Source organism: Podarcis bocagei (genome assembly GCF_964188305.1).
Source record: "Podarcis bocagei genome assembly, chromosome: 5".
NCBI lineage: Eukaryota > Metazoa > Chordata > Lepidosauria > Squamata > Lacertidae > Podarcis > Podarcis bocagei.
In genome coordinates, this window is record NC_138129.1 from 20,798,271 (window position 1) to 20,859,218 (window position 60,948).

The 60,948-nt window shown below is 44.6% G+C and overlaps 2 protein-coding genes and 2 long non-coding RNA genes across 11 annotated transcripts; 2 read left to right on the forward strand and 2 right to left on the reverse strand.

Annotated features, from left to right (window-relative positions):
• Positions 1–6,338: 6,338 nt before the first annotated feature.
• On the forward strand, positions 6,339–9,152 carry LOC308587879. Its single transcript, XR_014008552.1, has 3 exons — positions 6,339–6,399; positions 6,785–6,939; positions 9,086–9,152. It is a non-coding gene; the product is annotated as an uncharacterized lncRNA (long non-coding RNA).
• Positions 9,153–12,118: 2,966 nt separating this feature from the next.
• Positions 12,119–22,279, reverse strand: RNF114 (ring finger protein 114). 4 transcript variants are annotated; one of them, XM_081196733.1, is made up of 6 exons: positions 22,027–22,279; positions 20,105–20,255; positions 17,051–17,157; positions 15,861–15,975; positions 15,126–15,233; positions 12,119–14,775 (listed from the first exon to the last, which is right to left on the reverse strand). In XM_081196733.1, exons 1-6 carry the CDS (start codon positions 22,164–22,166, stop codon positions 14,710–14,712), a joined length of 687 nt encoding a protein of 228 aa, XP_081052859.1. In that variant the 5' UTR covers positions 22,167–22,279; the 3' UTR covers positions 12,119–14,709. The 4 variants fall into 4 exon arrangements, with proteins under 4 accessions (XP_081052859.1, XP_081052862.1, XP_081052861.1 ...); XM_081196736.1 differs by having other exon boundaries at positions 22,141–22,278; XM_081196735.1 differs by having other exon boundaries at positions 21,975–22,092.
• A 5,056-nt stretch (positions 22,280–27,335) lies between these two features.
• Positions 27,336–37,596, forward strand: SPATA2 (spermatogenesis associated 2). Of its 5 annotated transcripts, none has more exons than XM_081195657.1 (4): positions 27,336–27,419; positions 28,292–28,598; positions 32,329–32,755; positions 34,087–37,596. In XM_081195657.1, the coding sequence occupies exons 3-4, from the start codon at positions 32,438–32,440 to the stop codon at positions 35,323–35,325; spliced, it is 1,557 nt and encodes a 518-aa protein (XP_081051783.1). In that variant the 5' UTR covers positions 27,336–27,419; positions 28,292–28,598; positions 32,329–32,437; the 3' UTR covers positions 35,326–37,596. The 5 variants fall into 5 exon arrangements, with proteins under 5 accessions (XP_081051783.1, XP_081051784.1, XP_081051785.1 ...); XM_081195658.1 differs by having other exon boundaries at positions 32,332–32,755; XM_081195659.1 differs by having other exon boundaries at positions 28,292–28,480.
• On the reverse strand, positions 30,941–32,322 carry LOC308587839. Its single transcript, XR_014008547.1, has 2 exons — positions 31,243–32,322; positions 30,941–31,071 (listed from the first exon to the last, which is right to left on the reverse strand). It is a non-coding gene; the product is annotated as an uncharacterized lncRNA (long non-coding RNA).
• Positions 37,597–60,948: the final 23,352 nt, after the last annotated feature.

Sequence of the window (60,948 nt, forward strand, 5' to 3'; positions counted from 1 at the left end):
GCGAGAACAGGGGAATCCCGACTGGCCGCACCTCCCAGCCAGCCAATCGGCTGGCTGGGGGCGTGGCTTGCCCTATTTAGGGCCGGAGCCACTTTATTTGCATATTCATGAGCTTATTTATTATTCATGAGCTTTCCCGGGCCCCCCCAATATTTTTTCTAAGTCCGCGTCCCTGGTTAGGAGAGCCAGTGTGGTGTAGTGGTTAAGAGCGGTAGTCTCGTAATCTGGGGAACTGGGTTCACGTCTACGCTCCTCCACATGCAGCTGCTGGGTGACCTTGGGCTAGTCACACTTCTTTGAAGTCTCTCAGTCCCACTCACCTCACAGAGTGTTTGTTGTGGGGGAGGAAGGGAAAGGAGAATGTTAGCCGTTTTGAGACTCCTTTAGGTAGTGATAAAGCGGGATATCAAATCCAAACTCTTCTATTATGGGAGCTGGAGTCCAACAACATCTGGAAGGCTGCAAGTTTCTCCACCTCCATTTTAGAGGCCAGAATTTATTGCTGAGGCTTTCCACAACTGAAATGCAATTATTCTGCTCTGAAATGTTTTTATTATTGCTTTGTTTAAGCTGGTTTTTTTAATAAAAAAAATGCTGGCTTCTTATTCTTTATGGTCTGTTGCTTTTTATGGTATTTTAGAGCGCCGCAACCCCAGAGTCAGGCACGACTGGACCTAATGGTCAGGGGTCCCTTTACCTTTTTACTACTTTTTCGTTAGCCATCTTGAACTATATCACAAACGTGGGATATAAGTATTTTAAGTAAGAATAATGATAATCGTAACAACACCAACATATGATAGTGCGTTGCTCCCAAAAGCTTGTGGAGTGTTGTTGTTGTCGTTTAGTTGTGTGTCTGACTCTTCGTGACCCCATGGACCAGAGCACGCCAGGCACCCCTGTCTTCCACTGCCTCCCGCAGTTTGGTCAAACTCATGTTGGTAGCTTCGAGAACACTGTCCAACCATCTCCTTCATGGATCACTGTTTTGTCATGGCGAAGGGGCTTGAATAATTAAGAGAAGCTATGAGCTATGCCGTGCAAGGCCACCCAAGATGGACAGGTAATAGTGGAGAGTTTTGACTAAACGTGATCCAGCTGGAGCAGGAACCGGCAAGCCACTCCAGTATCCCTGCCAAGAAAACTCCATGGACAAAAACAACAGGAGTGTTGTAGCTTGCATCTTTTTTTGTCGTTCTAAGAATCATAGAATTGTAGAATTGGAAGGGACTACGAGGGTCACCTAGTCCGACCCTCTGCAATACAGGAATCTTTCGCCCAAAATGGGGCTCAAATCCATGACCCTGAGACTGAGTCTCATGCTCTACCAACTGATCTTTCCCAGGATGGCTGCTGTTCGCAAGATCAATATAACGTGTGCAAATTTACTGAAAATCTCAGTGCTGTACTTTTACCATGAAAAAAGCTCATCAACTCTTCAAGACTCTGCAGGAAACTGAGTGTGATCCACATTTATTTACATGTGCCGTGCCTCCAAAGTTGCTTGGTTGCGCAAATGTTATGAACAGGAGTTACGACATCCCTGATATCCCCTCCACCCCTCAATGTTACAGCTCTGTTGTTAATTATACTTTGGGGCCGATTCAAATTTTACTGATGCCAGGAGATTTTTTTTTTTTAAAAAAAAAATTACATTCACTGCAAAGGGCTCCCTCTGGGAACCCAATGAAATCAGTAGCAGGATTTGCAAAGGAGCTGCTGATGGGTGGCTGACAGGATTGGCAAGTGTAGGTCATGTGTGCTGGTCCAGAATGCCTTATTGGGCCTTGCAACAATAGGTTTTTGCTGGAGACAAGGGTTTAGGAAAGTGCCCATTGCTGTTACACAGAGTATGTGAAAAGTGTGACTTTCAGTTATTTGCTCTGACAATTCCCAGCAAATTAAAACATATCAGGTGTCTCCTCCTTGGGCCACAACTGAACCATGTGCATTTAAAGTACTCTTGTAGCACTTTTTACAGTCATGGCTTCCCCCAGAGAATCCTGGGAACTGTAGTTTGTTTAGGGTGCTGAGAGCTACAATCAGCTACAATTCCCCAGGTTCCCTGGGAAGAGGGATTGGTTATTAAACCATTCTGGGATTTTTAACTTTCTGAGGGGAATGGGGATCTCCTAACAATTCTCAGCACCCTTAACAAACTACATTTCCCAGAATTCCTTAGGGGGGGAAACTATGGGTCATTAAAGTGACACAATAGTGCTTTAAACATAGAGTGTGGCTGTGACCTCAAGTTGGACTTATTTATGAGTAGATGTGCATTGGAACATAATGTTTGAAAGCGGCTTGTAAGGTTAATTGTCAGTGCAATCCTATGCATGTCTACTCATGGGTAGCTGTGTTAATCTTCTGCAACAAAACGGCAGCAAAGTAAATCCCATTGTCTTTGATGAGGCATATCTCTTAATAATTGCTGTATTCAATTTATTTTGATTTGGAAAAAATTCCCCAGAGTCAGAGGGTCCAAAGTCTCCCTATATGTAATATATATTAGCATCAGTCTGTCTTCAGAGACAATGGAGGGGTGTGCCTTTGGGGGTGAAGTCAAACTGTTGGAAGGTTACAGTGCCTGTATAGTGCCCCTGGCCTATTGACATCATCTCTGATCCAGACTCGCAATCTCAAATCCTTATTGATAGGTCATTGATTTAATCAGCGGTGAGATAATCCCATTTACTTTAACCCTTTAGAGATGGACACCACCCACTTCTCAGGGGTGAACCTTGAAGTTCAGCAAGTTAACAATAGGCTAAATCCAGGACCTGATTAGAGGTCATCCCTTCAGTGTTGGATTACTACCTGGGAGAACAGGTTCAAACACCTATTCAGCTTGGGTCAATCATTCCCAAAAATCATTTGGGTCAAAGGCCTGGAAACGATGCCTTATGAGGAACGGCTAAGGGAGCTGGGCATGTTTAGCCTGGAGAAGAGGAGGTTAAGGGGTGATATGATAGCCATGTTCAAATATATAAAAGGATGTCACATAGAGGAGGGAGAAAGGTTGTTTTTCTGCTGCTCCAGAGAAGCGGACACGGAGCAATGGATCCAAACTACAAGAAAGAAGATTCCACCTAAACATTAGGAAGAACTTCCTGACAGTAAGAGCTGTTCGACAGTGGAATTTGCTGCCAAGGAGTGTGTTGGAGTCTCCTTCTTTGGAGGTCTTTAAGCAGAGGCTTGACAACCATATGTCAGGAGTGCTCTGATGGTGTTTCCTGCTTGGCAGGGGGTTGGACTCGATGGCCCTTGTGGTCTCTTCCAACTCTATGATTCTATGATTCTATGATTCTATGATTCTATGATTCTATTCCCTCTTTCTTTATTCTACCTGTGAATTTAAAAGATGTGCACCATCTTGGCCTGCTTAAAGAGAAGGCAACACCAACATGTCATTAACAACACATTATTCCTTCTTCCAACATCCTTGTACGATACTCCTCAAGCCAACAGAGAGCAACCCAGCCAGATGGGCATGGTATATATTACAAGTTATTATTTATTTGTTAGAAGAGGTTGAATACTGTCTCCGCTACCCTGGTAAAATATAGCTTTAAGAGAGGGGTGTGCAACCTTGAGTGCCACTTTCCCTCACAGACAATCTACCTGAGGTAAATGGGTCAAGTGATACAGCTGTTACCTCTGTAAATGTAGGCCTCATTCCAGCCATGCCAAAGCCAGACCATTTCTCCATCCTGTGTCAAAGTGAGGAAGAGACAGTAACACATTCCAGTCAGCCAAGTGCAGGTGTGGACCTACCATGAAACTCTTGAAGCTTAAGATTCAGGGTCCCAGAAGCAACTTTAATCCACATTGCTTAAACTTTTTAGGCCTAGTAGACCCAATTTGAGTGGCACGACTCAAATTGATTAATTTTTTGTTGTATGTATTTCAACAATCCCAAAGTTTCAGAGCCGATTAGAACCAATGTTGTGAAGGTGTGGTGATCTGTCATGGAATGACCCCATCAAAGAACATAACAGTGGCTCCCCAGACCTTGTTGATGGTTGTGAAGCAGCCCCCATGACAGTTGCAGCTTCAGAGCCCACCAAATGTAGGTCTGCCATGGATAAATGCACTTGAGGAGAGTGTGGATCGAGGTTGCTAAGAGGTGTGGCCCAAAACCAGAGAGAGGGTTCCTTATCTCTGCTTTAAAAGAGATGCTTCTATTGGGGTGTGTGGGGAGAAATGGATTGCTATTGCATTCATTTCACACTGGAGGGACTATAGGAATGACAGGTGGTTCTCTTGCAATTTATGGGACTAAACAGGCTAGTCTTAGATTTCACATACACCCACCTTTGGGAAATCAATAGTTGAACTTCTCGCTTTGCTTCAGATGATGTCACAAGCATTGATGCCATAGTCTGATTTTCACTTGCTCAAGGCCTTCAAACAGGCCACCTGTTGAGGCTGAACACTCAGCGGCAGATTTCCTGCATCAAGCTGGGGGTTGGATTAGACTAGATGGATGGTCTACAGGGGCCCCTCCACTCTCTGAGTCTATGATTCTGTCACTATTTCAAATACTTATTTGTTCACATCCAGCAGAGGAGAGTTGCTGGAGAAAATAGATTCACACCTGGGTGCAAATCCCCATTGCAAGCCCAACTGGTTCCCCGTGAGGTGGCTGGATGCATCCTCTTTTATGAACAGCGGATACACATTCTCACCTGCAGTTTTTAAGTCTCTACTACAAGTGACTCAAGATGGAAGGTGTGATCTGCCAAACTCTTCCTCTGCTAGATTTCGGTTCACTCCCAAAGGACTTAATGCTGGATTTCTGCACAGAGATGTGTGGAGTACGTGCATTTGCTCACGTACATCCCTTGTTCTCTCTGCATCTTCCATGCCTCCCTCACTGTGCATCCTCCCCACTGTCAGACCTTATAAGCTCCGTGGAGCAAGGACCAGCAAGTGCTTGTTACAAAGCATCATGCGCATTGATGCCACTCTTATAATAACAACACAGCAATGACATTTGACGGGCTGTGCCCAATGCTTGCACAGAAGTATTAAATCTGTTAGTCTTTAAAGGGGTTCTCTTGGTCCTTCTGGCATACTGGGAATTGTGGCCTTTTCTGTGGCAGCCCCTAAAGTGTGGAACACTGAGATGCATCTGCCACCTTCATTGTGCAGCTTTCATCATATACTGAAAACACACCTCTTTCTCCTGGCTTTTGACATTTAACGTATTTTCTTTTAGGAGACCCACCTCTTTTGCTGAATTTGTATGTGGCAAAATTATAACTTTGATTTCTTTCTATAACTGTATTGTGGTAACCCACTGTGGAATTCAGCATAGCAGGATATAAGAAATCCTAGGAATAAGTAAAACAAATAAGTTGCCACAATCCTCTTCTGATGTAGTTTTGCTGTTATGGACTGTTAGCATAGTTACTCCGCTGACAATTAATTTATCAGTTCCTTTTCTAGCAGTGAATTCAATGCTTGTCTACTCAGAACAGAACTTAGTCCCACTTGAGTTCGGTTGGACTTACTCCCAGGTAAGTGTTCATAGGTCCGCAGCCTCAATCCATAGCTTGCTGCTTTCACTGTAATTGCTTTTTGTATTAGCTTTCTCAGTTTGTTGGCTTTTGTATTTTTAAAAATAAAAGGGGGGGGCAGCTATTGTTTTTTTAAAAAATAAATAAATCCCAGGAGTCCTTGATGCAATCTGAAAACTATTTTGCATCCAGCAGAGTCTAATCTAATTAAGTATGCACAACACCTCCTACACTCCGTCTTAAGACTGTAACAAACTGCAGGCTTTGGGGCTTTTCCATCATGCACAGCTGTTCTCTCTCTGCCCCACAACCTTTTTCTTTTTAAAGGGTGGTTGTTTGATTATTCATCCAGCATAAGGAAGAGTCCCAGAGTTCTCAAAAGCTTATCTGCTGCTCTGTAGCATTTTAGCTGGTCTTCCTAATAAGAATATCATTCTATGGCAGCTTTTTGAAAAGACCGATTATATTCAGAGGCTGCTGACAAATCTTCTTAAAAGGGGTGTGAGACAAGGAGACGGGAGTGCCTTTTCCTCCCCCTTTCCAGGAGCTGTTTTAGTCAAGTGAAGAGCAACAGAATTGTGACCCAGCCCAGTGCTGAGTGATTTGGGTTGCTATCACACTGCATTCAGATAAAGGTGGCAGTTCACACCCTTTGGATAAAGCTATTGTCCCATCTGTCTCCAGACTCGATGGCAGCGGTGCCTGAGATCCCTTTAGCCCCCAAGCCACATGGAAATAGGGATGTTTGTTTAGGGAGAAGCATCAGATCCCTGGGAAATAAACATTATTATTTTAAATGGTTTTTAATTGGGGTTTTCCCAGGCATAGAATCTCACCATTAGGACCATTTGGCCCTATTTACCAGCTCCAGAACCAGGTAGATCACTGCCTCTATTTTACACCTTTTTGGAAAACTGCATTCTGCTTGGACTTCTGTCTCAAGGAGTAGCGGGGTTGGTTGGTTGCAAAGTATACCAAATAGTTAAACACTTGGACCACACTAGGACCATGCTTTGAACTCCCAGAAAGGTGGGTTTTCCAGTCTTTAATCCAAACTATTTCCCGTTCTCACAAAACAGCCTGCATATCATCTTCCTTCCAGCTGTTGCCACTGTCAGTTAAAAACTGGGTTATATGCCAATGCTCCTCCAAAAAAAAAACCCATTCCCCATACCTCTTCCAGGCCCTGATCATCTGTTGTGTCACCTTGAGAGTTTTACTGAAAGGTAAATAACGTGTTTTAACTTTGCCGTTGCATAAAGACAGAGGCAAGTTTCAGAAGTGTGCGTCAGCTGCCTAGAAGCCAGAGGTCGTGAGGTGGGTGGCAAAAACCCCACATCTTTCACAGGGAGTTACCAATATCCGTTCCTGAGGATTATTTCGCATCATCACAACCCTGGGCTTTGAGGAAATAAGGGTAAGGCAATTAAGGCTCCCACGTTTACACTCTTCTGTGGTTCTGCTTCCCAAATTACAGTTGTTTGCCTCCGCTGCAGATCTTGACAGCTCAGCGTGGCACCTGGTTGTGGGTGCTGAAATTCCTTTTGGTTCTGAGATGGCTGTTGTTGGTTGTTTCTTACAGCAGGGGTGGTGAAAGGGAGAAAAGTCATCCCCTCCAACATCATTTGGGTCATGGATGGGGAACTTTGTCCCTCTAGATATTGTTGGACTCCAGTCTTTCATGGCAATGGGATGATGGGAGCTGTAGTGCAGCAACACCTGGAAGGCCACAGAGTCCCTATGTCAGGGGACCCTGACACAGAGGGCTGTTTTGGTGCAAAATCTAAATAACAGTCCACTCTCTTGCTATCAAGGGACACGGGTGGTGCTGTGGGTTAAACCACAGAGCCTAGGGCTTGCCAATCAGAAGGTCAGCAGTTCGAATCCCCGCAATGGGGTGAGCTCCCGTTGCTCGGTCCCTGATCCTGCCAACCTAGCAGTTCGAAAGCACGTCAAAGTGCAAGTAGATAAATAGGTACCGCTCCAGCGGGAAGGTAAACAGCATTTCCGTGTGCTGCTCTGGTTCGCCAGAAGCGGCTTAGTCATGGTGGCCACATGACCCGGAAACTGTACACTGGCTCCCTCAGCCAATAAAGCAAGATGAGCGCTGCAACCCCAGAGTCGGCCACGACTGGACCTTTACCTTTTACTCTTGCTATTTGGTAACATAACCAACAGGGAGCGCTTTCCTGTACTTCTCAGATTGTAGACTCTTGGGTAGCCAAAGCCATGAAAACAAATAGGAAGGTGGTAGCAGCAGGCAAACCCAAGGCTTGCAGAACTACATTAAAAAAAAAACCCTAGGGGGAACTCCCAGAAACAGCTCTATGAGGGCTGAGCATGCTCAGTGGCCACAGAATGATGGCTATTGGAGGAGAAACAGAAAACTAGGGTGGAATGGGGAAAAGGTTTGGGGTGGCTGGAATCCTAAACAGGATCCTGCTGCAGCATTTTGTTGCAGGTTTCACTTGTGAAACTGCCAGAGCTGAGTAACAGGCAGCAGCCATCCAGTGGGGCTCAAGAGCCAAGCCAGGCCCAGAAAAGACTAGTATTGCATACGTAAAGTCTCAGCCTGAACCAGAAACCATTATTACAGCTCTTCCTTAGTATACCTGAAGGAGCGACTGCCACCCCCATCACTCATCCTGGACACTGAGTTCCTCCTCTGAGAGTCTTCTGCTGGTTCCCTCACTGTGAGAAGCAAAGTTACAGGGAACCAGTGCTTTTCGGTAGTGGCGCCCTCCCTGTGGAACACCCTTCCTTCAGATGTCAAGGAAATAAACAACTATCTGACTTTTGGAAGGCATCTGAAGGCAGCCTTGTTTAGGGAAGTTTTTTATGTTTGATGTTTTATCATGTTTTTACTATTCTGCTAGCAACAGCCCAGAGTGACTGGGGAAACCCAGCCAGATGGGTGGGGTATAAATAAAACTGTTGTTGTTGTGACTGGGGAAACCCAGCCAGATGGGTGGGGTATAAATAAAATTGTTGTTGTTGTTGCTGCTGCTGCTGCTGCTGCAGTGAGACTACCGCAAGCCATGTGACTTGGAAAGCCTTTACCACTTAGGGAGACACTCCAGTTTATAACCCTAGCACAGGCATGGGGACCTGTGGGACTTCATCCAGTTGTTGCAGAGCTACTGGTTACGCTGACTGGAGATGGCAGAAATTGTGCAATGACTGGCAGCCACAGAGTCTCCATCTCTGCCCTAGTGGCTCAACCCCATGTGGCAGCTGTGCAGAGCCAGGGGTCCACTTCTGTAGCCCCAGCAGCTCCTGACAGCGAGAGAAGCTACTGTGCTCTAGGTAAGAGCCATGGATGAGAAATCTGCCTCCCCCTCTCCTGCCCTTGAGGACATCCAAAGTCTGCTGCTTCAGCTTGCCTTATGGAAAGCCATTGCCACTCATAAGACTATAATGCTTGGAGACTAGCTAACTTTATGCATTGTAATCTACAAGGAAATGATTCCTTCTAAGTACACTGGACTTTCCCATTACTTGAGACAGTCCAAAGTAGCGGGAAATATTAATTGCATTTTCCACTTTTGGCTTCTGAATGGCAGGAGTTTAAGGGGCTACAAATCCAGGAGCAAAGCAAAAAGGAGACCAAGAACGGGCTATGCAAGGGCCATTGAAAATGCAGCCTTATTACAACACCAACTTGAGCAAATTTAACTCCAAAGTCAGTTCCAATGAGTTCAATGGGGTCTTCATGCGTGCAACTACACTTAGAATTCAAGCCTTAAGATTTCTGCATTCAGAAGGCTGGATTTGACATGAGACAAGCTGCCATACACATAGTACATACGTCAAGCAACTACTGTACTCAGCTGGTAGAGGAAATGCTCAAAGATAATAAAAATGTAGCAAATGCTTAATTTATGTTCTGCACACTTGTCTGCCCTGGTAACTTGAAAAGAGCTGCAAGACTGCTCTCTGCTGTCCAGATGCCAAATTCCTTGTAACAGAAATGAGAGACTTTGTAGGAGAGTAGCAGCAGCGCTAAACATAGGAAGAGGCTTAAGACACTGTAAAAAGTCTTGTTTTATTGTGGCATAAGCTTTCATGGACTGGAACCCACTGGAACAGTGTGTGTGTTCTACTCAGCTGATATATACATGCACTAATGTTTAAAATCCTAAACAACTTCGTTCCCAAATATCTGAAGAAAATACCTCCTTCTCTACAGACACTCTCCAGTGCTAAAATCAGCAGAGGCCCTCTTGGTAATTTCAGCCCCCTTAGAGTATCAGGGGATGGGGTCCCAGGAGAGAACATTCTCTGTGACAGCTCCTAAATTGTGGAATTCACAGAGGTGAATCCAAGTTCATCATTTGATGGCTTATGACATAAGCTGAAGGCACATCTCTTTACCATGCTCTTTAAGACACACCTATTATTCTGTAAACTGTTTTAGCTGATTTTAATTTTTTAGTGCTGTGCTTGAACCTTATGTAAAGTTACGAAGTTCAGTAATATATGTGTTAACAGTGGGTCTAAAGTGCTACAAAATGTAGTTAGCACTAAGCCCGATCCCACATACTATCACACTAGATATGATTTGATTAAACCCTCAAGTGGGGGAGGAAACCTTGGTTCTGATCCAGTTCTATACAAATAAGAGTTATTGATAAATTCTAGTTTTGCAGTTCCATGCTGGCGTCTTTTTACTATACAGTATTGGAGAATGGGGACTTGCAGGTCAGCAGCAGCAGTGTTGTGGAAGAAATTAAATTGCTTTTGGGTAGTCTCACTGATTCAGCCTACAGTCATGGGATAAAGAACATATACCCTCTTTGAATTTGGCTTTATTTGCGTTAACTAAATCATGACATGGTGTAATATGTCATGTGTTGTTGTTCGTCTGAGGTTGTATTTACCTAATTTTAAGACCTGCTAAGGAACAGATGATTGTTATTATCTCCGTGCGCTGCTCTGGTTCGCCAGAAGCAGCTTATCGTCATGCTGGCCACATGACCCCGAAGCTGTTTGCGGACGAACGCCAGCTCCCTTGGCCAGTAAAGCAAGATGAGCGCCACAACCCCAGAGTAATCCGCAACTGGACTTTACGGTCAGGGGTCCCTTTTTAAAAAAGTAAAACGACAGAATTCAAAGAGGGGGTACTTTCTTTCCCCCCTGACTGTACGGTCTATGTAGATCAGAATTGTCTGCCCTGACTGGCAGAGGTTCTCTAGGGTTTTGAACTGGGCACTGTAGCAATCCTTCTTGGAGATGCCAGAGAAAGAACGTGGAACCTACTGCATGCAAAGCAGATATTCTACCACTGAGCTACCACCTTTCCAAATTGGGGACACTGCAAAACCCTCCAATACAGCCAGCTCCAATTGTGAACAGGATTGAAAACAGTTAATAGAGAAATATGCAATTAAGCAGTACTTAACATGCATTATGACAACTCCAGATCCATTAATAGGTGGTTGACCTTAGCAGAAGGCTGGAAAGGTTTTTGTTTTGCCAAGCATTGGAAGAATTTGATTCAATGCTGGCCATTTATTCCATTGAGTTGTAGAATTTCACCATTGCTTAATGAGTGCATTTTATAACACTATTTTTGTTTGTTTCTTAGCAGTTTATAAATAACATTGACACCATTCTTACAAATGTTCAAAAATCCAACACGTACCAATACTGGGCTCATGAAATACCTGGGGGACAACCAATGAGCCGCAGAGATATACCAATCCAGCACATGTATTTACTCCCCAATGATAAGAATATTGCTATCGCTTTGTATTCAGTGTAAAGGCCAAAGCATGAATCTAGCTATCTGCTCCTTTAAAGTGAGACCAAAGTGTATTTGAACATTGGGTTGTAATTACCAACAAGGCTTGGTTCAGAAATGACACCTCTTGCATAGCTGTGTGTGCAGGGAATAAAAGGAGACTAGATTGAATTTACAACCAAGATAGCCATTGTGCTCATCTATACCTGTAGATTCAATATGGGATGGTTTCTATACCTCCATGAGATGAGCTTGATTTTTTGTTTGTTTTTGTTTTGTATACAGAGCAGTTGATCAGCTGTCACTTTCTATATTTGGTAGCGTCATTTAGATTAAATGAGCAAGGCAACGTTTTACACTTAGAATAGGGCTTTTGTCAACATGATCAGAAACCTACCAACATATGCAAATTAGGACAGGATGAAAAGTATCTTCAAAAAAGCACAGGCTAATGCAATTTCTGTACCCCATATGCATTTAATCCTTTCCCTTCATATCCTGAAACAGTACATGTCAGCATGCCCAAGTGTTGATAGATTTATTTTTGTCCACAGGCTTCTCTCCCACTCCCCACAGCAGTGTGGAGGAGTTGCCAGGCTGAAGTTGGTTCAATAAAACTATGTTCCAGAATAAAATTATGTTCTTGAGATGTTCACTCTGCAACAATGGAGGAAGCTGGTGAAAACCTAGAAGAGTAAGACTCAGCAGAGACTGAGCGTTGCTCATTACTGCTCTTCAAGTGACAGCCATTGGAGCTCCCCATAGCAAGGGACAAAGTATTTCCATACATTAGTGTTTCTCCATTACATTTATTTACATTTTTTTTTTCATTTAAAAGCCAGAACAAGACAGATTTGACACTCTAAAATTTTTATTAAAATTACTAGAAGTGCACTTAGAATTACAAGAACAAAAAAGACTTGGTATGTTCATGGAGGATACCCAGGTTCCTATGAATTCCATAGGCGGATGGCAGAATGTTGTGACTGAATAGTGAAAGACAGTGGCCAAGATTCAAAGAGGCCCACACGCATGCAGAAGGCACTTCCGTGCATATATGGACAGCCAGTTCTCCCTTCTGGCTACAGCAGGCATGGGGAATGTTAGACTCCAGCTCCCATCAGCCTCAGCCAGCATGGCCAATTAGGAGAGATGATGGAAACTGCAGTGCAACTGAAGGGTCGCAGGTTCCCGATCCCTGTGCTATGGGCTTTCTATACCATACCGGACATTGTTTTGGTGGGTTTCCCAGACTTCACGTACTGCTTTGAAATGCAAAGACACACAAGAGGCTAAGGTGACAGGAGTGAACTTCATGAGCCCCAGAACACCACACGCCCTCTTTGTATCTTGGCCAAACTCACACACAAAAAATATAATTAATGGTTCAGTGCAAAACTCTTAATATGGAATCAAAATCCTAGCAACCAGGGGTTTCAAGATGGAATTTTAGCATAGGACTAAGCGGTCTCCACACAGAGCTCTTTCTAAAAAGTAGCATGGGCAGTTGGCAGTTAGACCACTTCAGCATAGGAACTAGTTTCACATGTACCGTGTCATTATTAGTCATTATTAGCTCAAAGCCACAGGTTCTAAGAATCTATCTTTCAGCAGGCTGTAAACATACTTCAGACTCAGATTTTATCACTGCATGCCTGTCAGGCTAAATTATGTGTGCGGATTTACATAAATTGCTATTAGCTCTGGCGCCATAACCTCACATTGGTTTCACTTATAATAATTAGTGCAAAAAGTTGCCATTAAACACAGAACAAATGATCTGATTGTATAACAGAAGTATAATCTAAGGCAGCCTTTCCCAGCCCTTGGGTCTCCGGATGTTATTGGACTACAGCTGGGGCTGATGGGAGTTACAGTCCAACACCACCTCCCAGGGACCCAAGGCTAGTGATGGCTGAACTATGGAATCTGGCCCAGTTCTCAAACTTGCTTCTGACAGTTAAATGCACTGTTATTTTTTGTACACAGAACATGACATCCGAATGTGCCACACAAGAGGATATTTACACATCTAGCAAAAGGAAAAGGTTATTCAGGACTAACATTTCAGACTTAACTACATGGCAGTACATTCAGAAGTGCTGATAACCTCTGGCAAATCACTTCACTGTAGCCCTATTCTCACTATATATTGACTAAATGTGATGGGGAAGTGGAATTACACCTGCAGGCCGCATCATATGATCTCTGGATATTCAGTAGAATAACTTCCTAATAGGGTTTTTGACCTGGCAGATAAAGCCTGCAGAGCTGTATACAGAGCCCTGTTCTCCTATCCCATTCAGCACAGGACCACCAGGCCAGCAAACACCACCCAACTTGAAAATCACCTGTTTAGTTAGTGTGTAAACAGCAGGCAAGAATAGGGCTAGGGTTTTTGAGGTATCAAGAACCAATTTGAGAATCAGATCTTGTATACTATGTACTGAAATGTTTTTGAACCACAGCAGCCTAAGAATTCAAAATGTGGCTGTATGCTTACAATAGGTTAAGCACGTTAACACTGCCATGTCAGCATGGAAATTCGTGCACATCCCTTCATAGCATTTGTTTTGGATATAGAAGTGCAGTTTTACATAAAGGGCAGTATTTCCAACATATTACATCTAAGAAACCAGCTGCTAAAGTTCACCCCTCTTGTTCTCAAATTGTTCCGAACTCTAGGCGCAGAGGTAGAAATATACAAGTTTGAGTTTAAGAGGCAAGAAATAAAACATTGTGTTTGAATTCTTCTGTCTTCCCAAGCACCACACAAACACCATCATACTTCACATCTGAACTTTGCAAAGATGTCAAAAGATGGAGAAATAAAAAACAAATTAAAGAAACAACCAATTCCCTCTAAGCTCACAGAAGCAGGTACTGTACAGTTGCTGAACGCACACAAGAGCATATTGTGAAGTGAGAGAATTACTCACAACTGGGACTTGTGCGGTTGAATGGCTGGCATCAACTTTTGTAAAGGTGGATTTGGAATAAAATCCACCATTTCTCTACAAAATCAAGAAATGGAAGCCCATTTCTAACAGCTGAACCTAACAAACCAGGGCTTCTATATTATCTAGAAAACCTAGTTTTCCGATTCTTGACCAATGTATAGGAGAGCACAATAATATGAAGAGGATGCTCACAGGGTGAAATTATTGCCAAGTTCCTGGTGATGTATAGGCCTTAGAAGTCAAAAGTGAAAGAAAAAGCAGAGAATAATATTTAAGATTAACTGGAAAGAAGAGAGATACCCTTGAGCAGGCAAACAGTAAAGGAGCAACCATTAGAAGAGGCCAAGTATGGAGACAGCAGGAACCAAAACTAAGAAAGGCTCTTCACTTTTAAGGACGCCAAAGAATCTTGAGGCAAATAGTGTCTGTGGTACATTTCCCCTAATGGAAGCCAAGTATTGAAGAGTTTTACTCCTTGCAATATTCACTGATCCCTCAAGGAACGTAACAGAACTTGGGCCACCGTGTCATCTTCATCAGCATTATAATCCTAAAAACAGGAGACAAGGGAGAATGCGTATGATTAAACAGATTTTGGTCTTGTACCAGAACTGTTAAAGCCAATTTCCTTCTTTCACTTCTCATTTCTCCCACTACAGGATGTTAAGTGGTATAGGCACAAATTTCCCTGTATGCTCAGGGCCCAGTTGTGGCTTCGCTCACTTCTGTGTATGGGCTGATCTGTGAAGGGTCATCCCCCCCCTCCAAGGACGGCAACTGAATGAAACACTATTTCCTAGCTTTTTACATTAGAATAAGGATGTCCAAAAAGACAAAGTTTAAAATAAAAGACTAGTGTTTGGTAAATTCTGAAGAGGCTGTTTCCTAGTTACTACTTACCACAAAAGTATCATAAGAAAATTGGTGTCGTCGTTGAAGATGTTCCATGAAGTTAGCACTTCTGTAGTTTGGATCACCCCATGGCATTGATGCACAGATCGGGCAAACCTGGAAAAGTTTGCAGTTTATCCAACCCAAATTTCTTCCATTTCAAGTTTGGTGGGAGGTTCCCCGCCCCGCCCCCCCATCTGATCAGCATATATTCTAGATCCTGCCCACTATTTTCTTTGTCAAAGGCTTGTCCCAGGAAAACCCTTAGTAAGAAACCCAAAGAACAGAAGGGCAATTCTGTCCATACAAACTTATTAGTCACTGCCCCAAGCACAGCACTGTCTTGCTGCAAAGCCTAGGAATGGCTTTTCAAGAGGCATAAGGAAATGGTGTGGGAAGAGTGGGAGGGAAAGAAAGCCTTGTAGGGCAAACAGAATTCTGCTGGGGATTCTTTGGCCACAAGCCAAATATCTTGATGTTTCCTAGTGTAAACTTGGGTGGGGCAACTCCTACTAACTGCAACAATCTTAAGTATTCAAAAACACCACTACAAACACCCAGCCATGTTAGTAGTTGCTAAAATACAGCAATGGCAGAAAAAAAGAAATTTTTAGCAAGTCATGCAGCACTGGGATACTAGCTATAATCAAAGTAACGCTATTTGTTCCTTCAAGGAAAAAAAGCTTCATATTAAATGACCCATCAACCCACCCTGAACTACACTTTGAAAAGTAAAGCAATTACCACTCGTTTTGCATCCATGCTGTGATACTTTCGGCAGTGTTCTACCAGCCCTTCCTGGTCCAGATTTCTCTCATTGCAGTAAGGGCAGGGAAATGTGAACCTATTTGGAACACTCCTGTAGAAACAGAGGGTAAGGCCTTCACTTCTATGAAAAACTTCCAATTATGTAGAGCAGCTTAACTTCATGTAGGAGAAGGCTCTTTGAGTAGCACAGCAGAATCATTCAACAAAGCAACTATGATAGGCAGTGCAAGCTATTAGGCAGTAAGTACTACGGCCTCTGAAGGGAAAAGCACACAAAATAGCTTATACTGTAATTAAGCCTCTAGTGCCCTCAATGTTTGAGGCTTTTAAAATATGAAAGAAAAACCCTTCCTTATTTGGCACAGAGCAGCAACACTTTTCATGCTGCAGATAACCTTTCAACATGTGGCTCCAAAGATGAACAGCAAACTACATACAGTGGTACCTCAGTTTACAAACAGTCCTGTTTACGAACGATTCGGTTTACGAACTCCGCATAGCCAAAAGTAGTGTACTGGTTTGCGAACTATACCTTGGTCTAAGAACGGAATCTGAATGGTGGAAAGGCACCGGTGGCGGGAGGCCTCATTAAGGAAAGCACGCCTCGGTTTAAGAACGGACTTCTGGAATGGATTAAGTTCGTAAATCGAGGTACCACTGTAATAGGAAGTAGTTCTTGCCATCAACTACGCATACGTACATGTGAAAGATTGCTAGAGCTGCTTTGCATTAGCTAACAAACATTTGTCTGGACCTCAATTGAGACTGCAAGTGAGGTGCCATATACTTAGACCTCACCACAGATCATTTAATCAAATTCCAAATAAGGCTTCCTTCCTTGGGAAGCTCAGCTGACCTTTGTAGCCTTTGGGTGAATGGTTATGACATACTTATTTCATCAGACCTTTCAACTGTCCAGAGTCCACTCACTCTTCCACTATGTAAATGTACCCTCCAAATAATTAAATCTCCTCACAGGGATACCATTTTAAACTAAGAACAACCTTCAGGAAGGGATCAGGTGGCAAAATTCAAGGGTCCCATTGCTTAAGTGCAGAAGATCTCCAAGGCCATTTGGTCAAGATACAGCAAACATCAGTTTTTACACCTATCTTATATATGAGCCTCCATTACAAGTAAGCAAATCACAACAGTTGAGAGGTTACCTCGTATCCTGTGGTGGATCTTTTGTCACGGCTTTAACACCTTCCATTATATAATTCTGGTACTTCAAACAAGAAGCTGCATGATTACGCAGCTTTGAGAGGGACATCTGTACAGAATGAGAAAATAAAACATTTTCTTTAAAACAGTGTAGGTGTTTCAGATGTGACATAAAAGTATGTTCCAAGGACTGCACAAAAGGGTTGTTGTGACAGGCTCTGGGTCAAAAAACACAAGAGTTACACAAGGGACACATTGTACTAAGTTGATTTACCACTTTGCAGCAAGACTGCAGCACCTAGCCTATCCCTTACTGTTCTGTTAGCTGACACCTTGTTTATCCAGACACTGTTCTTATCTTTCATTCCCAGGAGATTAAACAGTCTACTGTTTCTCTTATGCCCCAAGTTAGTTAACTCTGTATAATACAATCAGCTAGAAAGAAATCAACTATTGTAGCTTGCTTTAAGAATTGCATTGTGACAAGGTCACATGAACAGCACCAGGATATATGGATAGTATTAAAATTGTACAGTGGTGCCTCGCAAGACGAAATTAATTGGTTCCGCAAGTTTTTTCTTCTTGCGAGTTTTTCGTCTTGCGAAGCACGGTTTCCCATAGGAATGCATTGAAAATCAATTAATGCGTTCCTAGGGAAACCGCTTGCCAGGCTGGCAGTGCGGAGAAGGGCTTTTCTCCGCACCGCAAGCCTTCAGGACAGATACGGGAACAGAGGGGAAGGCGCGCAGCGCTTTCCCTCTGTTCCCGGGGCTTGCGTGGGAGGAGGGTTTTTCCTCCCCGCCGCCAACATTCAGAACAGCATTCTGAATGTTGGCAGTGGGAAGGAAAACCCTCCTCCCACACCAAGTCTTCAGGAAAGCCATCCGATGCCGCGCGGCGGGAGGAGGCGTTCCCCCCCCGCCATCGGAGCTTCGTTCCGATGCTGCGCGCCAGGAGGAGGCGTTCCCCCCCCCCGCCCGGCATCGGAGCTTCGTTCCGATGCCGCGTGCCGGGAGGAGGCGCCCCCCCCGCCCGGCATCGGAGCTTCGTTCCGATGCCGCGCGCCGGGAGGAGGCGTTCCCCCCCCGCCGCCCGGCATCGGAGCTTCGTTCCGATGCCGCGCGCCGGGAGGAGGCGTCCCCCCCGCCCGGCATCGGAGCTTCGTTCCGATGCCGCGCGGCGGGAGGAGGTCCGAGGACAGTGGGGAAGACGCGCTGCGCTTCCCCGCTGTCCCGGAGATTTCCCTATGGGCTGTCGTCTTGCGAGGCAAGCCCATAGGGAAATTCGTTTTGCGAAGCGCCTCCAAAATGGAAAACCCTTTCGTCTAGCGGGTTTTCCGTCTTGCGAGGCGTTCGTCTTGCGGGGTACCACTGTACTTGGGGACAACTTCTCTCCCCTTCAAAATTATAAAACAAACTCTGGTTTCAGAAAGCAGAGGTGGATGGAATTTAATATTTCCTATTGTGCTGTTACAGTTCCCATATATAATGTTAGTCTCTAAACAAGTTTGTATCATCTGGACTTCTCCAGACACTGACAAAGTACAGTTGCCAACATTTACCAATAAAAGCTTTTCTTTCTACAGTCACAATATTGTATATTTTATTTGTACTGAAAACACAAATTACAGGATTACTCTATGATTTCTATTTTATGAGTTCAGCTTGCTTGTCCAAACTACAATTGAACAAGAATTTTAATTTTGGTTTACCAGATCTAACATAGTCTATGATCTGACAATTTCTAGAATGGTAAGGAATTTTTAACAGTCTCAGCTGGCAAATAGATCAAGCTGAGCACATTTACTATATTATGTGTGTACATTTATAGATAAGAGGATGCTGATTTAAGCTCAGTACAGAATATGATACACGAGAGGCATTCAGTTTGAGACATGGAAAGTCAGATATTTTAAAAATAGAGGACTTCACTTTTACTTTCAACTGCAAATGATATAGACAAAAACCATTCTTACAAAAGAGCAAAGTATTTTTAGGTACTTTTAGATACAACAGCTCTTCATTAATCCCCACCCCCTCACATTCTCATTGTACTTTGAAGACTGACAATATAAAGGAGCGCCCCACAACGTGGTGCCCTCCATATGTTTTGGGCAACAACATCCATCAACCTTGACCACTGGCCATGTTGCTTGGGTCTGATGGGAGCTGAAGTTGAAAACATCTGTAAGGCTTCGGGAAGTCAGATATAAAATGCAATTCCATTCCTGACTCAATTTTGGCTCAAAACAGTCCCCAAACTATCAGACTTTATTCAAGATATCAGCCGTACATCCAAAATTCACTTTGTTAAGCCCCTTAAGGGGTTATGCAAACTTCACTACAAATCATAAACAACAAAGTGCATGGGGTCCATTGAAGCAATTGTGGCATCAATTTCACAAAACAATTGTATGCTTTCATGAGAGCTACTTCTTATATTACAAAGAAATACTGAAAAGCTGCATGAGGGCTTGCCATGTATTCTCTTCACCACCTGCACTGTGATGTTGCCGTGCAGTCATGGGGTGGAATCCAAAGTAGTGCTAAGGCAATCATTCTGTTAGCACAAGGATTTATGCAAAGGAGCATTCTAGCCCCTCCCCCAAAAACAAAGCTGTGCCAGGGGTTCCCCTAACCCACTGGAGCAGATTTGGAGAGGGTACAGAATGGAATAAGGGGTAGTCCTGTTGTGCAAGTGGAAATCCCTGCACTGACAGGACATGTTAGTAAAATATGTCCCATGATCCCCTCCCGTGACAAGATCTGAACATGCTGGATTGCTTCCACTACTGACAGATCTCATTGCAGGAAACTGAAAGACCCATTTCCCACGCTCTAGTCGAGGCAAGGAAAAAAGTAAAAAACCACGTTACCTTGGCCAGTTCTTTGAAAGACCTGAATAGCCTCTTCCCCACCACCATGAAATTCAGCAGGGCTTACCAGAATTTTGTTTTACACAAATCTAACAGTTATCAAGTGAGAAATCTAATGTGAAAATTTGCTTTTATCTATATTCATGTTATATATAGGTAAACACAGGCCAGCTTTTCCTACTTTTTTATTGCAGCCATTGCAAGTAGTCTCTGTCATTTCAATTTGCTTTTCCAAGTCGAAAGCTCTGCTGCCGTGAGACAGGGTACTGCGGCAAACTCCACAAACTGGCTTTTTTGGCTTAAGACACTCCTGAATGCATGGTGTGCAAAAGCTAATATGAAAAAAAGACAGTATATTAACATTTGCATTGTACACAATCAGTCAATGTGCCAATGCACCCCTTTATTATAACACCAAAAGAAATCACAAGCAGCACAGGACCTAGAAACCTATTAATATATTACAATGTAATCTTTAAAAGGCAACCTACACTCAACTATTTCTACAACTTACCTTAAAGGTACCTAGTTAACCGGTTAACAGCTTCTTGTTCCTTTTAATAATGTCTCTTCTTGTTTAAAATTGACTACATAAGGAGCATAAAACCTGCTCCTCAAAGACCTTGCAAAACCAACATTAATGATAGCGGCATGAATCACAGTTGACGTTTACTTTTGATAACATGCAAGATGCAAGTCACAAAAGTATACCAGTGGCGAATAGTTAGCCACACCTTATACAAAAAGTGAATATTACTGCTATAAACTTCACTAAGCAGCAGTGTTAGCAATAGTAATCATATTCCTAGGTGCTCTGTACATAGCATGCTATATACATAGCATCAAATTAGGGCAAAATAAAAAACACACATAAAAGTAGTCAGGGACTATGGATTGCACCTGTCGCAACCATTCACACTTCCAGTAAAAACAGGCAGCATAATTGCTCAACAGGTGCAGTTTTGATTTCTTTCATTTATTTCTTTAGAACTGACCAAGGAAGAACAGATATAATGCGTGCTACTACTGCAGGATGACAATATTTGTTTCATGTATACAGGGCTACCCAACAAGAGCATTTCTGCAACCGAGTCTAATCATTATGGCTTCTGTGCTACACAGAAATGCATTTATGTGACCAATGAAGTTCACACAACACCAGTAAGTTAACAGCAATATGTACCTGTTAATAGATGGCAAAAGGTAACACTGCTGGGAGCATGTGGCCATTTTCAGGGCTGGAAAAATTATATATGGTCTCTGAAAAAACTCTCTGAAAGTTTTAAATGCTAGCACCCCTATTTTCTTAAGGCATGCTTAAGGTCGACCAATTTCTCATGCTGGTTCCTAAAAACCTCAGAAAGGCTACAATTTTTTCCTTCACTTATAATTAAGTACCTGTTCTTTCACTTATAATTAATTACCTGTCACTTATAATTGCCACTTAGTTCTTTTGTTTCCACCATTTCAACCCTGTGCTCTACCAGAAACGAGCAATTTTTAACCTATTTCGAGGTGCGCTTGGCACTGCCCTTAGGTGCGGGATTGGTGAAAGGAAGGGCGAGCCGCTCGTGCAGCAGGAGGAGGAGGAGCAAAAGCGAAACAGAAAGTGTAAACACTGCAAAGAACCCATGGAACCGAAAGCTAACTCTGGAAAGAACCTACACGCCCTATTCATTTGCAAGCATCTCCGCTCGGCTGCAAAAGCGGCAGGCCGGCGGAGACCCGACCGCTTCCCAACACGTTAACTCGGGAGCTGTTATGAACGGCCAAAAGGGGAAACTCGGGTTTAAACACCATCCCCCCCCCCAAAAAAAATAACCCCCACCGCATTGGCGATTTAAACCCGTCCTTCGCCGCAGCCCAGAGCTTTGGTAAGACAACGGAAGGCTGTGCAGCTGGAGGAGGGAAGAGGCGGACGGAGCTGCCGCGGCGGCGGCGGCCTCCTGGCTGCGCTCCTGGCGAGAAAAAAGCGGCCCGTCCAGTTCTAACCGGCCTCCGCCCAAGAGCGCCCCCCACCAGCCCTTCGTTGCCATGGTTACCTCACCCACCCCTGCGGCCTCCTATCTCCGCTCCGGCCCCCGTGGCCTGTTCCGCACTCACACATGGCCGCAGGGCGCCCTCACGGGGCTCTCGAACACCTCCAGGCACACCGGGCAGGTGAAGCGGGACAGCGGGTCCAGCCGCTCAGCGGCGGCCGTTGCCCCCTCCGTGTACCGGGAGCTCGCCTCAGCCAGCGCCATCTTCCCCCACAGGCCACTTCCAAGAGCCTCTGCCGGCAGCGCGACAGCAGCGACGCTTTAGCCAACAAGCCGGGAGCGGAGGGGAGGGAGGAGGAGGAGGCGGCGACGACGGCGGCCTAAAAGGGCCAGTGCCGCCCAGGCCACGCCCACCGGATCCGGGTTCGAATGCGCCTGCGCGGCCGCGGCGGCGACTTTCGTTTCGTCACAGGAGGCGCGGTTTCCCTTACAAGGTTGGGAATCTAAATCAAGCGCAATGCTGTACTGTACTTAGGAGGGTTTGGTTACTGGGTGGCAGAGACAGTCCACAAAGTGCGCAAGGTGACTTTTGCATGCAGAAAAATAAAATAAATGAAGACACAAATTTGCGTTATTGTTGCACATTTATTTATTTGTGCCCCACCTCTTTCCCCTGACAGGGACTCGAGGCGGCTTGCATTTTACAACAAGGAACAGCTAAAAATATAGGAAATGCAATCGCTAAAAAAACTCCCTAGTTTATAGGCACAGGTGCAAATATAAAGATAGATGCTATAATTTAAATAGAAGCAGTTTGCATCTCACTATCTCTCAAGCAGGGATAGCTCTGCTGACTTGAGCCTATGTAGATTCAAAATGGACATGTACCAAAGGTGAGATAGCTGATAGTAAAAGACTCAGAGGTCACCCAAAGCTCTGATGTCAGAATATTTGCAAACACAAGGCAAACATTTCTCAGTGGATGGAAGGCTCTGGCAAACAATAGGAACATCTGGTCATTTTGCAGAGATGCCATGCACAACTTTTACCGAAATCGCTCCTACAACTCCAGAATGAGCATGAGTATAAGAAGCTAAACATCAGCCATGACCTCTTCCCTTGTGGTTTACAGATGTGACAACCGCAGCATGTCTTTCCCATTCGGGAATGGCCTCTTCAGTTGCAAGAGGAAGTGTATTCGGACAAGAACTTGTCCAAAGACACAATGCAACTACCTTGTCTTATGAGCACTGGCAGCTGCCTTGTAAGTTATGCACTAAGGCAACCAAATAACTTCACAGGCATCTCAAAGGAGCAACATGTTGGGCAAGAATGGGGGCAAGTTTACTGCATTCCAATGATAAGATTGGAAGCTTTTATAAAAATAATTCCATCCCAGTTCATCATAGTCAAGAATTATACAGGTGGGTTTTTTCCCCTCAGGGATGCAGTGATGGAGAAAGCCTTATCTGTTGATTTTCTGCAGCCCTGTCCATTTAAAGAACCTTTGTACATAAAAGGGTAGTGATGCTATCCATTGGATATCATCCATCAAACCTGACATAAAGGCCTAGTAACTTTTAGGCATTGCATCAGATATTTAAACTTCCAAGCTACTAAAAATGTAATCTCTGCTTCTCTGGTGATGCCACAAATAAATCTCCATCACATTCTGAGCAGTGGAAGCAAAACAGGCAAATGTTTTACACTAGAATATAATTACTCTAATAAAGAAGGAATATCCATGCATATAAAAGTTTTCACAGAATAAAGATATTAGTTTGAGTTCCTTACTTGAAGCTTTATAAATTTATATATTGTAACATCACAAATTATGTAATTATGTAGCTGTTGACTGAGGAATTATTACTATTACAATTAAGATTATGGAATGCAGTGATATAATATCAGAAATGTACCCAAACCATCATGTGGGGAACCACTTAAACTAAAATGTATTAAATGGAAGTTAATTGGCCTTTTGATAATTGTATAATGAATTGTTATTGTTATAATTTGGCTATTAGTGGGGGTTTATTGGAAAACTAATTTTAAAAAATACATTTATTTACTCTAATAAAAGGGTTCCCCCTTAGCTAGAACCCAGCCATATGATGTACTTGGCATAAGAGTCGATCCCCACTTGCTTGGGATTAGCAATTTAGGAACAAATGGGCTGTTACTATTAAGATTTTTGTGGTCAACTTGCTCTGCTTTACAAGGTCCTTGTGTGACCAGCAGCAACTTTAAAATTATGCAATAACACTGTATGCCTGGGGACACATTTTTCACTGGACTAGAATTTTTCATACATTGGTGACATACAGGAGATTGGTAGCAAAGACAGACGCTGAGAGCTTGGAGTGGGAGGTGGAATTAATCACCATGCAATATGGGGGATTTTCTTTTTCCTTCAGTAACTGTGGATATTTGTCACTGTTGGCAGCAGGTCACCTTCTGATGATTTATGCTTTGATTCCATACGTTGCTGCTTGAGGTGTGAGGGAAGGAACACAAGACAGCCGCGTATCAGTTCATATATGAACAGAAGCTATGCGTAGGCTGTTCTGTGTTGCAGAGGCTAAGGGGAATAAATGCATCAAGGCTATTGAAGACAGCTTTCCTATAAGGAGCATGGGGAAGAAGTTCCAAAACACCACTGAAATAAGATATGGTAGGTGTGGGAGAACTTCAAAATGGGGTGTATAATTTCATTATCGTGATTATAATTTAGGACCAAACTGCTTAACATCATTCAAATAGGAGGATGATAAAAGGAGGGACTGCAAAAGGAGGAATCTGTGCTTGCTTCTAGACTGTCACTATTTTCAGGTGAGATTCAAGTACAGGGGTCAGCAACCTTTTTCAGCCATGGGCGGTCCACCGTCCCTCAGACCATGGGGTGGGCCAGACTATTTTTTTTGGGGGGGGGGGAATGAACGAATTCCTATGCCCCACAAATAACCCAGAGATGCATTTTAAATAAAAGCACACATTCTACTCATGTAAAAACACCAGGCAGGCCCCACAAATAACCCAGAGATGCATTTTAAATAAAAAGACACATTCTACTCATGTAAAAACACGCTGATTCCCAGACAGTCTGTGGGCCAGGTTTAGAAAGCAATTGGGCAGCATCCGACCCATGGACCTTAGGTTGCCTACTGCTGTTCAAGCACATACTAACATTGTATGCCGCACAATTATAGTTAATTTGGTTCTCTTGAGCAACAAACCTGCTTCTCCAGCAGAGAGGATCTTTTGGTGAAAAGGAAAGTGATGGGGGAAATGCACTGGAAGGTGTGGGGTAGCACTTGCTTTGACATAATGAGAATTTATTTGCAGGGAGGTTAGATGGCATTAAGTGGCCAGTGTTGTGTAAATCTGCCTGCAACTGTGTCAGGAGAGATGCTCAAAAACAGAAAGCGCTCTGGGTGTGCAAGGCATCTCCATGTACGGTGTGTGCAGAGACCCCCCCCCCCCAGGGTTGCAGGTAGCGCTGTGGTCTAAACCACTGAGCCTCTTGGGCTTGCCAATTGTAAGGTTGGCAGTTCGAATCCGTGCAACAGGGTGAGCGCCCGTTGCTGTGTCCCAGGTCCTGCCAACCTAAGAGTTTGAAAGCATACCAGCACGAGTAGTGGGAAGGTAAACAGTGTTTCCGTGCACTCTGGACGCATTCCAGCTTTGCAAAAACTCTTGGTGTGCAAAGCAAGGCCAATGAAGGGCAAAGCCTGGAGAGTGTTTACAGAGGCATGGAAGTTAGCATTCAATCCCCAGGCCTGAGATCCTCCACCGCTGAACGAGAGAACAGGTTGGAAAATATATGATTATGCTGGCGGCGTAGATGTGAAATACTAGTTTCTGCTCTGGAAGGCAGATCTTTACATTTAAAATCTTTGAAAATAGCATTAGGTAGAAGAAAAATAGAGGAGTGGTAGGCTTGCCAAAGTAGGAAGTGTGTTTTTTTTTTGGGGGGGGGGGTGTTTGAACACAATGTAACTCTGGAGCCAAATGTTTCTTCTGATGTGCCAAGCGACATCTCTTAACTAGCTGAATTAGAAAATGGAAAGGCGTGGATTGCATGCTGGTGACAGAAGGCTTTTGTTCTTTTCATAGAACTGCGCTCACACAGCACTTAGTATGTTAACTGCACAGGCTGACAAGGGGAAAAGATTTATTCAGAGTTTCATTTCCCCAAAGAAATAAATGCATCCTAAGGCTATCTATTAGGGAGCCAAAAGTAAAACATGGTTCATGTAGCGGAATGTATGCACTGATATGGGCTTTAAATCTATCTTCAGGCAACACATGAAGGAAGAGAGGTTTGCTCAGCCTGACTGTTGAAGCAGGCACTTATTACAGCATTTGTTTAAAATCTTCTTTTCCCCTCAAGGGAAATGTTTAAAAACAGAGAAAGCTGCTAGAAAGTAAGTAATCATACAGCCAGCAGGCAGGATAGAGTGGGTTTGCTGACATTAGCTTCAGGGCTGGAGGATGTGAGCACATTTTACTTATTATTTTATTGGTCATGTATGGTTTGGAGGCTTTTTGTACAGAAGAAAAATTTAATGAATGCTGTTTTCTTCTTGAAGTCCAAAGCTACTGAGGAAAAAAATACTGATCTTTTTAAGAATAGGACTATTCATCACTGTCTTCTTTGAATACAAGGTGTTGGGTGGAGTTAAAAATGAATGACATAGCTGAATTTCATTGATGTGACTGAGTTTTAATTATCGTGAAACAAATGTATCCTACTAGTTCCCTGGAGTGGACAGATGGCTCTGAGCCACTACAAATTAACTGCAGTGAACTGGTGGTGAAACTTCCAGATTCTGAACTGAATTTTTTTTGCTGGAATTCTTCTCTGGATTAACACACCCTGCCTCATACTACTCCATCCATATTCTACTAAAATGTCTGGCCTTTGATTTCTGAAAGCCAGCAGATTCAAGGAGGGATTGAATCAAATGGATTGAAAATGACATCACCCACACATGACAGAGGTAGGAGGTACAAAAAACTTTTGCAATTGTACAAATAACTTTTTTGGGGGGAGGGGGAAGGAGCCCTCCATTTCCCCCAAGAGAAACCCAAAAATTACCGAACATATTGTGGTACTGCATTAGATGAGTGTGTAGGGAGGGGGCTGTGTATGTAAGAAGGGAATGGGGTGCCCTAGCTGCCTACCCTACTGCAGGCTGCAACAATTTGTTACAGGTCCTACTTCCTAGCAGAAATCCATTTAAGTTATTTTGCTCATAAGTGCATTGATGCAATGAAAATAGCTGTTGGGCTTTGGAGGGGATCCCGCGTCTTTACATGGTTTATGACGTCACACACGTGTAGGGAACGTCAATCTCCCGCTGATCCCGACGTTTCCATCGACTTAAGAAAAGCCCTTCTCTCCCCACCCCTCCCCTTCTTCCTTATCTTTGCAGCTGCCAGAATCACCACCGGTGATCACGGACGTGTTCCCGGAGTAAGAAACGGGCAAGAGCGAAAGGCGGAGCGAGGAAGGTGAGTAAGTACCATGCTGCTACTAATGAGGGTTTAAATATTTATTATTTAAATAAAAAATAAAAAGCTAGAGACACAGAATTCGACGCATGCGCCCGGCGCATAGATACTAGAAAAAACGTTAGAGCAACTCATAGATTGGGGAGGAAAGATCCCAAAAGAGCCTAACGCCTCCAACCCCGCCGTGGAAGCCAGAATTAGAAATAAACGAAGGAATCGGTATGTTTTTGCATGGCTGCGATTAGGTGGCGGGCATAGTTGCCTTCCCGCCTCCAAACAAAAGGAAAAAGGGAAAAACAGAAGAATATGCTCATTTCAAACTTAGGTTGCAACTTACTTTCTTTTTTAAAATGTGATTTCTGCCCAATTTGTGGCTCTCCCCTGAGGCATTCCGTGTACAGCATGTTAACGCTGAGGGTAGTTTGGATCCTCAGCCTCCCTTTATACACGCACGCAAAAGCACAGCCCACTTTATCACTTATTTACTTCACTTCTTGATCGTTAAAACACACACACAACCCAAACCAAAAAATCCTCAAAGCGGGTGACGAAAAGATTAAAAAAAACCCTAGAATCGAGGAGAAAACTCCGCAACCCTCACTTCGCAAACATAACAAAGAACTAAAACGGATTAAAATTACCTCCGCTTCCTAAGCGCTTTTTAAACCAAATACTGTAACGCTTTTAAGCGGAGCACCGCGGAAGGCGCCGCCCTCCGCGTCGTTCTCAAGTGGAAGGGAGTTCCCCAGCGTCCCAAATGGCCCGAGTTTTCTCAAATGCTCTGCCGCAGCCCAAGCCACTTTTGCGGTTTTATTGGGGGTGGTGGGGAGAGAAAAAGAACGCGGGGCAGAATTTTTATTATTTCTTTTAAGGCCCATGCGGACCGTCCGGGGGGGCGAGTGTGAGGGACGCACACACAGAGAGAGCGAGAGGAGACAGGAGTCGCGCTCACTTCCGGTTTCCGGTTCGGAGGCGGGGCAAGGAAGAGAGAGTGACAGGATGTTGCGCGTCCGGGTCACGAGCGACTTCCTGGCTGGCGAAAGTGGCGGCGGCGGTTGCAGGTCTGTGGTCCAGGGTGGGAGGCGAAGAGGAGGAGAAGGGGCAGTTGCTGCCGCCGCCAGCACCGCCGGGTTCTCGCGCTGCGCCTCGCGAGATTTCGAAGGGAGGGCAGAAGAGTCGGTGGGTACCGCTTCGCGACAGCGGGCGGGGCGGGGTTGGGGGCCGAAGGAGGACTGAGAAGCCTCTTGGGGAGAGGGAGGGGGGGGCCCTCAGGCGACCACCGGGTGTGGGGCGAAGGGGAAGGCGGCGGCGGGTGAGGGGGGGTTGTCTTTCTACTTAGTCCGTACTTCTCCCCCCTCGGGCGGGTTCTCTTCCCGGGGTCCCCGGGTCCCTTCTCGTACTTGGCGAAGGGAGCCTGTGAGGATTTCCGAGGTCTTCCTTCGTTCGCCGTCCCTTCTCTCTCACACACACCCGCCCAGTTGAGGAAGGAGCTAGGGGCAGATGGTCACCCCCTGCAGTTGCATTTTTTACGCTGGCCTTCCTCCTAGGTTTAAGGACCTAGGTTTAAGGATGTATGTGTATATATATATATATAGGTTTAAGGATGTGTGTGTGTGTGTGTGTATATATATATATATATATATATATATATTATATATATATATATACACACACATACAGAGACACACACACACACACACACACACACACACACAAAATATATATGTATGTATATACACACGCACAAAACCAGCCCCCCCTCTCTATAATGGGGGTAGAGGCTGGTTTTGTTCGTTTAAATCTACCCCCCCCCCCGTGTAGAAGCCACACAAAGCGTGCCTCTGTTCTGAGCGCTGTTTTTGGCCTTGCACCTTGGAAGCAGCTTAGGCTCGGGCTGATGGAGAAACGTGGCTGAAAAGTAAGGAGCATGCTGGTGCTTTCTTTCTGGGATTGCATTCCATGCCTATCTCTCACCATGGGTCAGGTTGTGCAAGGGACCAGAGGCCTATATGTAGCTGGGGCACACATCCATTGTAAGGACTGTGACCTTTGCAGGGCTGTTTTGGTTTTTTTACCACCCCCTGGGGATGGGGACCTTTCCTCAGGAGTGAGGATCACCTTGCAGTTCTTTTCAAAATAGCTTGAAGGTGTTGATTGTTCACTTCATTGTTAGGCACTGACTTTCTGCTGGAAGAAGTAAGTAATACGCAGGGGCACAGGTCTTGTGATGTGAAAAGTTTCCAAAGATTATTCTCTTGGTGTTTTTCAATTCCTCCTTCTTTGTCTTTTTTATATTATTTGGGACAGTTTTCTGTTGCGGGACATCCATATATAGGTATATATATTCAGCTCATGGTCCACAATCTGAATGAAGACTTAATTTAGAAAAGGGTGTACAATAATCTTAGAAAGTGAGGGGCTCAAAACTATACAGTGGTACCTCTGGTTAAGAACTTAATTCGTTCCGGAGGTCCGTTTTTAACCTGAAACTGTTCTTAACCTGAGGTACCACTTTAGCCCAAGGGGCCTCCCGCTGCCACCACACAGTTTCTGTTCTCATCCTGAAGCAATGTTCTTAACCCAAGGTACTATTTCTGGGTTAGCAGAGTCTGTAACCTGAAGTGTCTGTAACCCGAGGTACCACTGTACTAGTATTGTGGGAATTTCCAAGGCTTTCCACCTGTACAGATTCTTCATGCTTAAGTGTTTGCCAAAGGAGTCAGAAGCTAACGCCCTGTTTATAGTGTTCTACATTGTAGTAGTCTATAGTGATAAGAAGAAATAAGCCTGAGACTGGAGAAAACGCAGGTGCCTGGCTCAGTAAGAATGGCTTCTGGCAGCTGAAAACTTGGAAGTTTGTCTGGTGTGATGTTGGGCTAAATTCTGGGATCTGTAAATACATTTTCAAAAATCTGTCTTGTCTGTAAGCTTCCAGAAATAAAACATTTAATACCCATTTAACTTTACACAGTGAATAGGCCTCCTGCAAACTGTCTTTAGTTTAGTCTCTGCAGAGTCAGGGCTCTGGCATTTACATCTGAAGGTGCTAGTAAGCTACTTTGCAGGAACTGAACATATACAGATGGTAAGTCATAATTAGGATGGAAAAGGGATGCAAATATTATACATTTTCCCAAAAGAATGTAGTTGATTCCAACACCTCTTAGTCTAGTGTTGCAGGCTGCAATTCTACCTAGAAAACGTCCAAGTGAACTCAGTGTGATTTTTTCTATAGAGGAGTGTGCCTCATATTACAGGGTAAAGCTCCTTCAGAACCACTGGTAGACAAAGCTGAACGATTTGGCATTTGATCAAGCACTATGTGGAACTGCTTTTTCTTATGAGCAATAATGTTAATTTCCCCATATGATTGGTTTCGAAGTTGTGGATGATTTCACATAAGCAGGAAAATTGTTGTAGGAGTTGACTGTTCAAATTACACAGGCCCGCATTTTATTAGCCATTAAAGAAAAATGCCTAGTGTAGTATTCGGCTTATCGCATGTAGAGGGCTGAGTTGCATCCTTTTTCATCATTTATTACTTGGGTGATGAATTTGAATAGCAGAGTGTCACATTGCAGTAAGATTACATCAAGTTCTCTATCTAAAGGGACCTACTAAACCAAACTTTCTCTAGGCTTTATAGAATTGACTTACCGTATTTTTTGCACCATAACACTCACTTTTTTCCTCCTAGAAAGTAAGGGGAAATGTCTGTGCGTGTTATGGAGGGAATGCCTACGGGTGGCATGCCTACGGATTTTCCTCCTCTAAAAACTATGTGCGTGTTATGGTCGGGTGCGTGTTATAGAGCGAAAAATACGGTACTTGTCAGTTCTGATCCCTAACCCAATGAAACACCATTAACTCTTGGTTGCTAAAAACCTGGCAAGATAAAATTCCTCCCAAATGTTCAAAGAGTTTTACATATACCACACCAGTAATCCTTATAACAACCATTTATGGTAAGTGGGGGTTTCTCCAATGTTGCACATCTAGTGATGAGACCAAGCATGAGTTTCTTGCCTAAGGCCACCTAAGTAAGTTCATAGTAGAAGGCACAATTTTAACTGGAGGCTTTCTGATTCACAGTTCTGTCACTAGGCCAGTATGCTACTGTAGCAGTCATTGTTGGTTTTGTTTTGGACCCCCCCTTTTTCTTTTCTTTAATCCTTCCCTCCTCCTGGTTTCTTTTTATTTCTTTGTATAAATTCCTTGTGAGACACTTGCCTCAGTTTCCCAAGGCTTATTAATTCACAACTACAAAAAAGATGTTGGGAAAGGTCCAGAAACAGGCAACCAAAATTATTAAAGGGATGAAGCCGCTCTCCTATGACGAAAGTTTGCAGCATTTGGGACTTGTTAGTTCTGGGAAAATACAAGTAAAAGTGACGTAATAGAGACGTTAATACTAATTATGCATGGTGTGGAGAAAGTGGAAGTTTTTCTGTCTCATAACATGAGAATTTGTGAACATCTCAGGAAACTAAACATTGGAAGATTCAGGAAAGGTAAAAGGATACTTCTTCACACAGTGCATAGTTGAACTGAAATTCACTTGCTTCCAGAGGAGGCAGTGGTGGCTGTGAACTTGGATGGCTTTAAAAGAGGGTTAGATAAGATTGTGGAGGGTAAGGCTATCGGCGGCTGATAGCCATGATGGCTATGCTCTGCTGCCACAGTGAGAGGCAGCATGTCTCTTAACACCAGCTTTGGGAATTGAAGATGGACAGAGCGCTGTTGCACTCATCTTTATAAGCTTCCCACAGGCGTCTGGTTGGCCACTGTGATAACAGAATGCTGGACTACATTGGCCTTGATTCAGCAGGCTCTTACAATAGTAAAGTAGGGTGAGAGATGACAGATTTTAGTAGTAATGGTAAGTTATTTGTGTCTCCTTTTCTTTCAGAAGACTCTCCAGCACTATCTTACGTTGCCGCCTCCTCCCCAGCCTGCCTCACTGTAGCCATGAAAGAGATGAGGTAGCCGCCCTTGAGCGTGCTAGAATCTAACTTCAGATGGATGCAAAATATAAAGACGATGTATTTAGGAAGTATGTACAGTTTCATGAATCCAAATTGAATACCTCTGACAAGAAGCAGCACTCTGTTAGTGATGAGTGTCTACAAGTGACAGCTTCAACCTTACTCTGTTTTCCCAAGATTGATCCCTTCTACAGATTCCGGCTGATAAAATTTTATGAGATAGTTGAAAATTCACTTAGGTCCTTGAAATCTTCAAGTTTGCGTTCACTCCAAAATGCATTTGGCGTTCTGGAGTCAGTTGGAGTTAATCTTTTTCTTTACCCTTGGAAGAAGGAATTCAAAAATATAAAGGTAAGAGTGTGCAAATATGTCTTTTGTAATCTAAATATTTGTGCTTTCAACTCTTAAAAGGGCGTCTGTTCTATCTGTAAGGTGGTGTGTAGCACTCAAATTTATTCCAAAGATTACAAAATAAATGCAAGGTGAAAGTCTGGTTGCTTTTATAAATGCCTGTTGGGCAGTTGTGCCCAGACCTCATGTCCTTTTTTCAGACCAGTTAATCTTTATTATAATTTAGGATGCAAAGTAGATTTTCACCTGAAATCACGATTCAGGAAAGCTTACTCAGTGAGCTTCAGTTGGGTTGGAATTTGGCTTTAAGTTTAGTTACTATAACCCTGATTTCTGCATTCAGCCTTGCCAATTCCTAAACTCGAGTTCAGCGAATATTTTCATTGCATTTTATTTTAGAATCACCTCATTATTCTAAATGAATAACTTCAGTACATTCCTCAATGTACATTTCTCACCCACTTCCCTAGTGCTCTCCATACTGTGGCCTGTAAGGAAAAAAATGAAAAGTTCAGTCATGAAATATAAAGTTAGAAAGAATAAATAATGAGAGTTTGGTATTGGTCTCTTTTTACTATCATGGAAGATGGGAGAACTATTGACTTTAAGAATACCTTTGGGTCACAGTTTCACCCTCAGCCTGGTTTAATCTTTACTGTAGCATCATACTTAACTGTAGAAGCTGAATCAGAGAGCAGCTGGCATGGTAAAATTATCTGGTGAATGTATTGCCACGGGGTGGTATTCATCTATTGTGTCCTGTCAACACAAGGATTTCTGCTTGCCCAACAGAACGTTCCCTGCCTGCTCCAAATCTTCTATGGAGGATTGTGAATCCCTAGAACATATTTAGGGGATACACTGAGGGAGGAAAGACCTGTTGCACAAGCAGGAATCCGTATGCTGACAGTACCCCAATGTAGCTGTGCTTTGGATGCAACCAATTGAAATTAATTTGCCTTAATGTGCTCAAGTGGATTGTGCATAGAATTATTCTGAATTTTAGCACCAAACCCTGTTTTTTGAAAGTGTATGACCCCTGCATGTGGTTATAACCAGTCCTTTTTTCCATAAAAAAATGTTTAGGGGTACTCTCATTTTGACTCAAGAAAATCACCATTTTATCGTTCAAATTGGGGAAAATAAGTACAGTAAATGGACAGAAGTACAAAGATTTACAAAATGTTTAGGGGTATGCATCCGTCTGTGTCCCCCCCCCCCCCCAGAAAAAGCACTGGTTATAACATATCTACACTATTTCAGAATTACATCTGAGCACTTGGTTGAATACTATGTTTACCATTCCCCCCCCCCCTCTTTCCCATCTCCAGACTTACACAGGACCTTTTGTTTATTATGTAAAGTCTACAATACCAGATGAGGATATAAGACAGATACTTAACTCAATGGGATACATCCAAGAACTTGGAACTATGTATAAACTCAAAGACATGGTTGATACCCTCCAGGTAAAGATGGTATCATTTGAACTTTTCTTGGCCAAATTAGAGTGTGAACAATTGATTGAAATTCATTTGCAAGTGAAAGATAAAGGTTACACAGAACTTGATATTGTAAATGAAAGAAAGAATAGCAGTGATATCCGAGGCTGCTCAGATGCCTTGAAGCGTCGTGCAGAATGCAAAGAAAATCTAAACACTTCCATGTCACGAATGGTACTTCAGAAATCTGCAAGTGAGAGAGGCTGTAAAGATTACTTCAAACCCAAAGTTAGCAAAGCTTCTAAATCAGTGGATGCCTATGATAGTTACTTGGAAAATAAGAAGCCACCTTTGATGACATCCTTGAGTCTCAGAAAAGAACCCATTTTGGTTGATACTCAAGATGACATTAAAGATGAAATAATTCGTCCTTCGCCATCCCTCCTTGCCATGTCAAGTTCTCCGCATGGATGTTCCGATGAATATTTGCCAGTTTCATCCCATACCAACGGCATATTAAGAACGGGTATTCCATACAGTACTTACTATTCCCCTCAAGATGATTTAGATTTATATACTGACTCTGATTCTAGAAGTATGTTCAAGAGACAAGAACCCACTAAACATGATGTATGGCTGCTAAAGAACGATGCCAACCCGACTTACCATAAACGTACACATCTAGCCAAAGATACCACTTCCCTTAAGTGCCAAAACTGTGGATTATCTTGCGGCACCTCCATTTGCCAAAAGTGCGACAACTTGCTCATCTGCAGGCAGGAATATCCACCAATGAAGCAGAGCAGCTATTCACTCAAAACTCTTGCAAGTGAAGGCATATCTTCTGGGTCGGTGATAAGGGAGAAGCCTCAGTACATGTTGCAGACTCAAGACAGAGTGTCTCAGTACAGTTCAAAATCTAAGCCTTCAGGCTCTTCACGCTGTGGATTTTGCAACAGACCAGGAGCTACAAACACATGCACTTTTTGTTCAAAAGTTTCCTGCGATTCTTGCCTCACAGCTTACTATTATGATCCCTGCTGTCGAAAAAGTGAGCTTCATAGGTTCTTGCCAAACAATCAGTTAAACTATAAATCAAACCAGCTACCACACATGGTTTATAGATAGACCTTTATTTTTATCTTTTGTTTTTTGGAAATCCTGTAATTTGGGACAAAAGGGCTAAAAACACAAAACATTCTGATGTTGCTAGAAGTATCCTACTGACCCTCTTAGGAGAAATAAAAAAGTAGACATGCCCTAACATTGGACATATACATCTTAACATAGTGCCAGTCTTCAATGATGTGACTTTACAAATGTTGTCTATTCAATAATTGACACTGCTGCTACTGTTTTAGGTGACTCTTAGCTGCTTTTCCATTCTAGATGGGAGAGAGGAGCAATTTTTTCCTTTTTTTTTTTTAGAAGCAGGCAGGCATTGCAATTCATTTTTTTCTAAAGACATCACATGTCTGTGCTTTGTGGCTGTCACACTGCCTCATCCACATAACACAGCACCAGAGTAGTAACTAGAAAGATGACCAAGAAACTAAGAACAGCATTTTCAGTGAATTGTGAAATTGTCTGTTTTGGTAACTTGCGCGGAATATTCCTTTGTGTTTGCCAAAAAAGTGATTTTTTTATTTAAAAAAAGGAAAATTAATAGCATTACTTAAGCTCCAAAAGGCAAAATCACCATGGCATCTATTCCTTGTGTCTCTTCTACTTTTCCTTCACCATCTCAAGCATATAAAATCAAATTCTAAACTGAATATTTGCTTTATTTTTTGGTGTTGCCAATACACCTTGTGTGTGTGGTTGTTTTTTTAACTGTTCTAGTATTAAGAAGTGAATCAGTATGTGTTACGTTACGCCTGGAGTGTTCCCAATGAATTATGATCAGATTCACCTTCTGTTTGCACATGTATCAAATCCAGTTCTTTCTACTGTAAATAGGTGATTTGGAAGCAGATTATTTTTTAATAAATATATTCAGTATGTTGTGGTTTTTTAAAATATATATATATATATATAAGGTCCTGTAAATGAAGTCTCTGGGTAATTTTTTCAGGTAACATTATTTTTTCCTTGTACTGTATTTCACCTACAGCTTATTACAGCTGTTGTGGTAGACAGGTGTCCCTCAAATCTATTAGTCTCTTTGCTTCTTTCACCTGGTTTGAAATTCTGCCTCTGGAGCTTTGTCAGATAGAGGTGGGCAAGTCACTTGGCTCCAACCGTTTCATGCAGAAGTGAAGCTTTTCCCCTTGTAATGATATTTAGCCACAACAAGGATGTAGAAGATTCGGCTATGCATACATGCTTTCTCCCATCCATGCTCACAGGAGTGTGTTTGCATAAAGTACACAGCCACATCACACTAGAAATAATGATGGTTAAAATAACAGGGATTGCACCATTCCCGGCCAAGTGAAATTTCTTAAGCCACAAAGGATATCAAACACTCCTTTTTTAATAATTCACCCTTTATGTTTAATTGCTATGCCATTGCATTGAGTTTTGAACTTTGTGGCAGATTACATTTGACCTTAAAGCTGTTAATTTTTAAGAGCGTGGTTGTTGATTCTAAGACTTGCAGTCCTTTCACCCTTTCTGTAACAGAAGCTTTCATGAATAGCCAGTGTGTGGCGGGGGTGGGGGGGGGGCAGAAACATTGTAGATTTGGTGAAATTCTTTGTTGTGACTGAGCATCAAATACACTGTCTCACATGATCTTTCTGGAATGTTGCCAACAGCAAAGCGTTACCAAGAAAAGAATACATGGTTGAGAAAAGTAGAAATGAGATTATAGAGATGGCATACTACTGCATTCAGCATTTTATTTTCTTTGCAGGCATTAGCTTGCTGACTGGGAAGGTCCGTGTAAAATCATTGCTTAAGTGAACGATGAAGGTTTTCATAATCTTAGATGGATTTTTTTTTTAGAAGCATATATTCATATACCTGTAGATAAAATGTGTATATAATGCCAAATTTAAAATAATTTTACTCTTTCTAAAGTATCAGCCTGTAGAGTTCATTTTGATGTGTTCCGTTTCTGCTCAGCCTCTTCCAAGTACCATGCCTGTCTTTACTTGGCTGCTATACTGTACAGCTTCTAGTTCCTCTCTTGTTCAGGTTCCATACTGCTACTCACATGACACTAAATGAACAAAAACTGTGATGCCACGTAATTTATACAGTGAACCTAGCAGGGACTAATTATATTGCTTTAAAAAGAAAAAAAAACAGTCCTGTGTACATATTTGTCATGGAATACCTGTGGTATTTAACAGTGTTAAATTGCAAGTGATACCATGCAAACTATACTTTTATGTGTATCTTACTGTATGAGGTTGCTGTGATTGAGACAGTAAAATATATGTTAATTTAAAATGCAGCTGCTTGGCATCTGATTTGTTAAACATCTGAATTTCTGTGTTATGATCTGTAAAGAAGCACATTGCTCTCCTAAAAGCTTGATTTCGGGGGAGTGGGGATTTAAACATTGAGCTCATTTTTGTGGAGGGATTGTAGCACATAATGGCCAACCGCTTCACAATCCAGGTTATGCTTGCCCTCACCGCATTCTGAGGTTGTGTCATTAATCCTATTTTCAGCTAAAGCTGGAAGATTTTTGATGCCCCTCCCTACCTCCCAGCAAAGCCAGCCCCATGGTATTTGAACTTAGACAGGAGAGGGGATACTCCTAATAAGCACTGGCAGTGGAAATGGGGCTTTCTTCCCCCTCCTCCCCATGTGTCCCCTGGAATGGGTTTGGGTTGAGGAGGTCAAGAGAACACCCAGAACATGCTGTGGGAGAAGAGGGGGTATTGTTCCATTGGGCAAGCTGCAATGCTTGCACAGATGGGACGTGCAATGCTTAATCCTACATCAGATATTTTTGCCCTTCAGTTCCCATCCTCTCTGAAAATAGATCATGGTGGCTGAGGTTGATGGGAGTTGGAGTCTTAACGGCATTTGGAAGGCCATGGCTCCCCACTCTTCTGTTAAAGCTTACATTTGCAGCAATATGAGCTGGAAACCTAGAAAGGGTGAACGTTTGAGCATATGGAGTTCTGTGGTGAATAGCAAAGGGTTTTATTTTCTCTATGACACTTGTCAGGAGCTGGAGTCAAACATAACAGATCAGCAATAAAAAACACAGTGTCAGTGAAGTTAACTCTTTCTTTAAAGAAGCCAAAAGAGGTCTTGGGCCAATGAGGCAGTTTCAAGGACTGAAGGTCCCCACCACTCCCCAAGGCTCGTCTTCTCCAGGGTCTTTCCCAAGCAGTTGAAGACTCTGTCCATGCACAACCAGTATCTGCTCTGCCCTTTTCATTTCTCTGTGTGTTCTAGGAGACCAATGGGGAGGGGAGCTAGTCTCAGCTGGAAGGGGAGACTCCCTGGCTTCTTTAGCTGCCTACCTCATTGTTGCCTCTTGGTCTCTTCCAGCCTCCAGTCTGAACTGCTCTCTGCCACAGCCTCTTCCTGCTCACTAAACCCTGTTACCTCTTCTGCTTCCAACACCACCTCCTAGTCTGCCCTCTTTTCTCTCTCTGACCACTCATTGTCGTCCCACCACCAGTCCCCTTGCTCTGAGCCCTCTTCCCCTGGGAGTTTTCCTGGGGGTTCCTCAACTGATTCCTCCCACCACTCTTCTGCATCCACCAAGTCCGTGACTTCACTCATATGACTACATCCCAAAGGCCATTTTCCAGCAGCGATAGAAACACTTGCTTTAGAGGCAGGGATCCACATTTTCTTGGACAATATAGAATTGCAGCATTGGAGAGACAGATTAGTCCTGAATTTACCAATGCTCTTAAGATGTTGAGCTACAGCTCCCATCCTTAAACATTGGCCAGGCTAGCTAGTGCTGATGGAAACTGAAGTCCATGGTAACTGGAGGGGACCCGATTCAGTCTAACACCCTGTTTGATGTAGGGAAGCTAAAGCATCTGACTCTCCAACATCTTCAAGAGTTCCAGTGGAGATCCTGCCAACACTTGGTAACTGCTTTCACTGTGAAACTGCTCTTACCATTAAAGAGATTCCACCCCCTAGAGAAGCAAAGGCTGGACATGGCAATTCCTCCACGACAAATCTACAAATCTACAAATTTGTGGAATGTTGTATTAAAGTAAAGCATAGCTTTACATTTTAAGACATCTGCAATACAGAACAGGAAATGCAACCACAGAATTGGGCACCTCTCAGCCAGCCGCAGCCGGACATATGAAGCTGTTTTAGCTGATTTACCTATCTACTTGTGTGGGGTAGCTGAAAACGTTGGTTTGACGTAAGAGTTTTTATCTAGTCCCCAAACAAATGTTTGGCACAGGCCTAACAGCATTCAAGGCTGTTCTGTAGGTGTGAGCCATGGATTTGCCCCAAATGGGTGAGATTCAGCTGTGTTGAGCTGATAGGAACAGCTAGTCCTGGCTCTACTATTGGGCAGAGCAATGCAGCCAACACAGAGGGTGGTGGCAAAATGTTGGAGAATGGCGCTGTGTCTGCCACATGTCCTGTACTGCACCCCTAAAATAGACAGCTACCTTCAAGCTGATGATGCTGTCCCATAGCCAGGCTTGAAGAAGAAATATTCGTCTGCTAGCCTGGGTGACTTCTGTATGTGGAAGGGAGCCAGGGGCATCTTGACCTTCACCTCAAGCAGCAAATGTGTTGCCCCTGTTCCATCCACTTTCCCTGCAATCGTCACGTGTGAGGAGGGGTGGTGGTCAGCAAAATGCGTGCGGCACCAAAGCCCCTGAGTTTTCCTTGCTGTCTTCGGTGAGCCCAGACCTTGAACAAAGAATTACCGTATTTTCCGCTCTATAAGACACACTTTTCCTCTCCTAAAAAGTAAGGGGGAATATGTGTGCATCTTACGGAGCGAATGCAGGTGGGAGGCTCTGCTCAGCGCTCCCTTTAAAGAGACGCGTGGAGCGTGTGTGCGGCTCTTCGGGACTTTTCCCCAAGAAGGGGATCCCGCTGGCTGACCTGGCTTCTGGCATAGCTGCGCGAAGCCTCCACAGGGGAACCTTCATCCCGCTCCCCTGTGGAGGCTTTGGGGCTACCCCAGAAGCCAGAACAGCTAGAGGGAGCGCTCCTTGGGGAAAAGCCTGCAAGCGCCGCACACACGCTCCACATGGCTCATGAAAGGGAGCGCTGAGCAGAGCCTGGGATGCATACAGACTCTGCTCAGTGCTCCCTTTAAATAATATTTTTTTCCTTGCATTCCCCCTCTAAAAACTATGGTCAGGTGCACCTTATGGAGTGAAAAATACGGTAACATTTGGAGAACATGAATCCAGTTCAACCATGGAAGGTAGAGGAGTCAAAGTAGGGAAGTTTCTTTCCTGTTACTTAGACTGTGGCATGTATCTGTGATGCTGGAGAATTTTGCACATTGCCCTGAAATGTATCTGTGAAAGACAAATAATCATAACCATGCTCGTGTTTTTTAAAACTACTAGTTTTATAAAGCAGTGCTTGCTAAAAAAAACTTCCATCTTCAAGCCATCCTTTCACTATACTGACTCATTTGTTGAGAAAAGCCTGCATGTTTGCCGTAGAATCTTAGCACACTTATTCATCTTTTGGCACGGGGGCAGCATAATTTAAAGTGGCATGTCTCGAAATGAAGTACCGGGCTGCTCTGACGCCAGGACATGTTACAGGGGGCAACTTCCAGAAGAGTAGCTAGCGAGTCGTAGCAAAAACATCAGAATCTTGCAGCACATTAACAACGAAGGAATGTGATGTGGCATGAGTGTTTGTAGGCTACAGTCTACAGTTGTGTGAAGTGCAACCCTGAATTGTCAAACATACTGTATATGCACATGGGGCGGGGGTTAAGTGAAATCAGGGAGATTAGATGCAAAATGAACGAACGGACAAGGAAGCTGACCTGAAAGCACAACAGATATCAATTTATTATTATTATTAATAATAATATCAATATTGTATCATCAAGCATTTAAAAAGACAATTCCTTCCGTTCTGTTTGCTCTCAGATCCATTGAAATTATGAGTCCTGCTCTAATGAGCAATCAAAATGGGGCTTTTTGCCAGTGGCATATACCAGCCAAAAGTCCTAATAAATAAGACTGTTAATAACAACATGCGCCTTAGCAGCTTCTTAAATACACACACACAAGCAGCTTAAATGAGTCAGCGCAGTCATGCTGCTCCTCTTTCGCATAGCTGGCTTGAGCTTTCTCAGTCTGCCTCATTTTTAATCGTTATTATCATATGCAGCATCTATATCAGCCTTTGCCAATCTGGTGCCCTCCAGAAGTTTTTGAACTACAGCTCCCATCAGCCACAGCTAGGGTGTGAGACAAGCTTTGGCCATAGCAATAAAATATTTGAGGGGGACCCCCTCCCAAGTTGATGGGTATTGTCTTTCAAATGGTGTGCATGCATCGCTTCATATGATCAATTATGCAGGGCAGGGCATGCCTGCCTCCCTGGCAATATTTTATTCAAGTTAGCACCCCTGTCCCCGCTTGTCTCCCAGAACAGAAGAGGCATGATGAGGGAAGAAGATAGGTTGGCTGCACGTAGGCATAGCCTCTGATTGCTTGGGGGGAACCTGGGAGAGGAGGGGATCTAGACTGTTGTGGGTTGGTGGGGGCTTTCCGTCTCAGGAACTGATCCACGGGGCAAGACCTACAGAGCATGAACTGCTGTGCTCATTAGGCCTGACACTCTGACGCTTGTGCTCAGAGAGCTGAACTGGTTGCTGATCTGACAGCAGGTTGAGTTCAAGGGGTCGCTATTAGTATGTAAAGCCCATAACAACTTCGGACCAGTTTACCCACGAAATTGTCTTCTCTACATGTGCCCACTCAACCGCTTTGATTGGCGGAATTGGCTCTACAAACTTGTGCCGCAAATTACCCATTCCGCATATGTAAGAACTTAATCTTTTAGTGTGGCAGATCCTAAACTTTGGAACTCCCTGCCTATGGAGATCAAGCAGGCGCCTTCATATTTTACTCTTTTTGGGCCCTGCTGAAAACATTCCTGTTTAGACAAGCTGACTCAGATGCTTAGAAAGTCGAGGCCATTTCAATCCGTTTTAGTATTTTAACTTCAGTATGTTTTATAGCAGGATTGTAATTATTTTCTGATTTTACTGTTTTATCTTTTGAGGGGTTTTCTTTTTTTTTTACAATCAAGGGGTGTGCAAATTTAACGAAACAAACAAACAAATATTAGGTCTGACTTTTGAGCCATTTAGCCTGATTCTCCAGCCACTGGCGGAGGAACGGAGGAGCGCACTGCCCCCAGCACCATCGTGGAGGGGGTACCATTGCGGCTGCCACCCTGGACACATGCCACACACCCCCACCGTGCTGTTCGCCACGCCCCCGGGATGCATGCCACGCCCCCACAGGCGACATGCCACGCCCCTGCCTGCTCTCCGCCCCTGGTTCCGGAGCATGCAGCTTTGCCACTGTCTCCAGCCACATTTTCCTTTGTCCCCATCAATTGGGCTTCCCCTCCCCTTCCCCTTCCAGTCCTGGAATGCACCCCCCAAAAAGCTGCTCATAGGGGAATGCAACTCTTGGGCTGAAAAAGCCCCCATACAATTATTTGGGGTTCGGGGGGGTGAATCCTGCTGAACTCAAGGGGATTTTCTTCTGATCTGATCTGTAGCAGATGGCACTGTAAGAATTGTGTTCTCCCAAAATTAAATGTGGCTCAGCCATGCTGTGGGAGTTATTGAAAAATGCCCGTAGGTGGCGCTCTGGCATCAGCTTTTGCCTTGCAGAAATTGTCCGGAGCTTAGAGCTCTGCTTCAGGAGAGCACAGACATGCAACGTAAGTTTATCATGAAGAAGGACTGGAGTAATGGAACTACGGTTATTGCATCCCGACGCGGTGGAAGTAGAGCTTTCCTTTAAGGGAAGTGGTGCATATTTGCAGTTCTCCTGATATTGTGGGCTTTGTGTGGGCAACCCAGTCAGATGGGTAGCGTACAATTATTATTGTTGTTATGTGTGTTAGTTTGAAGGGGGGTTTTTATCTGGCTGTAGCTCAGCGGTTGAGCTGCACTGCAGATGGTGACAGCAGTCATGAAATTGAAAGACGCCTGCTTCTTGGGAGAAAAGCAATGACAAACCTAGACAGCATCTTAAAAAGCAGAGACATCACCTTGCCAACAAAGCTCCACATTGTTAAAGCTATGGTTTTCCCAGTAGTGATGTATGGAAGTGAGAGCTGGACCATAAAGAAAGCTGATTGCCGAAGAATTGATGCTTTTGAATTATGGTGCTGGAGGAGACTCTTGAGAGTCCCATGGACTGCAAGAAGATCAAACGTATCCATTCTGAAGGAAATCAGCCCTGAGTGCTCACTGGAAGGACACATCCTGAAGCTGAGGCTCCAATACTTTGGCCACCTCATGAGAAGAGAAGACTCCCTGGAAAAGACCCTGATGCTGGGAAAGAGTGAGGGCACAAGGAGAAGGGGATGACAGAGGACAAGATGGTTGGACAGTGTTCTTGAAGCTACCAGCATGAGTTTGACCAAACTGCGGGAGGCAGTGGAATACAGGAGTGCCTGGCGTGCTCTGGTCCATGGGGTCATGAAGAGTCAGACACGACTAAACGACTAAACAACAACAGCTCAGCAGTTGAGCACCTGGTTCCCAGGTCCAGTCTTCAGCCTATTTATTTCGTTGATAGGCAAGGAGGAACATGGCAGAGGACCCTGCTCAGCCTACAAACAAATATGGCTTGGACAGTGACTGAGGGCATTTGAATACTTTAATTATTTCCCTTAGTATAATAGGGTATAATTATTTCCCTTAGTATTATAGGGTATAATTCTGTAACCTTGTCTTGTTTACCCTTTTTGTCTATGCTAGAAATAGTTCTAGCCGCTACTTTCCACACATACCAGTTCTCTATTAATTTTGGTTTTCTTTTATGTCTGTATTTGTTTCACACAGTGATCTATAAGTGTATACGGATTATTTATATTGTCATCAGTTCCAGTTTGATAACACTGCAAAATCTTGCATAGCCTTTATTTTAAAAAAGTCCTAGACTGTGTGGTTTAACCCACAGTGCCACCCGCGTCCCGTTCCTCAATGTACAACACTTTTAACTGGGTTGGCGTATGCGGGCGAGACTGTTGCCTGTCCCCAGCCTTTTCTGTACCTGGTTCCCAACTTTTCTTATGTTTTTTTTTTTAAAAATCAAAACCTTGAAGTGTTTCTGAAGGGCTATTGGAAGCCGGAACAGTATATTAAGCTCAATTTTTGCGACCAGAAGCCGGAGGGACACCCCTCCCCTTTTTGAGAGACTCCCATCTAGGTAACCTCTGAAAGTGATTGCAAGGAGATTGCTTCCCCTTCCATCTTGAGTCTCTCTGGTACAACTGCTTCCAGCAGCTCACCCCTATTAGGAGGTCACTCACTCTGTTCTTCACCAGCTGTAGATGTGGAAAGTCTTCAGGGGCAGCCCCACACAGACCGCATTGCAGCCAGCAGTCTTCAAGGTTACAAAGGCATGAATCATGCCAATTGCTAAAGCCCAAATCTGCAAGGTAGAAATAAATGAAAACAAGCCAACAGCTTTGCTTCCGTAATAGGAGAAGCTGCGGAGCAGGCCCGCCGGCCAGAGGCGAATTGAGTTTTAGGTGGAATGATCTTAAAAATAACAAGAAGGCAAAAGCTCTGATAAATCAGTTTTCATGAATGCAGCTCAGAGATGTCAAAAGGACATTGCTGTTCCTTGGACTCAGAGAGTGGAAAAGGAACTGCCGTAAATAACAAATCCAACAAGTTAAGCATCCTTTCCCTCGCAGAGCTGCAATTCTCATGAGTTTCCTGTTAAGAGGGAGAGACAAACTGCTCTAAGAATTGTAGCTCCGAGAGGGGAATAGGGGGTCTCTCCTAACAATGCTGTTAGCAAACTACAGCTACCAGAATCCTTTGGGGGAAGCCGTGACTGTTTAAAGTTGGAGGGTGGATGGCAGCTAACGGATTGAGGTTGAATCCTGACAAGGCAGAAGTACTGTTCTTGGGGGACAGGGGGTGGGCTGGTGTGGAGGACTCCCTGGTTCTGAATGGGGGTAACTGTGCCCCTGAAGAACCAGGTGCGCAGCCTGGGAGTCATTCTGGATTCACAACTGTCCATGGAGGTGCAGGTTAATTCTGTGTCCAGGGCAGCTGTCTACCAGCTCCACCTGGTACACAAGCTGAGACCCTAGCTGCCCGTGGACTGTCTTGCCAGAGTGGTGCATGCTCTGCTTATCTCCCGCTTGGACTACTGCAATGCAGTTCATGTGGGGCTACCTTTGAAGGTGACTCGGAAACTGCAACTAATCCAGAATGCGGCAGCTAGACTGGTGACTGGGAGCAGCCGCCGAGACCATATAACACCTGTCCTGAAAGATCTTCATTGGCTCCCAGTATGTTTCCGAGCACAATTCAAAGTGTTGGTGCTGACCTTTAAAGCCCTAAACGGCCTCGGTCCTGTATACCTGAAGGAGTGTCTCCACCCCCATTGTTCAGCCCGGACACTGAGGTCCAGCACCAAGGGCCTTCTGGCGGTTCCCTCTCTGCCAGAAATGAGGTTACAGGGAACCAGGCAGAGGGCCTTCTCGGCAGTGGCGCCTGCTCTGTGGCACGCCCTCCCATCAGATGTCAAGGCAATAAAACAAATATTTTACTTTTAAAAGACAACTGAAGGCGGCCCTGTTTAGGGATGTTTTTATTGTCTGACGCTGTATTGTTTTTAATATTCGGTTGGAAGCCACCCAGAGTGGCTGGGGAAACACAGCCAGATGGGTGGGCTATAAATAATAAATTATTATTAAATTATTATTACAGAGTGAATTCAGGGTGAAGCAGCTGCCTCAGGCGGCAGAATCCACCAAGATGGCACCCCTGCAGGTACCCTACCCCACCTGGGACCTCTGCCACTGGCTTCTGGCAACATCTCATGGAGTGTGTGAGATTTTGTGGGAAATTGGTGGTGGAAGTGGCATGGCAGAGGTGGACAGGGTGAGACAGCATTCCCATTTCATCTCAAGTGGTGAAACAAGACATGCCACCCCTTTGTGAATGTGGCTAAGGTACATTCTAAGGCGGCTTAAGAGCAGGAATAGGGAACCTGTGATGCAAAGTTGTTGGACCAATCAGTGCCAACCATTGCCAGGCTGGCTGGGGCTGATGGAATCAGCAAACAACATCTGGAAAACTACAGGTTTAGCTACAGGTTCCCTAAACCCATTCTTCAAACAAAAGCACAGCTTAATTGGGGATGGGTGCTCTCATTGTCTCCCATCAATGATGGGGCCAAGCCAGAGCCTACAGGGACAAACATTTCTCCTCAACACAACAGCATTAATGATTAGCCCAGTCTTATGTTTTATATTTAATAATGTTTTATTAAAGATTTTCTTGGTTTACAAAAGTCTCTTGTCTCTTTATCAGGTTGTACAGTCTTTTTTTTACAGATCATTTACATTTGTTATGAGACATTTGTGTTGAGTACACTATAAAGCAGACTTCCTCAAACTCAGCCCTCCACATGTTTTTGGCCTACAACTCCCATGATCCCTAGCTGGCAGGATTGGTGGTCAGTGATGATGGGAATTGTAGTCTCAAAACATCTGGAGGGCAGAGTTTGAGGATTATTGCTATAAGGTCAGGAAGAAGGAGGGGTGGTGGTGAAATATATATACAGTGGTACCTCGGGTCAAGTACTTAATTCGTTCCAGTGGTCTGTTCTTAACCTGAAACAGTTCTTAACCTGAAGCACCACTTCAGCTAATGGGACTTCCTGCTGCCACCGTGCCACTGGAGCACGATTTCTGTTCTCATCCTGAAGCAAAGTTTTTAACCCAAGGTACTATTTCTGGGTTAGCAGACTCTGTAACCTGAAGTGTATGCAACCTGAAGCGCCTGTAACCCGAGATACCATTGTAGCGCGTTACTTCTGGGTTTTGCTGCTCACACATGCGCAGATGCTCAAAATGATGTCACGCACATGTGCGGAAGTGCCGAATCGCGACCCACGCATGTGCAGACACGGGTTGCGTTCGCTTCTGGATGCGAACGGGGCTCCGGAAGGGACCCCGATCGCATCCAGAGGTACCACTGTATTTTTACAGTGTATGTGTGGGGTTTTGTGTCAGCTTCTGCTGGATAGGGTCTCTTTCTGTTCACTTGCTACATTTCCTTGGTCGTGAGAGGGATTGGGGGCCCAGGGTGTGGTTGGCTGTCTGTACAATCATAGAAGCCAATCAGCTGTTAAGGAGTGGATGGTTTGACAACGATGGGAACCAGCTCTATTTCCCCCTAGTTCTCAACATACCAGCACCTCACCCCAATGATTAAGTTCCCCCACCCCACCCACTTTGGGGGAAATAAACTAGAAAGTTGAGAATTTCAATTACTTGACTGCGTCTGGTTTGATTTTATTTTTTTTAAACATAATTACATCAATGCAGAGCGGGGGCCATTTGAAACTTGAGCAGACTTTTATCAGCAAATGGGCTTCCTCTCTCTCTTTCAGTCTTTCACCAATTTAGAAGCTGGCTAATTGTGTGATTTGTAAAATAGAGCATGACAAATGCATGGCAGCGATGTATTATCATGGGCATTATGTGGTGATTTATACCGGGGTGCTTCCTATAAATATCACGGCACGTCAAAGTAGAGGGACCATATAGATTATCTGACCTCGATTCCAAAATCACTGACTCAGATACATCGCAGGTGATTTTAACCAGGGGGGAAAAATTAATCACCCCTGACGCTCCAGCATCCAATGTTAACATGAACCATTAATCACATTCAGCCTCACTTATGATAGCGACACTCACAAAATGGGCAGCTCTCCAGTGTTGCCTTATACTGGGGGTGCATTCTGATTTGGGGAGTGTTGCATTAGTTTCCCTGGTTATAATGCTAGCTCTTCTGTTATGTTTCCGAATGTTCCTTTCACAGTGTGCCGTAACTCTTGTGTTATGGAACTGTAGCTTATTGACTGAAATACCAGCAAGTTGTGCAGAATTTCATTCACACCAGTGGGTTCGGCATGCCATGACAATCCACAACATTGGGCCATGTCGCTACCCCCCAACCCTTTCCACACATTGGTGCTTGTGCTCACCCCCCCCCACAGAAATGGCAGGAAAGAACTGAAATGCCAGGATACCTCCCTGAATTCCATCACTTTCCTCCCACAATTTTCTGGGTTAATGGGTTTGCAAACAGAATTTTTTTTCCTGGCAGCAATTAACACAGAAATGCAGACTAAACTTCCACTAGATTCCACTGGATCTCTGGGAGTAGCTTTTACATGACATCAAAGTTCAAATATAATTCAGAACTTAACATTTAGGGAAACCTTGGGGAAAGGGAATAAACTGCCGTGTGAATGTATCCGGGGTCAGATCATTGCTCCACCTAGCTCTGCATTACTGACACTGGCAGTAAAGGTTATCCAGGGTTGCAGACAAGGGGAGTCTGCTCCAGGCCTACCATGGAGATTCAACCTAGGTTCTTTCACATGCACAGCATTTAATTAATTAACTAATCAATGCATTTATATACCGTCCAGTCAACTACGTCCCCCGGACAATTTGCAAATTGAAAATACAATCGATTAAAATAACCCCTCCAATCATAATTTTAAAGCAATCAATGTATGAACAGCACCAATATAGAACTAGCAAAGGGGGGGGATCCCACCTAGCATTAAACCACGCAGCTTGTGAAAAATAAATGAAAGAACCCTAAAACCCATAAGGGGGGGGGAGTTATAGTTTAAAGAACTAAACGCACGGAGAAGACCTGCAAAGAAGACCTGGGAGAAGAAAAAAAGTTTTCCCCTGGTGCAGAGAAGCTCCTAAATGTAGGTGAAAGGCGAAAACTCTGTGGGGAAAACATTCTATCATTGGGGTGCCACCAGTGAAAAGGCCCTGTCTCTAGTAAGCTGGATAAGGCCCTCCAATGAAAAGGTGCAGGTAGGTATATGGAAGAGGCACCTTCAGGCCTCCAGCCATTACAACAGAGCTTTCCAAACTGCGTGTCACAACAGTCATGTTGTGGTGTGTAGGTGTGTCATGCAAACCCTCCCTGCACTCCTTGTGGGGCTGCAAAGAGGTTAGTTTAACCCCTGGTTTGCTAGTGAAGCTGAATTACTATGTTGTGAAATGATGCATTTCGGAAAAGTGTGCCAGCAACATGAAAAGTTTGGAAAGCTCTGCATTAGGGCTTTAACCTTTGAAGCAGAGGTGGGGAAGTGAGGAGCCCTTCTAACCAAGGGCTGCTGCATTGCCTCCTGGTCAACCTTTTGAGGGCCACATGCCAGTCAGTGGTGGGCAGGATCTGAGGCAAAAGTCAGCAGAGCAAAACACCTACGTTTTCCTTTTTTGCAGCTGACTCGTTCCTACACACACCGTGCAGCCTCTCTATCCATCATTCCGACAACCCAGAGGCCTTATCGAAAACGCCTTTTGGCAGGCAAAACACACCCAGAGCCCAAGGAACTCAGTTCCTCCAAGGAGTTCAAAGCAACTTACATGATTTCCCCTTCCTCTCCATATTTGTCATCACAGCAACCTCACGAGACACTGTGACTGGCCCAAGGTCACCCAGTCAGCTTTACGGCTGAGCTGTGCACCATTTGACACCATGCTTGCTATGGCAAGTTTCAAAGCTGAGTTCTCAGCACAGGTGAAAAACCCGCAGCTACTAGGATATAGGATGCTCCTCTGTCTGTCTTCACCCAAAGCAAAGCTCTGTTTGCCTCCAGCCTGGACATTTTATCAGGATCTTAGGAAAGGCCACCTTATTTCTTTTGGAATTATCCTGCATTACTCATTGTACTTTGGTCTGTATAATAACAGTTTCATTCTAATTTATATTCCCTTTAAAATCTGTGGATTCCCCCCCCCTTTTAATTTGCGCACCTGCTATGCTTGCTGTGCCTTGGAACAGAGAGATACACTGTTTCAGGCAAGACTCGCCCGTACATTTGGAGTCATAAGATACCACTTCATTATCATAACCTTTTCTTTCTTCCTTAAAAAAAAAAAGTTTTTAAAAAAGAGCCACACGGTTTCTCATCCTTCTCCAGGCGAAATTGCTCAGCCTTATCTTTCTATTCATAGCCCAGCTTGGCTGAAGTGTAACTTAATGTGCATTTTGCCCTGAAGGCAAAAATTAAAACTCGCACAATTATGGAAGCTTCATTTAAGAAATAAAGAAGGAGGGGAAAGATCAAGATATAGACTTAAAGAAGAATGGGATGAAAATTGTATTCCTTCTAATTCTTATTATAAATTTCTTAAATATGAAATGTGATAGGAAGGGACTGGTTGGAGGGGATATGCCACCAGCTAGTCCATTAGGACAAATGGGGGGCTGCCCCACCAACCTCACCCAGGCCACGCCTGCCTGCCTTCTAACCAGCCCAGAGCCAGCTGGTCCTTGGCTGTCAGCTTCCCCCTCCTTAGTCTGTTTTGTCCTTGCAATGCACAGAATGAGGATGAAACCAGAATGAGTTGACTCCACCTACCATCAGCTCTGACTCCATCCACCATCGGCCTCCTTGCTTTCCATCCCACCAGCCACAATGTGCCCCCGGCCAGTGTTTATGCCACTGAATACAAGCTAAGGTAAAGGTAAAGGGACCCCTGACAATTAGGTCCAGTCGTGGCCGACTCTGGGGTTGCGGCACTCATCTTGCTTTATTGGCCGAGGGAGCTGGTGTACAGCTTCCGGGTCATGGGGCCAGCATGACTAAGCCGCTTCTGGCGAACTAGAGCAGCACACGGAAACGCCGTTTACCTTCCCGCTGGAGCGGTACCTATTTATCTACTTGCACTTTGACGTGCTTTTGAACTGCTAGGTTGGCAGGAGCAGGGACCGAGCAGCGGGAGCTCACCCCGTTGCGGGGATTCGAACTGCTGACCTTCTGATTGGCAAGCCCTAGGCTCTGTGGTTTAACCCACAGCGCCACCCGCGTCCCTGAATACAAGCTACAGGGAGGAAAATATTGTTTCCATGTACGGCTCTTTGAGCACCTGAGAGACATCTGCTACATAAGGAGCAGAAGTCACGCCAGACGAATCTCACTTCTTTTTTTGATAGAGTTACAAGCTTGGTGGATCAGGGGAATGCTGTGGGTGTAGTGCATCTTGATTTCAGTAAGGCTTTGGGCAAAATCCCTCCAGTTGGATGCAGTAACTGTTAGGTGGATTTGTAGCTGGTTGATTGACCAAACCTAAAGAGTGCTCACTAATGATTCTTTGTCATCCAGGAAAAATGTGAAAATTGGGGTGCCACAGGGTTATGTCCTGGACCAATTGTTGTTCAATGTCTTTATAAATAATTGGACAAAAGAATTGAGGGCGTGCTCATCAAATCTGCATGTGGCACAAAACTAGGAGGGGTAGCTGATGACACACAAGGCAGAATTGGGATTCAAGATGACTACAGATGGGAGAAATGGGCCCAAACTAACAACATGAATTTGAATAGGGACAAATGTAAGGTTCTGCACTTAGACAGGAATAGGGTTGCCATATTTCAAACACTGAAAATCTGGATAGAAAAGTTGTGAGTTTTTTGGCCAAAGTTATTGAACTTTTTTTTTAGGGGACGTGGGTGGCAGTGTGGGTTAAACCACAGAGCCTAGGACTTGCCGATCAGAAGGTTGGCGGTTCGAATCCCCGCGACGGGGTGAGCTCCCGTTGCTCGGTCCCTGCTCCTGCCAACCTAGCAGTTCGAAAGCACATCAAAGTGCAAGTAGATAAATAGGTACCGCTCCGGCGGGAAGGTAAACGGCGTTTCTGTGGTTTGCCAGAAGCAGCTTAGTCATGCTGGCCACATGACCCTTGGTCAATGAAGCGAGATGAGCGCCGCAACCCCAGAGTCGGTCACAACTGGACCTAATGGTCAGGGGTCCCTTTACCTTAACTATTGAACTTTTTAAAGTTTTCCCCAAAGTTATTGAGCTTTATGGGCAAAATCGCTAAAAGAAACATGGCAACAATAGCACTGCCTATGTCTGGGTGCCAAAATTTAGGAAAGCTATGACAAGCTGAAATGTATTGACAGGCGAGGGACCAAGATGATAATCATTGGAGTTTTCCAATGACAACCTTCTGGGGGCCACATGCTAATAGTGAGCAGGGCCAGAGGCGAAAGTAGGTGGGGCAATGGATGTGAATTTTAACTTTGTACGTTAGAGTAGTTTCCATGAACACATCCAGGCAACTAAGAGGCATTATCAGAGAGATCAGGATCATTTCCCAGCCACCCATAAACACTCAACAAGGCTATGATTGGTGTGGTCTGGGGAGAGTCTGTAGTCTGAGAGTGGGGAACCATTTTGGCTGTACAAGCCAACTTTGATTGGTGGGGCTGTCCACCTGTCAACCACCTGACATAAGAAGTGATGCCAGGGGATTGGGTGCTTTGAAATCCTGAAGTTGGGGCTTCAAAGCATGAGCAGGCAGCAAGGCACAGCTAAAAACAAGGTTCCCCCCACCTTTGTTTCAGCAGCAGTTTCAGGACATTGCCTGTGCCAGCCCTTGTGTTGTGGAACTCCCTCCCCACAGAGTTGCATCTGGCATCTTCACAGTACAGCTTTCAGCAAATGCTGGAGACACACCTGTTTCCCCTGGCCTTTGACACCTGGCCTTTGTCTCTGTGATTGTAAGTGGCTTTACAGTGGTACCTCGGGTTACATACGCTTCAGGTTACAGACTCCGCTAACCCAGAAATAGTACCTCGGGTTAAGAACTTTGCTTCAGGATGAGAACAGAAATCGTGCTCCGGTGGCGCGGCAGCAGCAGGAGGCCCCATTAGCTAAAGTGGTGCTTCAGGTTAAGAACAGTTTCAGGTTAAGAACGGACCTCCGGAACGATTAAGTACTTAACCTGAGGTACCACTGTAAATCGTTTTTACATTATGTTTTGTTTTAACATGCCCTGCAACCTTAGGGTGAAGGGCTGGTATATTTAATAATAATGCATGGCCAAATTTGAAATTAACCATTTCCCACAAATTAACCCGCTCCCACTTTTAATACTCACATGGAGGGCAGACAAATGGCAAGTTCAGTAGAACACTTCCTACCCTGAGTGCCTCCGCAGGGCAGCAATTTCCAGACACAACGGCAGCAGAGATTTCCTTGGCCCTCGCCCTTGCCAAAGGGGTCTTGGGAGACATGATAGCTTAAGTAAGCTCTCTGAATGACACTCCTCCATTTCGTCCCTTTGATCCCTGGCTATTTTTATGCGACGGATCGATTCTCTATTTGTCACTGTGTTTATATTTTGCAGATCTCTTTATTTTTAGCTGTAGTATTCCCCCGGCTTCAGCATTTGGGGCCTCTTTTTCCCTCCACTAATTATCCCTTTTAACCCACCACTGTTTGCTCCTATAGATCTCCCCTCTGTAAAAGACATGGTATTTTTAAAAGCTGCCAGCCCTATCGCTTACTCTGATCTATAAATCCCAGCGGACCCGTTGCAGCTTCCAGAGCTCTTTTCATTGATTAACCTGAATGAATTTCAGCTGGAGGCCGGCCAAGGTACCTCTCTAATATTTCCAGCTTGCCCCTGGAAAGTCCCTCTTGGAAAACTACGCAGGTGACATGGCAGAAAGTCAGGGACAAGAAAGCCGCCTGTTCTTAAACTGGCGCAAGTCTGGAGCATACTCAGGGGGTTGAAAGGGAACAAGGCTTGCTCAACTGCATCACAGTGAAGAACCTCCGTAAGCAAGACGACAACAAAGGAACCATTTCAAAATTTAATGGAGCTAATTTGGCTGCCTTTTTCAAAAGTGAAGCTGTCAGTAGCTGCTTGATCCTGGTTATTTTTTTTGAACGAAAGGGACCTGGAACTTAAGCCCCTGAAGAAGGAATCCTTACTTTGACTTCACATATATTTCCCCCTTACAGCAGATATATGATCCTGCTCCCAAGTTATCCCTGGGGAGGTTTGAAAAGCTTTCCTGCTTGCCTCAGGTCAGGATGGAGCCAGACAGTAGCTGGTATTTCACCTGTCATTTTCGTCTGCTCTTTGTTTTATTTGCCATTGTTCGGAAACTTGTTAGATAGATATTGATGGATAGGCTGGTATCCAATGTAGTGCAAAGAATCGTCCCATTGCTGCAAAGATTTGTGCTTGCACAACAGAACTTTAACCCCCACCCCGCAACATATCCTAAATCTGTTCTGGGTTTCCCCTAACCATCCATAATTAATTTGGTGGCAGCACTGGGGAGAAAGAGGGGAGAAAGCCCCATTTCACAAGCATAGATCCTTGCATTGATGGGTCAGTTAAAGGTAAAAGTAAAGGTACCCCTGCCCGTACGGGCCAGTCTTGACAGACTCTAGGGTTGTGCGCTCATCTCACTCTAGAGGCCGGGAGCCGGAGCCGTCCGCAGACACTTCCGGGTCACATGGCCAGTGTGACATCGCTGCTCTGGCGAGCCTGCACCAGCGCAGCACACGGAACGCCGTTTACCTTCCCGCTATAAAGCGGTACCTATTTATCTACTTGCACTTTTAAGGGTGCTTTCGAACTGCTAGGTGGGCAGGAGCTGGGACCGAAGGACGGGAGCTCACCCCGCCGCAGGGATTCGAACCGCCGACCATACGATCGGCAAGTCCTAGGCACTGTGGTTTTACCCACAGCACCACCCGCGTCCCTTTTGATGGGTCAGTTACTTAGCGCTAAATTAGATACAGGCTAGTGGTTTCTATATTATTAGCCAACTTAGACGTAGCTGGATGGAAAGTTGGGTCACAAATAAGCTTAGATGATGAGCTGGATTGGCAGATAGGATTTCAAAGACTAGAAAGTGCTTGGCAGTCCAGTCCTGGGCATGTTTACTCAGAAGTCAATCCCACCAGATTTAATGGGCGTTACACAAATGTGCCTATATTGCAACCTAAAAGTGGGTTTCCATCCTATCACTTTTGACCCATCATTGCCTCCAATCTAACAGGTATTGCAGATCTCTGAAGCAATGCCAAAGAACCGGACATTGTATTTGCCAGAGTCAAAGGTGGGTTTAGTGCACTCACAAGCAGCAATCACCCTTCTAATTCTGGGAAGGGAACCCTCCCCTACTGTTTATCTCTGTCTATTGGAGGCTGTATAGATACGAGCCCATTTTCCTCATCTGCAGGTTTTCCAGCACTCTCCCTCAAGTTGAAATTTATTTATTTATATTTTTAAACATTTATGTACTGCCTTCCATACCAACCTGTCTTTTAAAAGCAATCCTGCAAATGTATGTTAGCTGATCATTGCAAACAATAAATTACCGTATTTTTCGCTCCAGACCACAAGACGCACCTAGTTTTTGGAGGAGGAAAACAAGAAACAAGAAAAAAAAATTCTGAATCTCAGAAGCCAAAACAGCAAGAGGGATTGCTGCACAGTGAAAGCAGCAATCCCTCTTGCTGTTCTGGCTTCTGGGATAGCTGCGCAGCCTGCATTCATTCCATAAGAAGAAGAAGAAGAGTTTGGATTTGATATCCCGCCTTTCACTCCCCTTCAGGAGTCTCAAAGCGGCTAACATTCTCCTTTCCCTTCCTCCCCCACAACAAACACTCTGTGAGGTGAGTGGGGCTGAGAGACTTCAGAGAAGTGTGACTAGCCCAAGGTCACCCAGCAGCTGCATGTGGAGGAGCGGAGACGCGAACCCGGTTCCCCAGATTACGAGACTACCGCTCTTAACCACTACACCACACTGGCTCCCAGATGCACACACATTTCCCCTTACTTTTTAGGAGGAAAAAAGTGAGTCTTATAGAGCAAAAAATACGGTAATTACTTATTCTTGCCGTAGGGCCAAAATAAAAAGGTGCTGAAACGGTGGGTGTTTTTCAAACACAAAAACAGCAGTAGTGTCATGGACTGGCTGGATGCAGAGGAATGCTGGGAGCCACCAGCTGGAGGAAGAAGGCTCAGAGACTGGGGAGTGGTGGTGGGATGATGATGAGTGGTCAGAGGGAGAAGACTGGGAGGAGGAGGTGCCAGAAGCTGATGAGGTAGAAGCCCAGAAGCAGAAGCAGATGCAGGAGAGAAGAGAGACCAAGAGGCAGAGAAGAAACTGGCTGGTGAAGAAGCCAGGGTGTCTCCCCCTCCTGCTGTGACAAGCTCCCTTTCCCCCCTGCCTCCCAGGACCAGAAGAGCTATGAAGCAGGAGGGCACACAGGTGAAGTCTCAGATTTACTTGGGAAAGACACAGGAAAGGAGGAAAGCTAGGTAGCTGAGGAAAGGCAGGGACCTTCAGTCTCCACAACTGCCTCACGGGCAAGACCTACTGAAGAGAGTTGCTGTGCTCATTAGGCCTAGCACTCCTGAGCAGAGCCTGTTTCTTCTAATAGTTAACTTCACCTACTCCGTGTGATTTATTGCTGGCTCACTCCTGACAAGTAGTGTGAGTGAGCACATGTGTGGATGAGTGTGAGATGCTGATTCTGATCTGTGGTATTGCTGGGTAGGTGGAGGGGTGACCTTCTTTCTCATACTGTTTTCCAGACCTAAGGAGCCCCTCAGTTGCTATTTGCCCTGTTGCTATTGGGGAAAATATACAAGTAGCAGCTTAGGGGGCGGAGAGGTTCTAAATTGTCCCAATAAAAGGTTAAACTTCCATTCTTCAGCTTCCATTGATTCAAGTCCCATTGCAGCTACTTCTAACTTAAGAAAAACACAAACACAGAATATCAAGTCAGATTTCCAAACATCTTCTCCAGTTTGGTCCTCACTTTGAAGAGACCTTGATTCTAAACCTGGCTTTAACCAGTGACTCACTGAAAGGTAGACAAACTGCTTGCACCTCTGATGCCTGCCACATCCTTAACTGAGAAATGAGCACAATAATTAGCAGTTCCTTCTCAATGTTAGGAAGGCAAGCTCTCAGTTGCATACCTCATATGTGACATCACACAGCAGCCAGAGCTGGTACAATGACTGTGTGAAACTGAAATCCAAGATGACAGAATCTTCCTTAAGTCTCTTTCAAAATGGCAGTACTTGTGGATGGAGAAAACAATATGGCAAATAACAGGGAAGATTGGGGGCTGGGGGCTGGTTACTGTTGCTGCTCTGTGTGTGTGCTTTTGGTGACAACAAAGGATGGGTGGAGGCATTATTCTGAGCTGTGGTTTTTTTCTGAATTGGGGGTGGACTTATGAGAAGAGTTTGCTGGCATGAACATAGTGGATGCTGGTTCTTATCCGGCTTGGATTTTGTTTTGAGATGGAGAAGAATTTCTTGGGTTTTTAAGGCTTTAGCTTTTTCAAGCTTCACTAGTTTGTAGCTGAGCCTGGCTCAGTCAATCTTTACCAGCATCTCTGGAAGAAACTCGTGAGTCCTGGATCTCAGTATTTTTTTTTGCTTTTAACTACTTTTTTCAAAAGTACAAGGACATTTGTAGCTTGTGCCATAAGCAGCACAATTCACCTATCTGAAAGGGTATGCTTTGTGAAGGGTAGGGAGAAATGACTTTGTGAAGAGAAAATGAATTAACAGCATGGGCTGAAGTGCACAAGGAAGAAAGGATTTATTAAATAGTTCTACAGAGGCGATAAACATTAGGGGGAACCTAATGGAGCAGAACTTCTAAGTGAAAACCAAGGAAAGGGGGAAACCAATTTCAAGGTAATGCTTTTATATTTACATAGTGCTGGAAATGGACAGCACAACTCAATGTTGGTTGGAGGAGAAGTACAGCCCACCTGGACTGCTCTCTGCAGGATTCTGGGGGTCACTGAAAGATAAGAGATGGCCTGGTTTTTTCTTTTCTTTTTGTGGAGGCAATGCTGATTAGTGGTTAAAGTATCTGGGCGACTTTGCTTCTTGTTTCTACAGAGCTAGTTCACACTGCATCTATTGTGTTTGTGATTTGGGCACAGGACAAATTTGTGTCTGGTTATTTGCTCCATAGAAGAAGTGCATCTTCTGCCTGAAAACATTGTACTTGCTCTTAGTGTTGGCATTCATTTGTCTCAAGAGACAATGGAGTGCGCCTCTGGTGGTGAAGTCAAGCTGCTGTGTTTAGAGCACTGAAGCGACCTCCCCAGGGTGCAAGCCTGGGCAGTGTATATGGAATTTCTGGGCTGCCCAAACAACCAGACCTCCCTCTCAGCCTCGCTGATGTGGTCCAGAGGAAAGCAGAGCAATACATTTGGCACCAGCCTGGCTGCAGGAGTTGCTGGAAGGAAGCTTACAAGACACCATCCAACTGTCTTAGGGACTCCACTAGGGTTTACTCCTTAGTCATTTCTTCTCCTGAAGATGTCCTGCAAAGCATCAGAGGTTTAGGATCAGAGTTTTCCTTCTCCTAGATGGGCTACCTTCCCAGGTTGACAAGCCCCATCTGCCCCTCACTTCCATCTACAGCACATGCAGAAATCACCTTCTTGACTGTTGGACCCACTGCTGGGCAACATGACTGTGATACAGAAGTCACATTTGCCATAACTACACTGGTATTTCTGAAGTAAACAACTCACTATCCTTAGCCACAGCACTTTGACGCTACCCTTCATATGTGTTCCTGGGGCAGCTGTTTGCAAAGTTAAAATAAAATAATGTAACATAATTTTAAAATGTGCAACCACAAACTTCAGCCAGAAATTCAAAAAGCACTGATTAGTTGCGGCTCCTCGCCACGGCCCATTACATCCTGAGAGGTGTGCATCCGTTATCAGCTCAGTGGAAAATTTCCTAACTGCAAACGAGCCAGTGAAAAATGGTCAGAGAGTAATTCTGAATCAGCAAGTTGCAGGAATTATGCATTGTGTGTGTGTGCCGACTGCTTCCAAAAAGCTTCTGTTTCTGTGTTAAAATGAGTCTGTGCTGGCCTATCATAGATGTTTACATAGGCCAAGGAAGAATGTGAAAATACCTATCTTACCCAGGCATAAGCAAACTCGGCTCTCCAGATGTTTTGGGACTACAATTCCCATCATCCCTGACCACTGGTCCTGTTAGCTAGGGATGATGGGAGTTGTAGTCCCAAAACATCTGGAGGGCGAGTTTGCCTATGCCTGATCTAACCCAGTGTTTCCCAAACGTTTTTGGGCAACGGCACACCTGTTTACCGGAAAAAAATCTCGCGGCACACCACCATTAAAGCCCCGCCCCCGTGACGTCATTCGGGGAGCCGGCGGCCCGGGCCTGAGCTGGAAGGAGAGGCGGTGCTTTTCGGCACAAGGCAATCGGCCTGGAATTGTTTCCCGCGCGCTGCGAAAGGGAACAGCTGCGGTCGCGCGAACCCTCCGGCGCTGGGAGGGGAAAGGGCGGAGTCGCAGAGCACCAGCTGGCCGAGCGGTTGCGCGCAGCGTTGCGCTTTTGGAGAGCGTGCGGCTGCTGCTAGGGGATCCGGGGACGTGAGCAGGCCTGGCCCGACCCGGGTTGAAGGAGGACAAGCCGGCAGCGCGCCAAGTGAGTTCGGTTGCGCGCGACGGCCCCCGCTCCCCCCACCCCCGCCGGATCCTCGCCGCCGCCGCCTCTCGCCCGCCTCCCTCCCACGGCACACCAGCCGATGTCTCACGGCACAGTAGTGTGCCGCGGAACACCGGTTGGGAAACACTGATCTAACCCATCACTGGTTGCTAGTGTGTGCTCTGGTATTAGCAAATACTGGAATGTATAAGGCAGCTGTACCAACTGCAGCCATTCCTGGACAGAGGTAGTTTTGCCATGTGATTCACTCTCTCTCTAATCTTCTGGCTAGATTACTGCAATGTGTTGTGCATGGGGTTGCCCACCTTGGCCCATGGAGGCCAGAGGAGTTAAGTTCCCACTCTTGTCTTTGCCTGTCTTCTATGTGTTTTCTCCAAAATTACTGGGTTTAGATGTTGTGTTAATTGTTTTCACTCTTATGCATTTTGTCCTGGAACCTTCTGGTCAAGAGCAGTTAAGAACTATTTTAAACCTATCAGGCACTTAGCTCAGTTGGTAGAGCGTGAGACTCTTAACTGCAGGGTTGTGGGTTCAAGCCCCAGGTTGGGCAAATGATACCTACCTTGCCAGCAGTTGGACTAGATGGTGCTTGTAGTCCCTTCCAACTCTACAATTCTCTGATTTTATGAAATCAATAAATTAATGAGTTGTAATACTTAGCAGGGCAAAAGCCGGTGGTAACAACAAAAGAACAGTCTTCACCAGCCAGGCATCAAGACAGTTCCACAGTTTTGGGGCAGCTAGTGGTGCTACCAAGGAAGGACTTTAGGGCAGAAGTCCAGAGCCCCCACTCAGCAGAATGAGCCACAAGCCCCCCCCCCCAATGGAACAAGGCTGGCTTACTACATTGTGAAGTGAGCAAAGAAATGCACCTGACCATTGAAAGATGTGCACCCCTCCCCATTAAATTCAGAATTATCAAATGACCTAACTGCACACGGAGTCTGACCAGTTAGGCCATTTCACTCTCATCCCATTCAGAGAAGCCTCTCTTATAGGCTGCTGCAGAAGCCCCCACTTTGATGCTCCATTGTTGAGCAACATGGGGTGGAAGAAGGTAAGCAGTTCTTCTCTTTACAAAGAATGCCAATAACTCACCAGTGGAGAATGTTTTTATTTTCTCTTGGGTTCTGGCCTGCTCCTTCACAAGAAAATAGTCTTTAATTAGACCTCATGGTTTAAAACTGTTGGGTTTTCCTTTTCGGTGTTTTTTTGTAGGTGGATTTTGCAACATGATACTGATGCAATAACTGTGCATTCATGTTGGACCAC

Bases quoted from the DNA above. Each gene is read 5' to 3' on its own strand.
- RNF114 (XM_081196733.1), bottom strand. From the start codon at position 22,166: ATGGCGCTGGCTGAGGCGAGCTCCCGGTACACGGAGGGGGCAACGGCC. The intron at 15,976-17,050 runs GTAACCTCTCAA...CTGTTTCTACAG, and splicing joins GATCCACCACAGGATACGAG to GAGTGTTCCAAATAGGTTCA. The intron at 14,776-15,125 runs GTAAGTAGTAAC...TCCTGTTTTTAG, and splicing joins TTTCTTATGATACTTTTGTG to GATTATAATGCTGATGAAGA.
- SPATA2 (XM_081195657.1), top strand. From the start codon at position 32,438: ATGGATGCAAAATATAAAGACGATGTATTTAGGAAGTATGTACAGTTT. The intron at 32,756-34,086 runs GTAAGAGTGTGC...TCCCATCTCCAG, and splicing joins AGGAATTCAAAAATATAAAG to ACTTACACAGGACCTTTTGT.